This window comes from Rattus norvegicus, chromosome 8 (assembly GCF_021556685.1).
Source record: "Rattus norvegicus strain SHRSP/BbbUtx chromosome 8, alternate assembly SHRSP_T2T, whole genome shotgun sequence".
NCBI classification, from domain to species: Eukaryota; Metazoa; Chordata; class Mammalia; order Rodentia; family Muridae; genus Rattus; species Rattus norvegicus.
The window spans coordinates 39,911,747-39,983,555 of NC_141541.1; the positions used below are offsets into that span (position 1 = coordinate 39,911,747).

General features: G+C 46.6%; 1 long non-coding RNA gene across 2 annotated transcripts; it reads left to right on the forward strand.

The window, feature by feature from the left end:
- The first annotated feature begins 2,704 nt into the window (after window positions 1-2,704).
- LOC148004024 (uncharacterized) lies at window positions 2,705-33,675 on the forward strand. Of its 2 annotated transcripts, XR_015627597.1 has the most exons (3): window positions 2,705-2,823; window positions 20,536-22,463; window positions 33,272-33,675. It is a non-coding gene; the product is annotated as an uncharacterized LOC148004024 (long non-coding RNA). The 2 variants fall into 2 exon arrangements; XR_015627596.1 differs by lacking the exon at window positions 33,272-33,675 and having other exon boundaries at window positions 20,536-23,480.
- Window positions 33,676-71,809: the final 38,134 nt, after the last annotated feature.

Below are 71,809 nucleotides of genomic sequence, written 5' to 3' on the forward strand. Positions count from 1 at the left end.
GATGTTCAGAGGGAGATCATTTCCTAGGCTGGCACAACCTCAGAGCTGGCTTGAGAACTTGCTGCATTGGCTATCCTGCTCTGTGTCATTACAAACTCACCATGAAGGCCACACTGCGATTCTCTGATAGCTTTCAAATTTTAGTTTCTAATTTCTGATACGGGAGTCTCACGGCACTCAATTGGGAAAACGCCTCCATAAGATCCAGCTATAAGGTATTTTCTTAATTAGTGAGTGATGGGGGGGGGGGAGCTCAGCCCGTTGTGGGGGAGTCACCCCTGGGTTGGTGGTCTGAGGTTCTAGAAGAAAGCAGGCTGGGAAGCCATGGAGAGCAACCCAGTAAGGCAGCATTCCTCCATGGCCTCTGCATCAACTTCTGACTCCGGGATCCTGTTCTGTTTGAGTTCCTGTGCTGACTTCCTTCAATAACAAACAGTGCATGGAAATGTAAGCCGAACAAACCCTTTTCTCCCCTAGCTTGCAGGCAGCTGGAGCAGGAAGCTCAGAAATCACATCTTTAACCATAAGCAGGAAGCAGAGAAAGGAACTGAAAGTGGGTTGAGACTATGGGCACTGAAAACCTGCTCATGGTGATGTGCTTTCCTACAGCAGAGCCATACCATCTCCCCAAACAGAGCCATCAACCGGGAGACAAGTGTTCAGATCCCCAAGCTATCCTACCCGGGACATTTCTCACTCAGAACACCACAGGGCTTTAATATATGAATTTGGAGGCAGAGAGCATGATTCTGTTGTACATTAAGAGTTACTCTTTTGGGCTGGAGAGACGACTCAGCGGTTAAGAGCATTGACTGCTCTTCTAGAGGTCATGAGTTCAATTCCCAGCAACCACATGGTGGCTCACAACCATCTGTAATGGGATCCGATGCCCTCTTCTGGTGTGGCTGAAGACAATGATGTACTCGCATACATAAAGTAAATAAATATTTTAAAAAGTTACTCTTTTATTTTAAAAAAATATTTAAATATCTAAAAAGTAGTCTTCACTCAGAGCATGTCTTAGTCTGCTTTTTGTGGTTATGATAAACACCATGACCAAAAGCAACAATTTGGGGAGGAAAGGGTTTATTTCATCTTATAGCTTACGGTGTATCATTGAGGAAAACTAAGGCAGGAACCTGGAGGCAGAAATTGAAGCAGAGAAACGATTCTTACAAGATTCCTTTCCATGGCTTGGTTCAGCTTGCTTACTTATGCAATCCAGGATCACTTGCCCAGGGGTAACAGCTTGCTTACAGAGGGCTGAGTCTTCCCACATCAATTATTATTCAGATTTGCTTTTAGTGGTTGTAAAAATCACTAAGTTTGGTGGTCACGTAGTTGAGCAATATGATGTCGGTCTGGAGTTAGTTTTGACATAGATGCCACCTTGATGCGGGTTATGACAATGGTTACCTAAGTTACCTTTCAGAGAGTTGAAGGCTTTCCTGCTGACAGGACAGCAATACCCATTGAGACACGTGTCTATGGATAGCTACGATGATTAAAGGCTTGCATCTCTTTCTTCATAGTAAATCTGCTTGCTTTTGGGGCCAGCTGTCTGCTCAGCACAGCGTGCAGACATGTTGGTCATTTAAGGAAGTGTTTGTCCAGAACTGGGAGTCCTAAACTTTTCTCTTTCCTGTCTTGAAAGGGCAGGAAGTTTTGGTTCCTAAGGCCAGTGGGTTACTTCTATCCTACCCAAAACAATAGTCGCTAAAATGTTCTCAGCATTTGTGAAGGCAGTACATAGTTATGAAGGCACATAGCTTGTGGCTACATGCAAAGCAACTGTCAGGATAGCCCCACCGGAGATCACGGAGTGGCAACTAGAAGTTTCTCAACCTAAGCCCCAGTCCTGCCCCCTTGCTTAAGGATAAAAGGGCACAAACCATCATAAGCCAGGATGATCTTTAGTGGGCACCGCCTGGCATGGTCTCCTTTGGCTGGCATTCTGACTAACTCTTCCTTGCCCCTGTCTTCAGCTCATTAGACTCATTTCCTATTGGAACGGAGGAAAAGGTTCAGTAACATTTGATCATCTAAAATCACGGCGTCTGAGTTTGGCAGCAGGCCACACGCGTCATTTGTTTGTCATTGCTATCTGTGCTTCTCAAGATACAGGGACAAGAATATGACACCTAGGAAATACCACTAATTGGCTTTGATTCAGAAATAGATGGCGTGGGCCCTGGTCTGGTAGGTTTTGGAGAACTCTCAGGGACTGCTTCCCAGGACCCAAACAGCAACCCAACACCAGCCTGCATGTAGGGCATACAGAAGCTGTGCCTATCTTCTAAGGAGAATTGGACCTCCCTGTTGGAGCTTCCCCTCAATGCAGCATTTGGGGCAGGGTGTGGGAGCGGCACGGTGGAGCAAAGATGGCACCGACATCCAGTCCCACCTGTGTAAACAACTTATCGTGCATGCGCAGGCTTGTCCCCTTGCCAGGGCAGCTGTAGGATAATGAGGTGATCCGGCGCCCTCCTGCGACACAGCAGTACTGCGCATGCGCGGGTTTTGCACCTGGCATCAGTCTGGCCAAGGTGGTACCATGCTAATGAGGCGATTCGTGCTCCGCCAATCCTTGGAGGACAAGTAGCAGGGGGAATGGTGGGTGATACATGCTCCACCAATCCTTGAAGGACAATTAGCATAGCCTCAACCTGTTGTGTATATAAGGCGAGCGTTTTTGCCGCTCGACGTCCCCATATCAGCAATGAAGGTGGTCCTGCAATGAAGGTGGTCCTGCAATGAAGGTGGTCCTGCAATGAAGGCTGTTGAGAGGAATCCGACCGTGTTGCGTCTTCCTTGCTGGCCGAGGTGGGTGTGACAGCAGGGAAAACAACCAAGTTTTTTTTCTATGTTCTCTTATTCCTAAGAAAGGGTTTAAATATTTATCTGATCCTTGCTGGGTTGGCCTGCTTAAGCAGTGGTCTTGCTGTCTCAGGTGACATCTGTAATCGTCACAGCTACAACAAGAAGACCTGTAAGTGTGGCTTGAGAAACTGGAGTTAAACAGCAGAGGAACCTGTGGCATGCCTAACGTGAGCTTCCCCTGCTTAGAATGTTGATCAACCACAGTTAAATCATGTAATTAGTGTGTGAAGATGGTGTTTCCTTTTCTTCCCCTTAAAGTTCTACATGCACATAATTAAAAATTAAGAAATTGTGATGAGAAATACCAGTTCGTTGCTCAAGTGGAGCTTCAGTTTTTGGCTCTCTGTGAAATATGTTTCTCTGCCTCTGAGAAGTACTCATTCTCCAGAGTCTGGAGGGGAAGCTGGCTCACCCAGTGCCCACTCTGAGAGCAGTACCTTGCCTCTTGGATATTTGGGATTTTTGTAACCTGGGAATGCTCAGCCTAAGTCCACAAATCCTTTTCCAGCCTTCAAACTACACGTGTCTTTACATCTGATAACTGAATATCCTGTTCAGGGCTCCTGCCTTGCTTCGGTTCAAGAACTTGTTCTGTGCCCTTCCCATTTGATTTGCATCCTAGCTTTTAGAAGGGTTCTAGGCAGACGCCCTGCTAAGGTTGTCCGCTGAGCTCCACTTTCACCTGCAGATACAGGTGAGCTTGGAACTCTCCTCCTGTGTGCTGATGGCAGCTAGCGTGTCTCTCTCTGAGCTCCATGTTTACTTGCCATGGTCATGACACTTATGGAGCTCTCCAAAAGCGCCTTCATATCATGTGTTGTGCCAAGAAACATTCATGAACCCCCAAAAAGACCGCTAAGGAGCTGAATCCAATGCAATCGCATTAGGGTCTCTCTATTCAAACTCGAGCTTGGGCTCCCTGCTAACCCTGACACAGCACGAAGGTGGAGCCCTGATTTTAGGCAAGCATTTATAGAGACAAGAAGGGGATACCTATCCTGGTATACATCTTATTGGGGGACATTATGTCCGTTAACAAAATTGGCTGGTGCTGGGAGCCAAACCATAAACTTTACTTCTGCTTTTCTTCTGATTGGTGGTTTAGGAAATGAGGTGTCAGGGTCAGGTTTGTAACCTGGAGGTGCAGATTTGTTAAGAAGTAGCCTGGAAACTGGTGCTAGGCACAGGTCTTAACTTGGTCCCAACTGGTATAGTTATTGAGAGATGATTAGATCAGGAGAGATCTAACTTCATTAATGGGTTAATTCACCAATGACTTCATAGCAAAATGAGCTGTTTGGAGAGGGCAGGGTCTTAATGGAGGAGTAGGTCCCTAGGAGCACTGAGTTGGAAGGTCCTTTTTTTTTATTTATTTATTTATTTATTTATTTATTTATTTTAAGATTTATTGGGGTTGGGGATTTAGCTCAGTGGTAGAGCGTTTGCCTAGCAAGTGCAAGGCCCTAGGTTCGGTCCTCAGCTCCGGAAAAAAAAAAAAGATTTATTTATTTTACATATAAAAAAGACAGTGTCACTGTCTTCACACACACACACCAGAAGAAGGCATCAGATCCTATTACAAATGGTTGTGAGCCACCCTGTTGGAAGAGCAGTCAGTGTTAACCACTGAGCCATCTCTCCACAGCCCTGATTTTGAAGGTTCTGTCTTGTACTTAGCCTCTCCTCCTACACCCCATCATTTCCTGGCTGCCACGAAGTCAGCAGCTTTGCTCCACCACACGTTCTCTGCCACAATGTTTTGTCTCAAAAACTGTGGAGTCAAGTAACTGTAGATTGAAATGATGAAGCAAATTAAATCTTTATCCTTTGAATTCTTTTGATGAGATGTTTTATCATGGCAACAAAACCTAACATAATTACTAAGTTCATGCTGGCTTACTCTAATTTCATCAATTAAAATGGACGTCTCTCTTTCACTCTACAACCACCTTCACTTTTTCTACCCTTTGCCTACTACAGGACAGTTCCATAGAACTGAAGGGCATAGTGGGCTAGAAATAGCATCTGTGACAGTTTTTCAGTTGTTAACTTGCCACAACATAAACCAACCTGAGAAGGGAGCCTCAGCTGAGGGGTTGTCTAGATCAGGTTGGCCTGTGGGTGTGTCTGTGAGGGGATTGTTTTGACTGTTAATTGATGTAGAAAGAAGCACCCCTTGTGGGCAACACCATTCCTTAGGCAGGGTGTTCCGAATTATAAAGGACAGGATAAAGCTAAATGAAACAAGCGGGTAGCACGGGTTCTCTCTCCACTCTTACTCTGAGTGTGAAGTGAGTGGCTGCTTGGGTTTCCTTCCCTTCAGAGATGGACTGAAACCAGGGTTTGTAAACCACATAGACTCTTTCCTCCCCTAAGATGCTTTTGGTTGTGGTATTTTATCATGGAATCCAAATGAAATTAGGATACAATTGGACTCACAGATCTTTTCTTTCTTGGGATCTAGGAGGGGGGGGAAAGAGACATGAATGAGAATGCCAGGAAGAGAAAAGGGAGATGAAATAAAGAAAGGTTGGAAGATGAGCGTGAATCTGATCAAAGCACATCGCTAGTTCAGGCTCCAAGGGCCATTAGAACTAGCGCTAATTTATCTCAGATTTGTATCTCTCTTGGCAGCTCTCAGCTAGCCACGAACTCTCTGGTTCCTGCTACCTGGTAAAATCATGGTTCTAGAAGTCCAGCAGTGGCTAGCCTATCTCGGCTCCCCACCACGAGCTCTGCCCACACTCCCAGCAATCACCCCCTGGTAGTTAAAGTATAAATTCCCAACTACCCAGGTAAAATCAAGACTTACCAAACTGTAACCCAACAATCAGATTTATATGTTAAATTCTCAATCCACAATACATCCACACAACAGACTTACAACCAATTGATAAGGATATAAACCACCCACCTAGATAAGATAAATTTGCCTACAGAAATCCATCCCACCTACCTTGACAATTCAAGACCACCCAGATTTGGGTCATCCTTCCCCATCTCCATCTAGATTCTCTCCTCTTCTCATTCTCTCCCACCTTATAAAAACTTTGTCCTTGCCTTATTTTTATTACTGCCCAGTCATGGCCTTGACCTAACTGGTGCCAACCCTCACCTGCACAATGACATCAACCTATACTCACGAATCTAAGAAACATGTTTCTTTAGTTCTGAAAACCAAATTTTTGTAGTTGCTTGAATGGTCACTGTTAAACCAAAATGGAGGAGCTTTACAAAGTGATGCAGCCTTGGCTAACTTTCTAACTTGTTTCTATTAGACAGGTGGGGGGGGGAAGTGTGTGTGTGTGTCTGTGTGTGTGTGTGTGTGTGTGTGCGTGCGCGCGAGTATGTTGTTCCTTGTAACTCTTATCTCTGCTAACTGGGGGCAGGGAGCATTCTCATTAGGTGGTCTCGGGGAAGACTCTGGTGTCAAAAGCTTTGGAGGAGGAGTATGTGAAAGAGAAGTCTTTTTTCCATGGCTTCCTAGTCTATGAATACCTGTCTAATTCCCCTTAAACACTGAGACTATAAAATCATTTGGGAAAAGGCTAGCTACTCAATCTGGCTGTTTCTGGCTGACGTTAGGGAAACAGAGGGATTTGGGGTCTTCATTCTTGATGACTTTCAGCCTTCTCTATGGTTAGGGGGCTCCAGATAAATGAACCGAGCTATCAGAGGACCGTCTGAGTGAAGATCTATTGTAAACAAGAGTAAATTCATTATTCTTTATGGCAGAATAAAACTCCCTTACGGATATAACAAAACATATTTTTTCTGTTTTCATCCGCTGATGGGTGTCTAAGCTGATTCTTCACCACGGCTTTTGGTCTTATCTTTTTTTTTTTTTTTTCCGGAGCTGGGGACCGAACCCAGGGCCTTGCGCTTCCTAGGCAAGCGCTCTACCACTGAGCTAAATGCCCAATCCCTTTCACCACAGCTTTTAACTGTGCAGCTGTAAACACAGTTGCACAGGACTTCTGTGATCTGATGACTGGGTTTCTTCAGGTATGGTCCCAAGAGTGGTAGAACTGGATCGTAAAGTAGTTTTTCTTTTTCCATTTAAAAATTTTTGAGATTTTTATTTTATGTCTGTGCACTATGTTCATGCGGTACCCATAAAAGCCAGAAGAGGGCCTAGGATCCCTGAGACTGGAGTTACAGATGGCTGTGGGTTGTGAGCGAATATGTGGGTGCTGAGAATTGAATCTAGGTCATCTAGAAAAGCAGCCAAAGCTCTTAACCTTTGGGTATCTTTCCAGCCTCCCTCCTTTTTTTTTTTTTTTTTTTTTTTTTTTTTTTTTTTTTTGAGGAACCTTCATGTTGATTTTCACACTGAATGCACTAATACTCATTCTGACCAGCAATGGGAAGGTTCATATATATATATGAATGAGTGTTGTCTTCACACGCACTAGAAGGAGGCATTGGATCCCATTACAGATGGTCATGAGACACCATGTAGTTTCTGGGATTTGAACACAGGACCTCTGGGACAGCAATCAGTGCTCTTAACTGCTGAGCCATCTCTCCAGCCCTGCTTTCCCCCTTTTGGCCTTTCTTTTGGCCTTTCTTTTATTTTAAAATATTTAAATTTATTCTTTATTTCATACATGAATATAATGTATTTTGGTCGTGTTCTCCCAGCATCCCCTTCATTTACTTCTCACTCCCAACAGTTCCTCTTTCCACTTTCATGTCTTTTTTCTCTCATTTATTCTTCTCTCATATATTACATCCCAGCCACAGTTTCCCCTTCCTCTTCTCCTCCCAGTTCCTTCACCCCACCTCCCCTCTCTTCCAGATCAACTTTTCTTCCACTTCTCTTCAGAGAAGGGCAGGCTTCCTGGGGATATAAACCACACACTAATGATTTTCATGCCATTTTTTAAAGAAGAAGTAAATCAACTATTTGCATTTCACCAATGACCAATAACACTGAGCATCTTTTGTGCATTCATTAGCTATTTAAATATTTTATTTGAAACATCTACTTAAACCGTTTGTTCATTTTGAGCTAGTCTGCCTTCTTATTATTAATATATTCCTTATATATCAGTAGCATGTCAGGTATAACTTGAAAACATTTTCTGCCCTTCTGTAGCTTATCTTTCCTTTCCCATCGATACATTGTGTCTTAGTTAGGGTTTCCATTGTGGTAAAGAGACACCAAGAAACCAAGGAATCTCTTGTAAAGGACCACATTTAATTGGGACTGGCTTACAGAAGGTTCGGTCCAGCATCATCATGGCAGGAAGCATGGCAGGGTTCAGGCAGGCATAGCCCTGAAGGAGCTGAAAGTTCTACATCTTCATTCAAAGGAAACCAGCAGCAGGCTGTCTTCCAATCGGCAAGTAGAAGGGTCTCAAAGCCCACCCCCACACTGACACACTTCCTCCAACAAGGACACACCTACTCCAACAAGGCAACACCTTATAGTGCCACACCCTGAGCCAAGCATATTTAAGCCACCACACCTCATGATATAAAAATGTTCCTGTGTGGATGAGTTTTTCTTTGTCTTTTGTCAACTCTGCTTTTTCTTAGCAGCTACAGGCTAACACAAACCATAGATACTTGCTCTTGTAGATTTAAGGCTGTCTACTTTTAGCACATTTAAGTCTCTCAGCCCTTTCAAGCTCATTTGTCTGTATGGGGTAAAGAAGGAGTCTGATTGGGCAGCTGGTCATCCTAAAGCCACTTGTGGGAAGAACCTTATCACCTACTGGTGTTGTTGTGGCAAATTTTCTTTAGTTTTGCTTGAAGGCTACAACGGATTGAGTTATAAACAATGTCACAGGGCAAAATTTCATTTTATTATGACACTGAAAGTGACGCGAATTGCCTCATACTGCCACCAGATGGCAGTAGCGCCCCGCATTTCACCTATTTCTTAGTTCACCTCCCAAAAGTGGGAATAGGTTTTAACCAAATACCAAATAGCCTCCACAAATCATTCTTTGTCTTTCCCGTCCTCTTGGTGAACTTGACTTTGGCTACTCCAGTGCTGTGAATTTTGTTCCTCTATTGTTTTTTGGGCTAGCTTGAACCTGATGTTTCTGTTCCGTGGTAAAGAGGTGAAATTCATACAGAGAGGCCATGTTTTGGGTAGCTGGAGAGGATGTGGAATAGAATTTGATTCAGACTCAGTGATAAGAGGTTCATGGTATGAAAATATGGGGAGTTTGATCCAGCTGGTCTCAGCTAACAAGAGGCCTAGCAGGAATGTGTGCTTGCCCTGGGGCTACAGCAGCTTAGGTCAGACATTAATCTCTAACTCTTGGCTAGTTAACCAGGGCTCAGTGTCTAACATGTTGCGTTCTCCGCCTATCATGTGTACTAGTTGCTAGATAAGTATGATTTTTGACTCAGTAATATCGTGCGGACAAATTAGTAATTTATTGCCTAGTAAACAGTTAAGGGAAAATAAAGTTGATGAGTTCAGAAGCTCCTGATCTAAGGATGGGTTTTGAGTAAGGAAGTGAATCAAAAAAGAGGCCTGCTCCCTCCTTTTTGCATTGCCTGCTGGGTGAGGAAGGCCTTCCAGGCAGGCCTTACTGTGTTTCTCTCCACAGGATCATTGTCGTCCCAAATGCCAGTCTGACAGGAACTTAGGGATCCTAGGCTCCTCAGGCCTTTGCACCTCCCAACTTCTGCATCTGCACACCTTTGACCCCTGGGTTCAGAGCTACCATGCGCTCTCTCCTGCAGCTGGTCAGATGGCCCCAGGGCACCCAGAGGATGCACCGGAAACCCAGCATGAGACAGCAGCTTCCCCCAGCACAGAGCCAGGCCAGGCTGACTCTGACTCGAAGTCTGCATCCCCTTTCAGCACTCTGGGAGCTCTTACCACCTGTCCATCAGCGGCATCAAGAAGCCAGGAGTGATGACCTGGACAGTTCAGACTGTGGGAAGAGGTCTCCGCTTTGATGTGAGCCATGAGGTCAGGAAGGGAGCAGGAGGTGAGGGGGGCTTCTGTGGAAGACGCCAGCCTGTCTTCATCACCCCTTTCATCTCTTGATTCTCTGTGACCAGATTCCTCCTCCCCTGCCTCAGGATTACACTAGGCAGCATTGTGGGACTCCTGGTTCTAATACCAGTGAGTGGCCGTGCACGGCAGCCAGACCCACCTTCCTGTTTCATTTACAGTGGGCATACGTGGTACACAGTGAACATTTTATGCAGAAAACCACCCGGGTCTTAGAACCAGAGAAAACAGTCTCCCCTAGGAAGTGGAACATCCCAGTATATGGAGGGGATGCTCTCTTGGACATTGGGATCCTTTACCCAACAGGTACCTACTCGGCCTGATCTCACAGCAGCAGTTGCAAGGAACTCACCAACTAGAAAGGACTTCCATCCTCACTGGTAGAAAGAGGAGTAGGGCAAGAGGTGGAAGGACAGATATGGGGGGAGGTCACCACTGGGAATCAGCCCTTTCTGTCCTATATTTACAGATGTTTCCCTGATTTGTGTGTGTGTGTGTGTGTGTGTGTGTGTGTGTGTGTGTGTGTGTGTGTGTTCACGTATATGCCTCACGATTATGGGTGCTCATATAGGCCAGGTTTAAGATCTCTGGAGTTAGCTAACAGTCAGTTACAAGCTGCCTGACCAGGGTACTAGGAAACTAGCTTGAGTCTTCCAGAAGAGCAGAAAATGCTTTTAACTGCTAAGCCAGCTCTCCAGTACCTCCCTGCCCCTGCCTTGAGTTTAAACCAGATTTCCCCTGCCTCCTCCTTCTATGATTAGGGAGAAAAGCCAAGAAGGGAAGAAAGTTTATAGGGCCTGTGATCTCAGTGGAGCCTGGCCTTCTTTACTCACCAAGACCTGCAAATGAATAGAAATCGGATTTCAGTATTTGGCATCCCTTACTTGTTCCGAACATCCTAAATGTAATAGCTTACTTAAGGCTCTCAATAACAGCAGTGCAAGGAATATACTATTTCATTGAGAGGAAAACACAAAGCCCAAGAGAGGCCACATGATGTCTTACAGCCACGTCTATATGCAGTAGAACTGGGTTTGGACTCCCTTTGGAATCCTGTTCTCAACCTGTGTTGTTCTGGTGACCCAAGTGTTGTAGGAGCTAACACAGGTTTCTTATAAGTTCTTGCCCATCTTCCCAGGTCCCAGCTTAGCGTTGTCTAGGCAGAGCCCTGAGCACAGACGGAGGTGTGTGGCTACAGCAGGAAGGAGAACCATATCTGTCATGGTGACAAGCCGGTCATGTCGCTATGTCCATTCTGCTGCTAGCTGTGCCACAGTCTCTCTTGGCCTCAAGGTTCTTGTCCATCAAACAGGAAGATGAGAGGTTATGATCTATATCTCTAGATAATGCAGTCCCTGAGATCTCTTCTATTTCCAAGACCATGAGTCTGGTAGCTTGTCGCGCCCACCTCGACCGGCAAGGAAGACGCAACACCGTTGGATCCTTCTCAATCAGCCTTTATTGCAGGAACACCTAATTGATAGTACGGGGACCCCAGGGAACAAAGGCACTCGCCTTAAATACAAGACAGGCTGTGGCTGTAAATTTGTCCACTGGGGATTGGTGGAGCATGAAATACCTATTTAGCATGAATATCACCCTGGCCTTGTAGGTGCTGGGGGTCTGCCAACACATGCGCTGTAGGTGTTTACCACAAACGACCACCGGATGTCGGCGCCATCTTTAGCCGCTCCCTACAGTAGCTGAAATTACTTGGGAGAAGGAATGGTCCTTTCACCTATCTGCCTGGAGTTCTGTTCACCTCAGAGAACTGAACTGAATTTGAGATTTGGACCTGGCTTAGAATCTTGACTGCTTGTATGTTTGGTTTCCAAAGTGGGTCTCACATACAAGGTCCTGGCCGTTCTATGTTTTCCTAGACGCCCCTCCATTCTCAGCACTGGGGGTTCACACTGTGGATGACACTTGGGGTCGTTACAACAAAATGCCATATAACAGGTGGTGTGTGCAATCTCTGTGAGATCTCTCTAAATCTTCAGCATAGTTAAAAAAAGGAGGCATTTTGGAGATGGGAAAATAGAATTGGGCAGATTGCCATCTGGTTGGCATCTAGGCAGCGAGGAGGACACCATGAGCTTGTGTACCAAGATACTGTACTGTCAAGCCATCTTGAAAGCTGTTCCACAATTTCCATCAACTTTTCTATCTATCAGGGCTAGGTTCTTTAGGGTGGGAGTCCCTCTTCTGTTTTTCTAGAGTCCTGGAGAGAATGCAGAGCAGCCCTAATGGTTTGGGGGAGGAAGCACAAAGGAAAAGAAAGGGGCTCTGTACCCCATCCCTAGTTAGTGCAGAGCCTACCTGCAAGCTAGCATGTCCTATCTTTTATTTGGGACCAAATGTGACAAGCACCCAAGCTTGCTTGAGATGTAGCCCTGAGAATAAGGGTTCCCCACCCAAGATGGAGCTGAGGTTGCAGAGGGCCTGGGTGGTCCCCAACTGAGGCCCCCACTCTGGAACCACGCGCTGTAATGAGATACACGGTTTCTCCAACTGTTCGGAAGTTCTCTGAGATGTGTATTTGAGACTAAGGAGATAGTTTGAAGCTACTCCACAGAGCAGACACTATGGCTTGGACTTCATATTCAGAGCCCAGAACACTGGGGCTGAGGGAACCCCTACCCTGAGACTGGACATCAGTTTCTCCCCTTTTCTCTGAATGGTGGGATGGGGGAGGGTCGAGGCTGCTATGCCAAACATGTGATGTTTTTCTTCCCATCCTCCTAAGCACGTAGTATCACTCATCCCTGGACAATTTAGCTGTTATCAGTACCTATTTGGAAGAGGGAAAGAAAGGGTCACAGTAAGGAGAGCAGAGAGACACCAGGGCCTTTGTTCTCCTTGCCCAGTTCCTAGATGGGGGAGGGACAAGGGTCCCAAATGGCCTCACAATATCTGGCAGGCAGCCCTATGTCTGAGCCATGGAATTAAGCTGTCCTCCCTTCTCCAATATGAATAAAGCAGGGGTGAGCTCTGACAAGAGCTGTCAGTGCTGCTATCTTGTCCCGGTAATCACTGAAAATGCCATACATAGAGCTCAACATGCCTGGGAAGGGCCACTGGGAGGAGGGGTGGAGGGGAACACAGCCATCTTTGTGTACCTCTTCAGCAAGGGACTCCATCCCTGCCCTGCCTGCCCTGTGTGATGCTGTGAGACTCTAGGCCCTGGACCACACTTGACTGCACATTGAGTGTTTCCCCAGTACTCACCGGAGCCAGACTCTGAGCTTCCATGGAGATTTTGGGGTTTCCCTTTTTCCACTGAAGGAAGATGACAAATAGAGATGACAAAAGCAAGCTTCAAGGTTAAGCAAGCGACAACAAATGTCTTGTAGCCAGTGAGATGGCTCACTGGGTAAGAGCGATAAATGTCTGGGCATCAGACAGGACACTTCACTTGTTGCTACCATTTCCCAACCAGAGAGCATGGGTCCTGCTTCTATGTCCTTCTATGCAATTATACTGAAGAGTCTCGATCAAGCACAACCCCCGGAGATTCCTTTCCCTTCTGTCTGCCCAGAAAGTTCTGGGCACTGGGAGCTCCAAGTTCCATGCCTTAATCAGGTTCTTTTCTAAACCATCTGGCCAGGTAGCCACGGGTAGGATGGGGTAGGCCAGGTAGGACGGGGCCAAGGCGAGGGTCAGGCAGCTGCAGGCAGCCCTCTCCCCAGAGTATGGCATGGACAGCTGCATGATGCACCCTGATTCACTCTGCAGAAACCCCACACCCGCAGAAGCTCCTGCTCAAGTCCCCTTCGACAGCCTCAGTATTTTCAGGAATCAGCTCTCCAGTTTTATCTCTGCCTGTCCTGAAATCTGAGGGGGCTCCAGGCCAGACTCTTGGGTACTAGAAAAGGGTTGGGGACATGTCTCCAGCTTTGCAGTCCCTTGAACAAGCTGAAGCCTTAACAAACCTGGCACTTACTCCCCCGGTGTCTGAAGCCCAGGCTCCTGGGAGTGTCTGAAGAATTCAGGGGGTCACCTTGACCCCTCTGCAGTAATTATCTGGATAAAGAGAGATAAAAGGAGTGGGCAGCACAATTCCTGTATCTGGGGACTTGCAGGCCATTTAAAAGACAGAGATTAAGTAGAGAACTAACCAGTGAGGTGTGGTTTACTGACTTACCAACTAACTCCTCATCAAAGTCACCCGAGGTCCAACTCCCTGTGGGCTGCCTTGGGTATGCTGGGAGCACTAGCAAGTGAGTCTGCTTCAGGTACATCCCAGGAGGCACACACAGGACACAGAGACACCAAAGAATGAGCAGTTCAGTGTGGGAGGGGAGAATTCGAAGTTTCCTAGGAAGAAGGGGGTACCCCAGAAGACGGAGCAGCACAGTGGGTCTGCATGTTATTTGATGTTACTGCAGTGTGGAGTCGGGGCAGACATGGACTACTGGAGAGGAAACCCAGTGACCTTTTGGCTATAAGGCCTCCCATTCTCACAACTGGGTCCCCTGTAGACCTGGAAGGAGTTTGGCCGGCTGCTTTTAGGGCCCTTCTTATAATTTTTAGGGAGGCTCATTGTCCTGCTAACAACTCTCTGTCCTACGAGACTGGCTCTTTGTGATCTGTGATCCAGGCAGCCTATGCCAAGGGTATTTGTCCACATTCAGAACCTCAGAAAAAGCGGGGAAGGCTTGAAGCTGTTCCAAAGGAGGCACGTTCCTCCATTCGGATTCCACTGATGTCAAGTCTGACCCGGCAGGATGAGCTCTGAAGCCTGATAGTGACACTCCTCTTTATGTTCACTGGCCTTTTGTAATCTTTTCTCATTTCCCCCTTTCCTCTACCTGCTTCTCCCTCCCTTCCCTCTGTTCCTCCCTTCTCCCTTTCTCCATCTTCTGTTCTTTCCCCTCTCCAAGCCCTCTGCCTCCATTTCTGTCTGAAAATGTAGCAGAGTCCCTCCTTCCCCTTCTGCTATTCTAGCCCCTTCCTTCCTCTTCACAGCTTTCTCCTCTTCATCTTTTCCTTCTGTCTTAGGTGAGCACATCCAGATGTGGCTTCACTCTTAATGTTGGCTCCCTCTCCTACTCTGGGTGGCAGCTCTCACCCCATCCCCTTTCTAGCTTCTGCTTTGCCAAGGAGAACCCATCTCAGGAGAGGCCCCACTATAGCCTATGGCAAAAGGCTAATGAGGAGTTATGTGTATAGAACCTGTATGGGTGATGGGGTGTGACTGAACTTTGGTCGGGTACTCTAGGAGAATTGTTTGCTCCACTGGCCACAACTCAAAGAATACCCTTTGTGGAAACCATGGCATCGTCTTCTCCAGAATGCTGCAGTACGTGCTATGGGCTTGGGTGTGCTTTAGCTCCCGATCTAGCCCACACTCCCCAAACAAACAAACAAACAAACAAACAAACAAACTTTAGGGACAGACTGAACCTGGCCTTCCACTCAGCAATTCCTCAGTTGAGGCCCCTGGCATGCAAGTGCTCACTGGCCCTCTCAAGTATGGCATCAGCCCTATACTGAGCCCCAGGAGGCAGAGTTGAGATGGTGTGTGAGGCTTGAGGGGTAAAGGAATTTTTTTTACCCAAGGATCAGAAGAGTGATTCTACAAGTAGGGCTGATATGAAGTTCTTGGTTGGCTCAGGAATTGGTCTGGAGACTAAATGGAGTGGTAGGGGTTGGGGAAGGACACATTTGTCTTTACCCTACCTCATGTGCCTCTGCAGCTTCCTCTGCTCCCTAATTGCAACCTGGAGTTCTTCCTTAGGTCCTGGAGAGGCTATGTACATCCAGCTGACTTCTCTTAGATTTTCTCTGGTTCAGATCCAATCATTCACCTGTCACTCACCAAAGATACCAGGTGTGCCTTTCCTGGGACCACATTGGGCATACCAGTCAATGTTCTGCCCGAGGCCTTACTAATGGCTTCTTGGCAACAACTCTGACCTGGCGAACATCCCTTCTTCTGGTCTCAAATTCTGAGTCTTTGGTCAGGGGCCTTCATGCAGTCCCAGAACTGAAGCCCATTCTGTGTGATGCTCTGTCCCCATCAAATGCTGGGCATTCAGGGGAACAGCATTCACCCACTGGTTATCCTGTGCCATGCTAAGCTGGGTTCTTTCTTGTGAGCTATTTCTTTTAATCATCATGGTGTTGCCTTCATAGACCAAAAGGGTCCCACAGATGAAAAGTCGGCCCAGGCACATAGCGGATCACCAGGGTCTAGCCCCTCCAGGTATGTGTGCCTTTCTTGCTCCAAAGGACTCTACTTGAAGGAATCTTTGCTGATTCTCAAGTTTAGGCTGTGCCATGGACACCACTGTGAAACTCACACGCATTCATAAATACTTGAGTTTAACAAACATCCGTTGAGTGCATTCCTTATGCCAGATGTTGGGAACGTTTGGAGGTGGGGGCAAGCTTGCCAAAGAAAATGTGGGTTGATGTCTCCATGAGTTCTTCTGTCTGCCTCTGGGTCCAAGAATATCTAATCCAGGTCTGTATCTCCGCCCAAGCCAAGCTGAGGAAGGAGGGGAGGGGCTTGGATGTAGGATGTGAGGGGTGGGCTCTGGGGTGAGGGTGGGTGGGGTGAAGGGAGACCGGGTTTAATGAGGTGACTGCCACTTGTAAATGAAACAGAAGGCGGTGCAGCTTGTGTGAACTTCGACCCCTCCTGTCAGTCTAGCCTTTCATTAAGAGCGGTGGCTCCCTCAGAAGAGACCTACCACAGTCTGGGCCAGAATGCCAGGGCTGGAGTAGAGAGAAAGAGTGTGGGAAGAGGGTATGGGCTAGCAGTTAGTGGATCTCCTGACCCTCTGTTGTCCCTCACAGAATTTTTGGTAGATAAATGGCTGCTTTGGATTTGAGAGGAGGTATGACCACAAACATGGAGACTTCCAAAAACCTAAATTGCCAGGCCTCTTGTCAGTAGGTTGGGGTTGAGTCTTGGAAACTTAATTGTTTTTATTTGTATGAGTGTATAATATGTGTTCGTGTGGGTGGGGAGTATGGATAGGTGTCCCTGCATGCGCCTGTGGAGGTCAGAGGTCAATGTCTGGTGTCTTCCTCTATCACTCTCCACCTTGTTTGACACAGGATCTCTCATTGAACCTTGAGCTTCCCAGTTAGCTATATACAAGCTCTACTGAGACGGTGAACCTGCGGGATCATGGTCTCTCTGATCTCTCCGAGGTGAACCTGTGGGATCATGGTCTCTCTGATCTCTCCTAGGTGAACCTGCGGTATCATGGTCTCTCTGACCTCTCCGAGCACAGAGATTATTCTCACCACCATGCCAAGCCTTTCGTGTGGGTGCTGGGGATCTGAACCTAGGTCCCCATGCTCGTGCACCAAGTGCACTTTACCCACTGAGCCAACTTCCTAGCTCAGGAGATTTTTTTTTTAAAAGCTCCCATGGAGATTCTTCAACTAACTATGCTTAGCATTTCAGTCTTAGGTCCTAAAGTAAAAGCAATTGGCCTTAGGCTAACTGGTAAACTGGGGGTGCAAAAACCCAGCCATTGCCTCTTGAGTGTTCCGGTGCCAGATTCTATACTACAAGTCCCTATCAGACCCGCCAAATAACCCTGAGTGATAACAGCTTTATCAGTATTGCAAAACGAGATGGAGAGCAAACAGCTTCCCAAGAGGAAACTCCTGAATTCTGGAAATAGTTCCATGTGACTCTGGAAGTTCTCCTGCCAAACAATGTCATAGTTCCCCACCACCACCCTGACACACACTCGAGCGCACATGCACACTCGTACATGCATTGTGTAATAGGAGCCATTATCATGCAGGGATCCAGTGTTTGTGAACCAAGCAATCACATTCTCATTGGGGAAATCATTGTCTCATTCTATTCCAACTGTGGTCTTGGGGCCAGCCATGGATGCTACGTTTAAAGACCACACTCCAGGACTGTGATGTTCACAGTGGTGTGCTAAAATTGAAAGAACCCTCAACATGAAATCAGGCAGCCCCGCTGTCGTCGTACACCTCTGCAGAAAATAGTGCTTCACTTCCGGTAGAAACCGAGGAAACAGGCTTCCTCGTGAAGGGTTCTTTCTGTACATGGGACAGACAAGACGCTCTGTGAATAGAAAGTGTTGTCTCTGCCCTCTGCATTGCAAGCTCTTGCCTGATCCTCAGTGGGGATTTTAGTGAGGTCTGCCTCTTTAGTCCGACTTCTGTGGAGAAGGTGGCTTCAGATCACCCACACCCAGAGGTCCAAGCTCTGCGGGATTCATCGTCTTGTACAATAAGTTGTCGCCTTTAGCTTCTTAGCTGGACATGGTGGTGCGCCTTTAATCAACAACTTGGGAGGCAAAGGCAAGAGGATCATCGAAAATTCAAAGCTAATCTGGTCTGCATATCAAGTTCCAGGCCATCCAAGGCTTCATAGCAAGACCCTGTTTTGAAAATATAAGAAAACAAAAAACAAAAAACAAGCCAAAGCAAGGCCACCCACTCTTAACCAGGCCCTAGAAATATAAAATAGAGGTTTTTCTCCTTTTCCTTTTTGGGGATTGTATGTTTTAGAGATAAGGTTTAACTCTGTAGCCCAAACTGGTAAGCTTGCGTTGACTCTCTGCCCTCCTGAGTGTTGGTATCACAGGTGTGTGTTTCTATGCCTGGCTTACATTATAAAATGTTAAAGATGTGGTTTGTGATCTTTAAGGGGAGAGAGGCCCTGTGTAGGGTGGAGGAAAAAGGGTTGGGGATTTAGGCAGGACTTTTCAGCCTCGGGGAGAGAAGGGTAAGACTTGCCCTGAGTATTGAGAATTGTAACCGTTGTTAAATAGAATCACATGGCTTGGTGGGAGCCAGAGGATCCTACTCTCTGAGGACCTTTGAGGAGGTGGGAAGTGAGGCCTGGAAAGACACACAATCCTACTGGTACTTACAAGAGAGTGAAGCCTGTCACGGAGAAAGGTGAGCCTAGGGACAGCTGAGAACTTGCTCCCAGGCAGCCATGGCCATTCCCCTTTGGTTGAGGAGACAATTAAATGAGCCATAGACCATGGTACTTTTTGTGAGATTCCTTGGTCATGCAAGACTGTCTGCAGCTGACCAGAACTGTGACCCTACGTTTGGGTCACTCCAACATTGGAGACCAGGGCCTTAGAGCTAGGTGCCTACACTCCTCTTTAATGCTGGGAAGAGAACAGCTATCCACTTCTGGGGTAGCTGGCAGGCAGGTTTATGCAGTGAGAAGCTGACTGGTCAGATGTCACAGAGGGGAAGAGGCTGGGACCAGGGAGAGCCTGGGGGCTCTGGGTTGTGGTTGGTGCAGCTGTTGGCCAACAGCTGAGTGAGATTAAACAGACAGACAGGAAATGAAATCTGACCTTGAAGAGGAAGTGAGAGGAAGTCTGCCCTTCTCACAGTATACCAGAAGGGCAACTCAAAGGAGCTTCATTGGGGATGTCCCCCCAATCTTCAGAGTCATTCCAGACCAGCTTGAAGTCAGGGATTGTATATGTGTGGTTTGATTCTCTGAAAAACATGAGGAAATCCTCAGTTCTAAAAAGAAAACAAATAAACAAAACCTACACAAATCCTTTCGTATGCTGCTTTTAGGGGGTTCAGGGCCCCAAGTTAATTATTGCTACCTTAGGAAGGTAAGCCTGCCCCCTCCCTCTCTTTCTTCTTTCTCTGAACAAACCTTGCAGATGTTAGTATATACACAGATTTCTGTAACTATCACCTTTAACACTCCCATTTTCTTCAGTTTTTTTTTTTTGTTTGTTTTTTGGCCTAAGAATCAGCCTATTTTAGACACTTCATACAAACAGAATCATCTGCTTCCACGGTTTAGTTTAGTTTTAGTATGATGTTTTTAAAGCCCATCCATGTTGTATCACCTGTAAGAACTTACTTCATGCCTTTTGAATAGTCCCCCATGGAGCAGTCCTCATTTTAGTCATTCATTTGAGAAAGACAAATGAACAGATACTGGAAAGACTCTACTTTGGGGCCTTTATGAGTCACGCCGCTTTGAACAGTGGTGCACAATTGTTTTTCTCCCTGTGGAGCGAGGCTCTCATGTCTTGGGTTTAAGCCACATGATAAGTTGGTTTTGCCTTTGGAAAACTGCTTGGTTGTTCCAGAGAAGCTGCACCATTTTGTGTGCCTGCCAGCAGGTTTGTGCCAGCTCTAACTTTTCACACACTAACACCAACACCTCCTCCTCTTCCTCTTCTTCCTCCTTTTTAGATACTCTTGCAGGATGAAATACTATTTTGTTGTAGATTGAATTTAATTTTCGTGGTTGCCAGTGAAGCTGAAAATATTTGGGTGAGCTTACTGACCATGTGTTCATCCTCTGGAGAAATGTTCATGTGACCCTTAACTCATTTCTGAATTGCATCATTTATCTTTTTATTATTGAGTTATAAGAATTCTTTATATGGAAGCCCCGCAGATACATGAATTGCAACATTTTCCTCATATTTTCCAGAACTTTATTGCTAGTATTCCTTGATGCATAAAAATATAATATTATTATAATTACATGTTATATAGTTATAGGTCATACATTTAGTATATAATTATAATATATTATACATCATTATATACTATGAAAATTATATAAAATAAGATAAAAATATAAAATGTATTATGCATGACATATATTATATAATATATAACACTATTATTATTATTTCTTGTTGTTGTTGTTTTGTTTTTTTCAGGTGGTGTATTGCTATGCTACCCTGGCCTCAAACTCAAAATCTTCCAGCTTCAGGCTTCTAAGCACTGGGGTTACAACTGGGGTTAGAATCTGGATTTAGAACTCTCCATTCCTCCAGCATACTGTCTGCATGCCACCATGCTTCCTACCATGCCAATAATGTACTAGACCTCTGAATTCTAAGCCAACCCCAATGAAATGTTTTCCTTTTTAAGAGTTGGCATGGTCATGGTGTCTCTCCACAGCAATAGATACAAGTTGGTACCAGGAGTGGGGTATTGGTGTGATAAGCCAGACCATGTTTTTGTTTGGAGGAATGTGGACTTTGGTACTTTAGGTTAGGAAAGCAGTAGAATGCTTAATGATCAACCCTAGTAGGAGTATGGAAGACAGTGGTGCTGCTGAAGGTGATTTGAATGGTGGTGGCCTGGCTCAAGAGGTTTCAGAAGAGAGAAATGTAGCCTAGTGATATTGTGACATTTTGGTGAAAAATGTAGCCACTTTCTGCTCTTGTCCAAGAAATCTGCCCGAGGCTAAATTGAAGAATTAAAGAGTTATAGCTTTAACACAAGACATTTCAGAACAGCCTAGTATTGACTATGGTATGTAGCTATTAGGGACCAGTCTTATGCATATCTACAATGAAAAGGAGCACGCTGGACAAGGAAAAAATACAAAATATACAGTTTGAAATGAAAAGGGGCTCCAGGAAGTATAAACAGATTAAAGAAAAGCCCGATGCTATGTAGAATAAAGGGAATGGTGACCTCAGAGCAAGACCCCCTCCAGCTAAGCTTCCAACTTGTGAAAGAGAATTAAAGAAAAGCTTAGGGCCAGGCATAGTGGTACATGTCTTTAATTCCAGTACTGGGAAGGCAGAGGCTGGAGGATTTCTAAGTTCAAGGCCAGCCTGGTCTATAGAGTGAGTTTCAGAATAGCCAATCTTTGGCAATGAAGGAAGCCATCAAAAACAGAAAGCTAATGAAAATGTAATTGAATAAGGGAACCATATTCCAGCCCCAAAGCAGTAGAACTTGGTAGCTTTGGCTGTGAGGTTTTGGCTTTAGAGTCAAGGATACAAGAAAGGGTTATGGAACCTCCCTCTATGACTAAGGTAAGCATCGGAGGCCAGGCATGTATCCCTGCATAAAGGCCTAGAGAGGTCATTGAGAAAAGCTGTGATTGCCTTGGAGACCCCAAATTCTGAAGATGCCAGAGCCATGAGATGCCTGCCAAGGAAAGCTGCTAATAGGGAGTGGAACTGGCCCAAGAGAAAGAAGAGTATTTCAGTCAACAAAGACGAAAGGAGTGGGAGATATGAAGAGAAGATCACGTTGGTATCGGACATGGAAATGCAGAATTTGGAGTTTGTCCTGCTGGTTTTGGTCTTGTTTTGGTCCAGTATTTTTTCACTATGGTCCCTTTCCTGCTTTTTGGAATAGTAATGTATGTTCTGTGTCATTGTATGTTAGAAGTACCTGATCTGGTTTTCAATCTTGATTCTACAGCAGATTGCATTTAAGAGATTGCTAGAGTCCCAAAAAGAGACTTTGAACCTTTAAGCAAGGTTCAGACTGATAGGCTATGGGGACTTTGGAAGTTGGACTGAATGCATTTCTGCGTTATGATATGGCCATAAGCCTACAGAGGCCAAGGAGTGGCTTGAATGAAAATGGCCCCCATAGGCTCATAGGGAGTGGTCCTATTAAGAGGTATGGCCTTATTGGAGTAGGTGTGTCACTTGTGGGAGAAAGTGGGTCACTGAGGGTGGGCTTTGAGGTACTGGATGTTCAAGCTAAGCCCAGTGTTTCAGTATTTCTTCCTGCTGCCTGTGGATCCAGATGTTGAACTCTCAGCTATCTCTTGAGCACTCTGCCTGAATGCCACCATGCTTCCCACCATGAGGATAATGGACTAAACCTCTGAACTGTAAGCCAGCCCCAGTGAAATGTTTTTCTTTCTAAGTGTTGTAACAGTCATGGCGTCTCTTCACAGCAATGGAAACCCTAGGACACATGAGAGTCTTTCAGGCTGACCTTCCACTGCCCTCTTGCTTTTTATACTTTGATGAAGCAAGGGAGCATTTTTGAGGAATTTGACATTTTGACAAGACACAAAGACACTGAGGCTCCTCACTTGAGCCTCAGAGGTGACCCTAACCCTGGTCAAAATTTTAATTGTATATTTATGAGAAGCCTGAATCAAAGGACCCAACTATGTTGTGCCTAACTTCCTGACCATGGTAGGTTGGGACATGGTAAGCACATATTGCTTTGAGCCACATGTACAACAGTAGGTAGCCAGTTCCTTTATTAGTCTACATGATTTGAGCATGTCCCTGAACAATTTGTGTTCTGAAAGCTTGGTCCCCAACATGGTGCTGTTTAGATGTTGTAGGGTATTTAAGAGGTAGGGTCTGATGGTGGGGGGTGTTGTTAGATATTTAAGAGGGTGTTGGCTAGTTTTTAGATCAACTTGACACAATCTAGAAGCATTTTAGAAGAGAAAAATCTCAACTGAGAAAATGCCCCCACCACATATGGTACATTTTATTGACAAGGGAGGTCCCAGTGCATTGTGGGTGGTACCATTTCTGAGCTGGTGATCCTAGGGTACCTAAGAAAGTGGACTGAGCAAGTCATGTTGGACAAGCCACTAAGCAGCACTCCTCCGTGATCTTTGCATCCACTCCTGACTCTTGCTTCCTACCCTGACTTCCCTGGGTGATGACCTGTGATGTGTACATGTAAGTGAAAGGAACCCTTTCCTTCCCAAGTTGTTTTTGGCCATGTTGCTATCACAGCAGTAGAAATTCTAACTGAGACAAAGGGATTAAGTTTCTTCATTTCCTTCTCTCTCTATCTGCCTATCTGTCTCTGTCTCTATCTTTGTCTCTCTCCCTCCAGAGACTGAATTGTTATAAAATAAATTGGTACTTCCTCTGAATCTCTTTTGCCTCCTGTATTATCTCTGTTTTTCCTATCCTGACTACTCTACCCATAAGGGTGGGACTGATAGAGAGGTCATGGCTGGTAGATCCTGAGAGTGGGGAGCAAGGAGGGAAATGGCTAGGGGGATAGGGTTCAGTGAGGCAGCTCATTTAATTGGGGGGAACAAAGGTTATTTAAACCTCTAGTGGGTGAGTAGGGGCCATAGGGGTGAATGAGCAGCACTGGCTGGGTACAGTGTGCTGCTGATGCCTCTTTTGCAGGAGGAAGGGTACCAGGTGCTGCTGGACATGACCTTTGAAGGGGAAAAGAGGTTAACCTGGTTGCTGGCTATATGACCTCCTCTGGTGATACGAAGGTGTGGGACACAGGGCTGCATGTGCCAGGGCATGAAGGAATCTCAGGATGACGCCTCTGGGGTTTGGACACCAGTCAGTCCCACTCTTGCCCCAGGCTTGCTCCCGAATTCTGCTCACATGACTCCCTGACCCCACATAGCTCCCATGACTTTCTTCTTCCTCACTCTCCACTCTCACTCTTATGGCCCTCCCTTTCCCATGTACTCTTAGTATGTCAGAGTGGACCAGATACCACTACCAGGCTCTTACCATGAGGAAAATGGACTTCTTTCTTTTTCTCAGCTTCTGATGTTTTGCTCTAGGACAGAAAACAAACTTAAGACAGTCTTTCCCAATACCATATCACTTTATCAAAAGGGATGCCCGTTATGGAAAATGGAGTGTTGCTAGATATTGTGGCTGTAATGGCTGTAATCTGCAGGAGTATACATCCTTGGGAAACAAGGAAATCAGTAGAAACTTAACTATTTATTAAAAGATTTGTTTATCTTATATATTTTATCTATGTTTTGTTTGCAGGCACAGCTACATCTCAGAAGAGAGATAGGGTCTCACACACACAATTGTGAGCTGCAATTTGAGTGCTGGGTATTGAACTTGGGATCTCTAGAAGAGCTGCCAGTGTTTTTAACCACTGAGCTATCTCTTCAGCCCCTGTGTTCTTAACTGTTATGGACTATTGACCTTAAGGAATTTTAATCATTTTTGTTCTGTCCAGAACATGTCTGTAGAGGGATGGTGAAGGCCCTATGAGAAGAGCTTGCAGTGACCATGTTTAACCAGTGGGTCCTCAATTTCATGTGTTGATTTTTGGGATAGGGAGTTTATGACACCATTGTGAGTCCATAAGCAAGACAGTTTTACCCTACAGACCTCCAATCCAGACTCATGTAAGAAAGAAAGAAAGAAAGAAAGGAAGGAAGGAAGGAAGGAAGGAAGGAAGGAAGGACGGACCAAAAGTGTATATCCTGCATAAGGGGCATGTGTGTGAGAAAGTCCTGTTCTAGATGAGCTACTGAACCATCCAGAGAAATGTGACTACCTAGGCAGCCCTAGCATAGGAAGACTGGAACTGCCAATCTGGTATGGCTTATGATAACAGGCAAGAGAAATCATTAGAGCTGGTGAGATGTCTCAGTGGTTAAAGGCACTGGCTATACCAACCTGATGACCTGAGTTTGAATCCCCAGAATCCACATCAAGGTGGAAAGAGAACCAGCTCCCTCAAAATACTGTGTTCTGACATCCACATATGCATTACGGTACACCAACCTACCCAAACATCATGCACACAAACAAAATAATTAAAAATCTTATAGTAGAGAAATCATATTCTATATTTCCCTGTATCTTTCTGCATAGTAGAAACCATTTCATAGTCTTTGACATGTGAGTTAGTAATCACTCAGTCAGTGTTTGCCGATTAAGCAGATATAATCATCCCTAAATTAAAATTGGTGCTATGAAGCATAGCAGGTGACATCAAAGGTGACAATCTCCTACATTTTAAGGTGGTTTGGCAGAAAGAGTGGATGCAATGTTGTCCTATGGAGAAAGTTTGTGTTGAGAACATAGTCCAGGCAAGAAACTCCAGGTATGACATGCTCCAACTTGCCATCAAACCAGTAGAGAGACTGAGATTCACCTTGCCTGGATCCAGAGGCAAACATCAGAATGGTTCTGAAGTGACAACTTGCTGTCTTCCCTGGGTGGTCAATGGTCAAAGGAAGCATTGTTGGGTTAGAGACCCCAGTTATCACGTGAGTCTGCTCCTAGGTAAACTTCCCTTATTTCCTTCAAAAAAACCCTATCCAGTCTAGGCCATAAACCAAATAGTCTCATTGCATGGATGAAATGACAAACCAAACAATTTAAACAAACACATGAAAACCTCAAGACCCATGGCTGATGGTATAACACGAGTGATAGGTGGTGTGCAAGGCCCTGGATTTGATCTCCAACACCAGGAAAAAATAAAAAGTAAAGGACATTCTACAAAGTAACAGCAACAAGAACAAGTTTCAAAAATCTGAGTAGAGTCACCCTCAGTCACAGTTGGTTGCAAGATAGAGTAGAACATGGTTTCCTTTCCGTTCCACTCCCAAGCTTCTGCCTCTTGACAGAGACAATTTGTAATCACAGCACCCAGGACAGTCTATAGCTGTGGATGGCACAGCAGCCAGGAACTTCCCACATTCTGGAGGTGAAGCCCAGCTGAGAACAAACATGGGAGTGCCTGGGATACTGGCCCATCTCCCCGCCTTCCCCCGAGGGTCTAAGAGTTGGGAGTTCATCAACAGCGTGAGGCATCTTGTTCCGATTTTCTCAACTGGGCGGTCCTGGCAGAACTCGGTTTCCTGTAAAGGAATAAGTTTTTAATCTCTGAGCTCAAATTCACTTTAGATGGGAAGTAAGAAGACTGAATCCCTCCAAAGTAGATTACTTCTGCTTATGTACCTCTAATGTGTCCAGCAACGGAAAACTAGGGGTTCTGTCCCTGTAGCCTTGAGCAGCCTTGAGCAGAGATCCAAGGGGCAGCAAGAGCCCAGGCAGAGCCAGACTCCTTCCCTGAGGTCCCATCAGCACAGCCTTGGGCTCTCGATGAAGACATTGGAGCTTTTAATGTGATATGACCTCAATCTTAAAAATAAGCTTCGCTCACTCCCTGCTCCCCATATTGAGTCTTGTATCAGCTCACGTCTTCCTGTGCTGTGTTTTGACTGTGTCCTCCCAAGTTCATGTATCCAGAACAACAATTCCCAAATTCATATGTTAGTGTATGTGGAGTCAGAGCCTTTGGGAAGTAATTAGATTAGGCCATAGAGATACACAACGGCATTAAAGATTCACAAACCAAACCAAACAAATGAGAGAGAGAGAGAGAGAGAGAGAGAGAGAGAGAGAGAGAGAGAGAGAGAGAGAACCCTGACTAGGAACAGCTGAAGCTCACCCTATGTTTTTTTTTTTTTTCATTTCCCAGATTCCAAAAGCATCTCTCCCTCCCTTTCTCTCTCCCTCTCCCTCTCTCTCTTTCACAAACATGCATGCACGCAGGCACACAATGTGTTGTGATTGGTTTTATTTCTTCGTGTATGTCTGTGTAACATATGCTGGCATGGTGTTCACTGAAGCCAAAGAGAGTATGGGTTCCCCTGAGACAGCAGTCGTGAGCCAGTGTTCGACTATCTCTCCAGCTGCCCTAGCTAATGTTTGTTTTCTTGAACAAATTTGTAAATATAAGTTACTCAGTTTCAGACATTGTGTTATAGCATCAGGAAGCTGGTTAGGCATTCCTCTGCCTCTGGATTGGGAGTCATTCCTAGGTGCACCTTTATCATTCCGAGCTCTCCGTTCCTAACACTACCATCTGGGCTGAGGTCGCTTGCTTCTGTGCGGGTCTCATGTCCCTAGACTGACTGATGAACGAGACATCCTTATTTTAAAAAAGAGAAGGAATAGTGGAGTTTGGCAGAGGAGAAACAGATTCCACCACGGTTGTCAATGTGGTGCCAGGCATCCAGAGCTGGGTCTCAGTTCGTATTGAAGAGCTCAGGCCTCTCTTTTCTTTCCTATATCTGGAAGCATTGCTTTAGGTAAGGGCACTCCTGGCAAGGCCCAGTAGGAGCCACCAACTGAAATGGCCAGTAACTGAAAAATGAGACTGTCTCAGGCCAGGCAGATAACCCTCAGCACCCACCAACACCTTGAAACAGTCTCGTCTTTTTTGTTGTTTCAAAAACAATTCTTTCTTTTCTCAATCCTGGAGAATTGAACCCAGGGTCTGTGCACATTAAACAAGCCCTCTGCCTTCAAGCTATAGCCTGACTCAGAGGGTTTCTGGTTGTTGTGGCAACACATCAAGCATGACCTGACACTGACTTGGCGTTTCATTTGGGGGTGCCTCTCCTCAGGGCTGCAAATACCGGGTCCTCCAGGCACTCCTTGTGCAACCTGGTTTTTCTTTGCTGGCACTCTCCTGCCTTAGCTGCCCCCAGTTTCTTCCTCTTAAAATGTGACACCAGATGTTAAGCAACTTTCCAGAGTGGTTTGAGTCACGGCTCACAGAACCTACCTTCCTAGACATACAGCAACCTGAGGGTTCAGCAGCCGGAGGAAACCAGTAACCTCCTGTGCTTGTAATTTAATGAAAATCCAGGCCTTTCTCTCAGAAACTCCCTTTTTTGTGTGTGTGTGTGTGTGTGTGTGTGTGTGTGTGTGTGTGTGTGTGTGTGTGTATCTATAAATCTGTTAATACAGCAAGGTCAAATGGAGTATCTAAAAGATTTTTCTCCAAGCAAATGTATCAACCAAGGCCATTGTGCGTGTGGTTTCCCATAGCTGACTGCTCTCAGCAGCTCCCTCCCCAGACTTTAAGACTCTTCTTCCTATTGCTGGTGCCCAGTCTCAGTCTATCCCCCGCTTTCTCCTGAGAGTCCTCTTTGAGTACCAAGGAGTATCCACCCATCTCCCTCCAAATGCTTGGCACATGTGCAGTACCTTCTGCGTCATCATACCCCTTGAAGGGGAGGTCCGTGTCTGTTCTATTTTCTACTTTCAGGGTCCCATCCACCTGAGGTTAGGTCTAATAGTCTATGCACAGAGTTTGGAAGCTGTAGGTAGAATAGTAATTCTTATTCCTTCAGTGAGCAGTCTTTCTGTACCAAACAGAAGCTACTCATCTGTTTGTGTTGGTTCTCCCAACCCTGATGCTCATGTCCTTGCTCAATATTCAGTCATCATAACTTACATATTACATTGATGTAAAATGTATATTAAATATATATTATATTTTCCCAAGGCCATCCCTCATCTCCAAAGTCATCAGTGGATGGATGAGAGTTTGGGTGACATCTTTAAATTTTTTAGTACATTTATTTATGTTTGTATTTATTTTGTGCGGGTGTGTCCACATGTGCCACAGCATGTATATGGAAGTCAGACGACAACACACATGATTCCTTCTTCTATCACGTGGGTTCTATCTAGAGATTGAACTCAGATTGTTGGTCCCGCAGCAGTTTTCTTTGTCTGGTGAGCATCTCTCCAGCCCCATTCATCATAAATGTCTTAGAGTTTTACTGCTGTGAACAGACACCATGACCAATGCAACTTTTATAAGGACATTTGATTGGGGATGGCTTATAGGTTCAGAGGTTCAGTCCATTATCATCAAGGTGGGAGCATGGGAGCATCCAGGTAGGCATGGTACAGGCAGAGCTGAGAGTTCTACATCTTCATCTGAAGGCTGCTAGCAGAATACTGATTTCCAGGCAGCTAGGGTGAAAGTCTTAAGCCCACGTCCACAGTGACACATCTATTCCTACAAGGCCAAACCTCCTAATAGTGCCACTCCCTTGACCAAGCATATACAAACCATCACAATAAAGAAATATTAGTGGGGAAGCTGGACCCACAGTGGTTAGCTGTGTGTCCATTAGGCCTGGTTCTGCCAAGAAGCCTAGACTTCACTTGCTGCTTGCCTGGGGGAGGGGGTGGGGGTGGGGTGGGCGTGGGGGTGGGGTGGAGACTTCCTCTTTCAAGTATTTTCTGCCCACTACACAGGCACTGTGACACTTGTGTCCCATGGAACACCTATATTTACACACATGCATGTGCAGACACATGCATTAAGCACACACACACACACACACACACACACACAAGTAGGTGTAATAAACAATTGTAAAGATGTCATCCAACCCTCAATGACTTTGAAAGTGAGGGCTGGCCTTGCAAAAATGGGGACTTCCACTGCACTGAGAATAAATGTGTCCTGGGATCAACAGTCAAACTTCGTTCTATGGCAATACCAAAATCAAGGACCAAGCATCCTGGATTCACCTGCCATGGGACTAAAACAGTTTAAACTGCCCGACCAGGAGGGACAGCAGAAGCCAGCTGTTGCTTTGCCCCTCACAGAATGAAGAGTGTGGCTGCGTCCTCCTATTTCTGTCCCTTTCAGAGCTGACGATTATTGGCTGTGTCTTGAGCTGGATACTGTATGGTGCCCATCTCATTCATCCTCACATTTTTAGCAGAGACAGTGCAAGGCCACCTTGCCAGTAAGGAAACTAAAGCTTATGTGGCTTTGTCAGTGGGAAAGCCTGGACTAGATCCTGGACTAGGATATTTGCCCACTCCCATGATCCTTTTGCTTACCCACTGTCAGCCCTCGAGGATGCTGGGATTGGAATTTCTGCTTGACCCCGGATGGAATATGCAAAAGAGGTCAGCAAAAGAGCCACCAGGCATGAGACTGCCTGGAGGAGCTGGCAGTTTTCTTCCTGTGCCACGTGAAAATTTTCCAAATATGGGGAGCCATCTGTTGATGATGTGAGAATTGGGCAACTTCCACTCTCATCATTAGCTTGGCAGCGATGGAAAGTGAGTCCAGAAAGAGCCCTTGTGTATCGTAGAGGAAATTCAAGCCGTATGTTTCTCATTCATATACTCTTAAGTCATCAAAATGTTGGTTTTAAAGAAGCTTTTGATGTTCAACTTGCTTTCTGCTCTTTTATGGGTGTGGGAGGGGGAAGTCACGATTCTTTGGCTGTAAATTACCCAATTTTGGAAAACCAGGGTTGGTTCTAGTACCTCAGATCCCAGAAGTCTAGAGGGAATTCCAGGTGAGGGTCTGCCCTAGGACATTTGTTCTCTTTCAGCAGAATGTGCACTGAGCACCTCATAGTGCTGAACACAGTAACGGGTACCATGGACCCACAGTTACTGCTGAAGCTGAACCCTAAGCTGCAACAAAACTTCTCAGGGAGTTAATAGGCTCAGAGCCACCTAAGCAACGGGTGTGATCATGTAGTTAAAAATCAGAATATGGGCTCTTTACTCCCCTGCTTTCTTAACATCCCCTGACTAGATGAGGAGGAGGAAGAAGAGGAAGAGGAGGAGGGGGAAGAGGAGGCATAAAAGGAGATGTTGTCTAGGCAGGAAGAAAGGGAAGAAATTTACACCAAGGAAAGGATGGGATGCCTGAGGAAGTTCAAAGAAGGGAAGAAGTCCTGGCACATGGCGTGTTTCATTTTCTATTGCTATAATAGGATACCTGATGCTGGGCACTTTATAAAAGAAAAGAGATTTATTTAGTTCAAGGTTTTGGGGGCTATGGTGGTTTGAATGAGAGTGGTCACCAAAAGCTCATATATTTGAATGTTCAACTCTCAGTTGGTGAAACTGTTTTAGAAGGATTAGGAGGTGTGGCCTTGAAGGAGGTGTGGCCTTGTTGGAAGAGGTATGTCACTGGGGTGGGTTTTGAGTTTCAAAAGCCCAGGCCATTTCCTGTTAGCACTTTCCTCTCTCCTTGCCTTGTAGTTGTTGTCTCACCATGAAGGTTCTCAGTTACTACCCCAGCACTGGGCCCGATTGCCATGCTTCCCTTCATCAAGGTCATGGATTAACCCTCTGAAACTCTAAGCAAGCTTCTAATACACTTTCTATAAGTTACACTGGCCATGATCTCTCTTTACAGCAATAGAAAAGATGGAAGCTAAGTCCAAGGTTAGCCCTGTGTTCTTGGCTTCTAGTGAGCATCTTTGGCTGGATTACATAACAGGTGACGTCATGGTGAGAATAATGATCTCTCTCTCTCTCTCTCTCTCTCTCTCTCTCTCTCACACACACACACACACACACACACACACCTCCTTGTATGTCTAAGGATGTCACAGGACATTCTTCAACCTTAGCCTCTAAAATGCTGGACTGCATGTGTTCACCAACACTTCAACTATGGCCTTTTCTCTGTCTACATCACCACCCTAATACGTGAATTTCCAGCACATAAACTTTTAGAGGACAGACTCAAGCCACATCTGAATCATGGCAGGAATGCATAGTATGGTGGAGGATAAAAAAGAAGCCAAAGGTGAGGCTGGAGAGGTTGGTGAGGCCAGGCTGCCAGGGCCTTGGCCCCATGGTAGAGGGGTGGCATTAACTCAAGAGGAGAAGGGGACATGGTTTAGCAACTCTCCAGGTGAATCTGCTATACATCCGGAGCTAAGAACCACTCACTAAGGTGGTGATAGGCAAAGGAAGGGAATAACCATAGGTCTTAGTTTATTGCAGTGGTTCTCAACCTATGGGTCACCACCCCTTTGGGGGTTGCATATCAGACATTTGCACATCAGATATTTACATTCTAGATCCCAAAAGTTATGAGATAGCAATGAATTGATTCTATGCTCTGGCTCACCACAACATGAGGAACTGTATTAAAGGGTTGTGGCATTAGAGAGGTTGAGAACCACTGGTTTATAGGTTTTTGGTGCCCTTGGTTGCAGAGTGGATCAGGGGAGGTGGGGTGCAGGAGTGAGGGATGTCAATGGAGAAGCTTAGGGGAGATATCCAGCAACAGGCTGTCAGGAGGGATGGGCCTGTAGGTGTTTCTATTGTTCTTGCATCTGATATGTGAGCTCAGCCAGGCCCCAAAGATTTTCCAGGATATCAAAGTCCTGGTGGCTTTTTCTCTTATTGCTCAAACAGCTTAATTAGTATGTTTGCAACATAAGTTGACTAGTGTCACCACACTGATAGAAATGAAAGCCAGAGTTGTCAAGAGGACTAAGTGCCTGGATCTCCTGGGAAATGTTGAGATACTTTCCTGGAGTGAGTCTGGACTCAAAGGATGGGCAGAAGCTCTTGGATGAAGGGAGGTGGGCATCTAAAACACACATGTGGAGATTCTGTTGAGTCTAGGTAATGATGGAAATTTCAGAGTGGTAGATATGACAGTGTGGTGGGGATATGGTTGGGGGGAGTCAGGAACAGGAGACTATCTGAGGAGAGCTGGAAAAGCCAAACCAAGGACCCCGGATCTTAAGGGTACCACACCTTAAGCCCATGACTCCCTTCTCACAGCATCTGGACATTGCCTTCTCTTACCAAGGTTCTTGGAAGTTTTCTCTACTCTCTTGTTCTTACAGACCGCCATATCTAAATTGTTGTGGACATAGGAAAGGCTTTGCTAATGCTTAAAACATTTATTTATTTATTTATTTATTTATTTATTTATTTATTTATTTATTGCTTTTGAGATAGGGTCTCTCTCATGTAGTCATGACTAGTTTTGGCTTGTTATGTAGTCAATGATAATTTTTTCTATTTTTTTGTTATGTATTTGTTTATTTTTTGAGACCAGTCTGGTCTTAAATTCACTTTGTAGCCCAGGATGACCTCGAATTTCTGATTGTTCTTCCTTTGCCTCCCAGTATTGGTTTATGTGGTTTATTGCTGGGTACTGAACCCAGAGCTTTGAGCATCCTGCACATAAGCATTCTTGCCACTTAGCTATGATCCCCAGCCTTGCTTGAAGCATTTTTAAAGGAGACCCAGCTGAGAGATCAGATCAGAAGGTTCAGAAAGCATTATTCTAGTTCCTTTCCTTTTTAGCTCCAACCTATTTTTGTGGATTCTTTTGCAGATAGAAGTATTCATCATTTTCTGCAATACAAGATCCCCATATTCTTATGCATTCATCAATGAAACACATGCAGTGGGCTCCCAGGATGTGAAGTCTGCAGCCAAGAAGAACTAAATGACACATTCTTTGACCACAGCTTGCTCATATTTGAATTTGAAGGACAGAAGAAAGGCAGTGATGGATATGTGGACACGTGTATTATTCAGCACAGGAGACGCAGGGGCAGATGGATCCCAAGTTCAGGGACAGCCTTCTCTTTGGTCTGGGAAATGCATTGCCTCTCAGAGAGTACTTATTCTATGACCTTGCACTTGTTGGTTTCCCATGTTTGTCTCTCTGATAATAGATTGAACTCCTTAAACAATATCCCAAGAGAAAGGGTCCTTTTCCTCTATGAATCCCTGAGCCGTGTCTCATGATGCAGCTCATAACGTGTTCAGTTAACACAGTGAGAATGATATGTGGATGGTAAGATAGTGAGTTTCCCTTAGACGTTCAAAACACATAGGGACTCCTATGGGCCAGAAGGGCCAGAAAGTTTGTCAAGGGCAGTGAAACACTTACTAGGTGCTTGGTTTCTTGGGGGTGGGAAATAAGAACCAAAATAATGAGATTGGAAAGTGGTAAGTTGGGGAGGAGAAAGGACTCTCATAATCAACCCTGGTTAATAGTTTGCAGGTGGCAGCCCACAACCCCTGCTCTCCAACATGAAGCACAATGGATTCTCTTGGGCAAATAGACCATGAAATTTTAAAGTTTGAGACCAGGTGCTGGGCATGGGGACCCTGGTTCATCCTGGGTGTTCTCTTGGGCCCTGGAGAACCAGATGATTCTCTGTTTTTTTTCTGGAGGCTCCCAGGGCCCCTCTCTCCACTGGAGCCTGTGCCCCGTTCTGAGTCAGTCCTTTCCCTCTCAAATTAAAACAGCTAATTTTAGACACTTCCTGATTACTCCTAGCTGGGTCTCATTAGCAGATTGAAAACGGGTTGGAGCCTCAGCTGGAGAAGAAACAACTTTCATTGGTCCTGGTCTGTTTTCCATCTCCACATTGCTGTTGATGTTGGCTGCCTTGGAACAAAGCAAAATGAACTCCTTCCAAAGAGAGTGGACCACAGGCTTCTGGCTGAGAGCCTGGAGCCGTGGTAAGGGGTGAAGGAACACATGTCCGAGCGAACATGACCACTGCTGGTGGCAGGCACATGTTTTCTTCATACTACATCTTGACAGTGCATAGGCATTCACTTTTCATTGTACATATTCATTCAACTTTTCAACTTGGCATATGCTAAGCTCTGAATTGCCCCTGTACTCCACCGCTTACCATATCTCAAGTTTTAAGTACACAGACGTGTTCAATGAATACTTTGCTAAGCAAGATCTCACAGTTAGGTGAGTGCAATAGGCTAGCCCATGCCCAGCAACTCACGTAATTCACGTTGAGATTCAAAAGGATGGAACAACAGCATAGTGTAACAACAACGGACACTCATTGCATCCTATGTCCCAGCTTCATCTAAGGATCTTGCATCTGCTAACTCACTCAAGAACCCAATGAACACAGCAGACCACCCAACTCAGTAGGGAGTGAGAAGCAGGGAACAGATAGATCAAGATGGGGGAGTCTTCTAGGCAGGTGGAATGTATGTGTATTGTCAGCTTGACACAACCAAGAGTCTCCTGGGAAGAGAGAGCCTCAACTGAGGAGCTGCTCAGACCAGACTGGCCTGTGGACAAGTCTGTGTGGAACTGTCTTGATTGAGGTGGGAAGGCTCAGTCTGCGTTGGGTGGTACCATCTCTGGAGAGGGGTGTCCTGGGCTATGTAAGAAAGCTGGCTGAGCAGAAGCTTAAAGGCAAGCAAGCCAGAAAGCAACGTTCCTCCACGATCTCTGGAGTTCCTCCCTGGAGTTTCTGCGCTGGCTTGCCTCAACAATGGATTTGGATCTGGCAGTGAAAGCCAAGTAAGCCTTTTCCTCTCCAAGGTGCTTTTGCTAAGCGTTTGTCACAGCAACAGAACACAGACAAGAGCAATGTGCAAAGATGTGACTGTCAAGCAGGGAGTGGAGAAATGAACACCGAGTTATGTAATTTGTAGTTGGTTAGGCCTCATGATTAGAAGGTACATTTCCACCATCCCTGAGGCATTTCAATTACGTTGAGAATGACCTCCAGCTATCTTGCCCTAGTGGAACTGTGTCTTATTCAACGGAACCACAGTGAGGGACCTGTTAAGACCTCTCCTCTAACTTCCTCTAACTGCCTACTCCCTCCCTTCCCACCTCCCCTGTTTCCACAAATGGATCTCAGCAATGTCGGCTTCATTTTTTTAGGCTACTCTAGATCCTCCTTTGGCATTGCTCTTCTCCCTCTGCTAACAGCTCGTTTCCTGGTGGAGTAGAACATTTACGTTTTCCTTGCTTCTTTTGCACTCCCAGTTATCATGTGACTGTTCGCAAGCAGGATGTATAGTGAAGGATGTCTCTAACAAATGCAAGAAGAATCACCACCATCCTCAACATCATTCATCATCACAATCACCACATTCTCCTCAGCATCGAGAGCAGCAGCAGCCCCACCATCATCATCCCCGGGAGCAGCACCAGTCTGTACGTGACTGGATACCATACTGAGCTCAGCACTCCCTTGTCCCCTTCTGTCTGACAATCCGGTGCTGGAATTGAGATTAATGAAATATATTAATGTAAGACCTGAATGATAGAATAGGGCATATAGAAGAGACAATGCTAGCCTAATTTGGGTTATGATGGGCTTGAATAAGACACATTCAAATCTCCGAAAGGACATTAAGGTCCTACCTAGTGACTTTATCAAACTCTAGTCAGACGGCACAAGAACCACAGCACTCCTGGTTTTCATTACCACTTTTCAGTGACCTGAGGCTACTTCTTGGCCTCAATATCAAGGCAACATGGCCCTTTCTCTTTTATATAGCTTTCTTCTTTTCTGTGCATCCTTTCTCCTAAATCAGGAGCGTAGGAGTTGGCTAGCATGCATCCAGCCAGAGGGGAAAGGACAGTGCCTCTCAAGGAAGCCTCCTGATGCACTGTATTTTGCTGTAGAATGATCCTCTCCAGAACACTTGAGGCCTAGAGCCCTTCTTTTTTAATGGGAACAAGAGACTAGTAAATACCAATGCCAGACTCCCTTGGAAGCTCCTGGCTCAGCTCTTGCCTCTGGGCTCCCAGCCATAGGAGTGTCTCCCAAACTGCTCCCTTTCCTTGCAGCCTCCACAGGATGACCTCTGGTTGTGCTGAGCACCCTAGGCCCTGGCCTGCCTGAGACTGTGGATTAGCATCTCCGAGCTGAATATAGCACTCAAGTCCTTCTAAAACTTGGGTTCAGAGTTGCTTGTCCAGCATTTGAGGGAAGGTCTAACAGACAAGACTTTGGAACATTCCCAGGGAGCCATGGCTTTGAGCTGTGAGGTTATGTGAGGAGGAAAACCAGGAGGTCAGCTGCCATCTTTCTGAATCATCTTCCTGGAAGTGTATGCTCTAACATCCAGATCCCTCTATTCCTTATGGGGCCTCTCAGGATGCCAACCCCATGAGTTCAAACCAGTTTTCCAGGAGGTTCTCTCTCTCTCTCTCTAGCTCTAAATGAGGGGGCTCCTGACCCCTCTTCTCACATCTTCTCTTTCTAGTCAACCTTGCCCTCTGTCTAGAGGTCATGACAGAGACCTCCATTTCAGTCTTTACTGGGCTGAAGGAATCTACGCTAGTACTTCCAGGAAGATCTGTCAAGAGAGTTTTGGGATTTTAATTAGGAGGGCCAGAGGGCCTCATGCTTTAGTCTCCTACCTACACCCAAGTCTGGTTACAGGCTGACTTTAAAGATGGAACCAAGCGAAGGGGGCAAGGAAGAAGAAACTGCTAATCTTTAGCCTTCCGCTTGCCCTACATCTTCTTCCTCTCTTGGGGTTTGAAGGAGAAGGCTTCTGAGACTGCAATGTGCTTGAGCCCTGGGAGCTGGAGGAGGAGCAGTTTCTTTCTCCTGTGGTTCAGCAGGTTAGTCTTGGAGCTGAGCCCCGGGGGCTAGACAGCCCCCTTCTCCACCTTTGATTCGAAGCAATGGAGCAGGAATAATTGGGAGGCCATGGAGAGCCCTCTGGGTTGATCATGCTCAGGTTGTCCCTCAAAGGTGACTTGGAACATTTCCCTCCTCCGGGCCTTCCCAGAGGGGCAAGGCAATACTGCTTTCCTGGCTGCTTTGAGAAGCAGCAGCAGAGAAGGGGAGTATGATGTCCAGCAGCACTTCACACTGACACCGGAGAGGTCCTAGCAGAGTTTGGTGGCCCAGACAGGCCTAGTGTTTTGACTTAAGTGCCTGGGAGGAGATGCTGCCCTCGGTGAATCCAGGCTGATGTGATAGAGCTATGGACAGCTGGTCCCAGCATCTTCCCGGGTCTTATTTTAAAGATTTCTCTTTTGAGACAGTTCAGAGGAAGCCAGAGTTGGTAGACACACAAATATTGGGGAGTGTTTCCACATTCTTATGGCTCTTCTAAAGACTCTCTGGGGTGCCCTCTGTTCTCTCCTGTTTGCCTGATGCTGTCTCCAGATGTATTTGTACCTCTTGGGTCTTGAGGACCCAATTATTGGGCCCTCCAAGAAATTTTAATTGAGTATCTGTATTAAAAGTAGGAACCAGACCCAGGGCCCTGATTAGGGAATAGGGTATGTGTGTGTGTGTGTGTGTGTGTGTGTGTGTGTGTGTGTGTGTGTGTGTGTGTTGACAAGAGAGAGCTCCTGTTTGCTTTTCAATCAGGATTAGAAACCTTTAATTGTGCAGGAATCTTTGGAAGGTGGGGGCAGATAATGAATCCTTGGTTTGTTTTCCCACCAGGCTGCCCTTGTAGGGAAAGGATTAGGACAAAGGGGCTTAGAGACCTGGCCCAGCCATAGCTCACTGGGCCTCTGCCTAGATTTCAGCAGTGGGAGGCAGTCTACAGCCATACTCACAGGTAAACATGGTTGTAAAGTGTGTGTGTGTGTGTGTGCGTGTGTGCGTGTGTGCGTGTGTGTGTGTGTGTGTGTGTGTGTGTGTGTGTACTGATCAAGGCATGGGAGCTTGATCACAGGACTTCTATGGAAGGCCCTTGGCTAACTGTGCACACCATGGGAGAATGCTGTCCTCTGGAGTTAGTGATTGATGAGCCCGCCTATAGCTAGGTAGCTAAGCTAGCCATATGGGTGTGAAGTTGAAGTGCCACCAGGCTTTCTCCATGAAAAGCATCATCTGTTCCACCCCACTCTAAGGCCTGGCCATCTCTCAGGAGAATGAATCAGAATGTCTGGGTTCCAGATTTGCCCAGAGGAAACGATGAAGTACTCTTGTCATCACCCCGAGGCCTTGTGGTTATTATTGCTTCTCTCTCTTTTTTGTCCTCTCTATTTTAGGGATGGGGTGGGGCAGATGTTGAGACAGGATCTTGCTAGATAGCACAAGTTGACATCCTGTTACTTAAGTGGCTGCTGGCTGTCAGGTACACCCATGTCCTACTAGGCAGGAGAGATGTTTTAGCCAGAGAATTTAAAGTTCAGGACAGTTAGAACACAAGACATTTCGGGGTCACACAGACAGCTGCTTCAGTACAACTGGCTTTTGAACCAAGTTTGGTGTCCTCCAAAGCTTCAGCTTTGGGGAGCTATGAGCTGGAAAGCAGAGTTCAGGGAGTGGGGGACTGGGCTAAAGGATGGGCAGTGGCTAGAAATGGATTTGTCTGGATTTTGGTTCTGAAGAAGGTCCGAAGTGGGCTGTGAGGTCACCCTGGTCAGTCATGGCGGTATGCAGACTGCCTATCCACCTGGAGACTCTGTTCCACTCTATGTTGAGATCTCAAAAGTTGCCCTCTTTGACAAACATGTGTGTCAGACCCATTCAAACTGCTTCACATGGTTTATAAAAACTTAGCAGAATTGAGTTCTTCTAAAATTTCAAACGTTCAAATTTGTGGCCTTTTAGAATTGTTATTACATGCATATATGTGTATGTATATGTATATATGTGTATGTGTATATGTATATATATTTGTATGTGTACATATATGTTTCTAGATGTAACATGCTCTGTCTGTGTAATGTTATAAAAAGGAGCATGTGGGAGTGTTTAGAGAGAGGAAAGGGAGAAATAATGCAATATATTATAACCTTAAAAATAAAATATTTTAACATAAAATAAAATTGTATTTTTTTTAGTGGGCATGTGTGTGTGTGTGTGTGTGTGTGTGTGTGTGTGTGTGTGCAAGTGCCTTAGCACTCATGTGGAGGTCAGAGGATAACTGCAGTCAGTTCTCTCCTGTCAGCCTATGGGATCCAGGGATGAACTCCAGTTGATAGGCCATCCCAATACCCAAGAAATGAGTTCTTCATCCCAACTGCACAAGGAGATGCTAACACACAGGGGTATTAGTTAACTTGCTCACACAAAGAGTCAGATACTGGGCTCCAGTTCCCAGCAGTTTCTTTTGACCAGTGCCCTTCTGAGGGGATTGCTTCCAGCTACCTTGCCTGCCTCTATTTCACAAGGCTCTAACAAGGACTGGAGACTTGGGAAGGATATGATCCCTTTCTCTAGCCCCACAGAACACAAGAGATATGTTTAGTTCTACTATGTTTGGAAGTCACCTTCCTCTTTCAGGTCACCTTGGGACCTGACAGTAGCAAGATGAGCTGGGCTAGGCCTTAGCACATCATAGCAAGGTCTTAGTTAGGCCTCCATGAGCAGGGTTGGGAGTTTGCCTTTTTGGCCTGGGCTAAGTCATACCCTGATGGTCTCTTGAGGTCCCTTGTCACTATTGTCTGGGCCTATCTCCAGTTCTCTGTCCCACTCCTTCTCCCATGGGCTGTTTTGTTTGTTTTATTTTACTTTTTTGTTTACTTGTTTTTGAGATAGGGTTTCTCTGTGTAGCCTTGGCTGTCCTGGAACTCACTCTGTATACCAGACTGGCCTCGAACTCACAGAGATCTGCCTGCCTCTGCATCCTAAGACCTCATTGAGACCCTAGAGAACCTTAGCTGTAAGATACTCATCTCTGGCATGGACATTCTCAAACTCCAGGTCCCTCTGCATTTGTAGCTGGGTATGGAGAGGAATAGTAGAGAGAAGTGACCCTTCAGTCCAAAGGAATGGGGACACCCGTTAATAGTACTGAGTGACAGACTCAGGAAGTCAGGGCCTGCCTGTTCTGTGCAATCTGTATAGACACTCTCCAGTTCTCACAGGGACCCAGCTTGAACCGGCTGCTGAGGTAATGTAGGCAGGGAGGATGCTGGGCGGGCTCCTTTTGTGCAAACAGTAGTAGGAAAATGCAGCTGCTTGTGTATAAACTAAAGCTTGTTACCATTCTGGAAGCTTCTGACTCAAGGGCCACAAGCTGGGAGTGGAGAACACTGTGCGGAGAAGAATCATATGTAAGCTGTTACCGCTAGGCCCCAAGCGTTCTGCCCTCTGGCCATCCTTCCTCTGCTCTCTAGACCTACCCTCCTGACCTCCCTTCACCCTTGCTGGAGCCCAGACACAGCCAGCTGCAGCCACATGGGCCTCTCATTATGTCCTCTGGGCTTCAGCACAAACACAGCAGGTTGTGGGGGCAGGAAGGGGGAGGCAGCAGGCTAGGGTTTGGCTTTTCTCAGGGTGATGTGAAAACACATTAAAGAGACCAGGGTCCACTGGCAGATGTGCCCCTGGGCTGCTCTCCCGCAGACGGGTGCCTGGGCAGGAACAGACCTGTGCCACCCTAGGCCTGAAGCGGTTCTCTACTCAGCAGAGCCTGAAGAAGCTGGGACACCCCTGGGAGGGGATCAGGGCCACTGCCATGGACGTGGTGCTCATCCCGCCTCAGTATTGAATAGCTGTATAAACAACACGCAGATTGGCCCATTATTGTGTCTTAGTCAATAGCCCAGCATTTTTCATCTCTGACCTGATGCTTTGGTCTCCCTGGATCCCAGCAGGTCACCAGGTGGGGGTGGGGGGAGGCTGTTAGGCCTCAACAGAGGCTGGGGAAGGGAGCCATCACTTTCCTCACTCAGGAGCTGTCACAAAGAAGGGGCAGCCGAGGGGGAGTAGCGGCAGATAGACCATGGGGGTCCCTTCCAGTGGACCCAGACATTTACTAGCTCTGTGGTGGGGGCAGCAGAGGAGGGAGGCTGAGCAGGGTCTGATGGATAGGCCCTGGCAGTAGCTTCAGTGGCCCTGCTGGAGTCCTGGGCCTCGCTCTGCACTGTGAGGTCAGACAAGGGCCAAAGAGCTCCTGGGAGCTTGGGAGGGGCTAGTGATGTGCTGAGGGTGTCGGTGTCTTTTCCCGCTGAGGAGCTGGGGTGAGGGGAAGGGAGAGCAAGAACAGGCTTCAGGTAGGAGGGGGACACAGCCAGAGGTCATCTTGGTCATGTTTCTCTCTCTCTAAACTACCCAGTTCCTGTGGTATGAGGTGCAAGTGGAGGGTGGGGACAGGATGTAATGGGGGTGCAAAGGCAATATAGTCACCATCCCGGAGTCCTACCCTACAGTCATGCACACTTATCCACTCATGCCTCACTTACATATCCATGTGCACACCCACCATACTCATACACTCCCATATACATACATTAGTTCAGATACACCACACACAGTCATGCCCATACACACCCGTGGATGCAGTCCTACTCACATATATGCAGGCATATAAACCTTCCATTCGCATATACAAAAAAGAAATGGTATCCTGATTATGCAGAAACACTACCACTCATATCCTGGGATGGGGATGTGTGTCTGAATTTACATTCCTGAACATAAGTAATGTGTCTTCTCCCACCTGTTTCTTCACTATTTCAAAATGCAATGGTTGGATGCCTTCCTATCTGGAGTCCTGGAAAGTTCACTCTGTGCTTCACGAGTTCCCTCTATGAACAATAACTTTAGGGAGGGAATGGTATATGGGAAATACCCCCTCTCGTGGTCACAGCACTGGGACCTAGCCTTCTGTCTTTGGAGGCCACTCCCTCATCTCAGGGAGGGTCCAGTCCTGGGCCACACATGTGTAGACTGACCTTGAGTGGAGAGTGGCTTAGACTACTGGAAAAAGTTGTCACTGTCCTCTCCCTTTCAGGGTGGTTGTGTGCATCATTTCCCAGCAGCCCTTAGTGATGTACTTATAAAAAGATAAAGAGAGGAGCGGATATGTTTGGTGGAGGTATAGTAAGGTGTGGGGGGAGGGGAGGTGCCTCGGTGGACCCATGTTGAGGCATCCCTTCCCCCCTGAGGGACCAGCCACCACATGACCACAGGACCATGGTATATTATAGAATATTCAGGGCATGGGGAGGGGAGTCAAGAGGGTAGTAGAGGTAGAGAAAGGCAGAGAGAGAGAGAGAAAGAGAGAGAGAAAGAGAGAGAGAGAGAGAGAGAGAGAGAGAGAGAGAGAGAGAGAGAGAGAAAGAGAGAGAAGAGGCTGGCCATGAGCATGTGGAGGGGAGTGGGGAGGGACAAAAGGACAGAGCAGGAGCAGGAGCAGGAAGGCAAGAGCAAGAGAGAGGAGGGTGCAAGCAGCCCCTTTCATAGTGAGTCAGGCATACCTGGCTATTGCCAGGTAACTGTGGGGTGGAGCTTAGACAGAATGCTAACACCTTTGGGAAATCTTGCTCCACCAAGGTGAATACTTAAACTAGAGAGGAGGGAGGCTGAGGCACCAGCATTGGAGTGGGGGCCCGGCTGGCAGCCTGTCAAATGGGCTGCCTCCTCACTTCATAAATTCCCCTGCCCTTCCCTGGATACCTGGAGTTTGACCTCAGTGCAGGGAGCAGAATTCTTTCTTTGTCTCCTAATAAACAGCCTGGGCCATTGCTAGTTTCTGTCGCCCCTGTCCCCCACCCCCACTCTCCCAAGAGACGTTTTCTTTTGGGGAAGTCTCATTAACCCTAGGCTTGGGGCCAAGGCAGGGCTCTGCTAGTCACCTCTGCCCTTATTAGAGCAATCATCTCTGTCTGGCATGATGGCCAAGCCTCTCCTTAGAAGCCTGCACACAGGCCCTCCCCTTCCTCACACAGGCTGTGGGTATGGGATGTTTTGCAGGTCTTTTAAGGCAGCATGATGACAGTCACTGATTGGTCAGATCCAGGATGGTGAGTCTCTCCATCTTGCCTCCTGAAAGGCAGCTCTAGTCTCCCGAGCTCAGGGATACCTCAGGCCATCTGCTGATGGGAGACATGGAAACCTAGGTTGTCCTAAGATGTTCCTGGGATACAGAGTTCTGTTCCCTGAGTGGTGCTTTCCCGCTCTCCAACTCAGTTCGAAGTCTGAGTTGGGTGGGAAAAATCTCTGAAGAAAGTTGGAATGTTCTTTGCTGGCAGATTTCTCTGTGTCATGAATGGGAAACTGGGTGTTTGTTTTGTTTTTGTTTTCTGAGACAGGGTTTCTTTCCCTGTATAGTCCTGGACTTCCATCTATAGACCAGGCTGGACTCAAACTAAGAGGTTTGCCTGCCTCCTCCTTCAGAGTTGCTGGGATTAAAGGCGTACACCACCATTGCCTGATTGGGAGGCCAGGTTTTAGGCTCTTCTTTGTGCAGACTCCCTGTAGACTTTAATCTGTGAAGCTCAGCATGGTTTAGGCTCTTTCTAGAAACAGTTGTGTGGTGGTTGAGTCAGTGTTGTGCAGCCAGATAGGCATAGGTTCAAATCCTGGTATTGCCTTCTACTAGCAGGGTGGTGGGGAAAGTGTCTGAACCTCTGTAGGACATGTGGACCATTCCACCAGAGGAATGAGCATGAGACCGGTGAAGTGGAGCATGCTCAAACCCGGGAAGCCTCAGAATTTGAGACCAGCAGAAAGAGAGCTAACTCCCTTCTTGTTTCCATGCCTTCCCTGGGACATGGAACCACGACTCTCCAACAAGGTAATCACAAGCAGTTGGTCAGGTACAAGAACCTCTCCATGCTAAGGAGGCATCTCAGTAGCCTTATCCTTCAGTCAATGACCTCCCCTTCCTGGATATTCTCACCCCCTTTCCCCCAAATTATCTAACCCTTGGGTCATCCTGAATAAAGCACGCGCATTCAAATGCACCCACAGTAAAGAACTAAGAACAAGCTAAGATCGTCTCAGAGAGCTGCTTCATTAGAGATCATGGGGGAAGGCCTTCGCCTAAAAGAGCCATGACGCTAAGATTCCTGAAGAAGGCCTTCTCTCTGCCCTTCTCCCCATGCCCCACCCCCACTCCCCATCCAGACTGAGATTTCACTCCTCTGAGACTCTGCTTCCCCTTTCAAGCCTGTTGAGCAACAGTATCTGAAGGGAGAGTTGGACTGCGGACCTCCATTCCAGACTTCACCTTGTCTTCTCCAAGATGGTGCACCTGCAGTATCCAGACACCGCCAGAGGAGACGTAGACCTGTTCCACTTTTCTTCTATTTTGATCTATTCTTCCATTTTCCTCCTCTAATTGTCTTAGTGGGAAACTGTGGATGGAGCAGGAATAGGCAGCAAGATCAACTAGATTCAAGGAACGTCTGTTTTCTGCGTTGATTCCCTGACCATCCCCACCCCCGACTAGCCGTGCCCCATTTTCTGGTCCTGTTCTCAGTAGGAGCTCATGGCTTATGCTGCCCGAGAAGGGGCTTCTTTTAATCGAGTTAGTCTTTCCTCCCCAGCCAACCCCCCAAACTCTATTGCTGAGACCCATTAGAGGACGAACTTTCTGTGTCACATATCATGTTTACATTTATTGTCTGCCCAATCCATTAATTCTACTCCAACATGATCCAGAGTTGTACTTTTTCCAAGGAGTGGGTCACTTTTCTCATAGGATGTCACGGGGCTGGTGGTAGCATTATGGTGTCCCTGAGGGTGCGACTAGAGCCAATTCTATTGTTCTACAGACATGCCGCAGATACTCCAGCTCCACGGAAGAGTAAAGACACAAGAGAGAAGTGGCAGCTACGGATAGGGTACAGCCCTTGGCACATGGTGCATGCCCATGGATCCCCTCTTCCCTGTGCCCTGCTCTTATCTGACCCACCATCCTTGGATCTAGTGGATAGCACCTTCAGATTTATATGGTGCTATTTACTGGCCCTCTGCCAATTAGTGACACTTTGAAATTCCCTTATATGACACACTGCTGCTCTGACCATAAACAAGTCATTAGCTGGGTCGGAGGGCAGCTTCCAGCTGGTTTTGATTCATCGTTTCTGAATCCGGCTCAAGAGGTTCCTTATGATGTGAAGTCTCCAGTCCAGCCCCCAAAGCTAATGGCAGAGAGGAGGGTGGGGGTGGGTGGGTGGGTGAGTGTCTCTTTGCACCTAGGTGCGGGATCACTGCGTCCGCTAGCTGGAAAAAATACAGACTACCCACAGGCCTTCATTGCTCTTTCTTAAGATTTTCTTGGGCTCACAGGACCAAGGCCTTGCCAGAACAGAGCAGTAAGGAGCAAGGCAGGGCAGAGGGAAATGTCAAAAAGGAGAAGCAAAGGTGACAGAGAAAGGATAAGGGACGGCAAGAAAGTCCACCGGGTGGTTTGCAATGGGAAAAGATGGCAGACACCCGAGTCAGAGTCTGGCTAATGACACCCAGTTTATGTTCTTGAGCAGCAACACCAAGGTCTGTTTGACTTGGAAGAGATCTTGGACAGGTCCCAGGCCAACACAGCCTCCATTTTATAGACCCATCATCTGATGCCTGAGAAAGGTGAAATTTACTTTCCAAGTTCATCCAGTTCACTTGAGATCGGACTGGCGGCAGGTATAGCTCTCAGCTCACACATTTCCCATGACCTGCAACAATCTCCGTGGATCTTACGAGAGCGGGATACGGAAAAGAGCAAGGAGCTTACTCCTGCCATTCCTCCTCTCCCTTCCACCTACAGCTTCACATGATGCCTAGACTGCAGGATTCTGCAGATATTCAACGGTGTCGGCGAGTGTCTATTGTGTTTGAGCCAATAGATCAAGTGGCCAGTGACACGGGACTCTGCTAAGTACTATGAGAGAAGTGAAAATGATTTAGACAGGCCGTTTGATCTGTGTTTACAAGCACATGAACTAGAGTTTAAAGCACAATGAAGTGCCAGTAGAGAGGCATAAAACTCGGAGACTGAGTGGTTAGCTCCACAGTTGAAGTCATGGTGGCGGTACCCTGGGAATGTCAGATTGACCATAGTCTGGATCCGAGGGACCACGGAGAGGGTACATGATCTTCAGTCCATAAAAAGCAGATGGCTAGTGTTAAGATGTTTGCAAAAGCTGAGATGCCCCCTACCCCCCCCCCCAGAGGGGTACGCCTCCAGAGAAACCAGGACAGGGGACTAACACTCATTCATGTAGGGTAGGACTCTGGGTAGAAAATATTGTCTTCTGTGAGAGACAGAGGCTTGAAACATATGTGACTGTTCCAAACACAGTGTCTGTTCCAAGCTGAGAAATCAATGTATAAATAGATTCCAGGCCAATAAAACTCAGAGAGTATCAAAAGAGGGGAATATAAAACTATTCAGAAGGAATGTACCCTAGACCAACAGCATTTTCACAGCAAAGAACAATCCCCTTTGAAGTTGGTCTAATAACAAAGAAATTGCAAACCACAAAAAGAGGGCACACTGCTAGGTAAAGTCAGCGAGCACCTCAGACTAGTTTAATACTACAGTGACATACACTAACAATCGTAAGTAAAATGACTCTTTAAAAGAATTTAAAAGATCAGGAAAGAAACATCGAAGGAAGGGTATTTTGAAAGATAGCAAGTAAATTTGCAAAAATAAATAAACAAAGGCCAAATAGAACTTTCTGGAAATGAAACCTATAATCGCTGAAATAAATTTTGCTCTGTGGATGTTTCAGAGAGTCAAACTAAACTTTCTGGGAAAAAAAGAGGGTAAGAACCATAAAAGCTCACTGGATTTATCTGACTGAAGATGAAATTGAGCAGAGAATCAGTGAACTGAAAGACAGAGCAGAGGAAATTATATCAGTTGCAGCACAGAGAGATAGAGAATATGTGAGAGAGAAGCTAAGAGGATTTTAGATAGACCCAGAGGATCCACGTTATATCTGCAAATAACTACAGAAGAAAATGCTGTAGAGAATAGCAGAATAGTCACTTAATTTTCCAAAACTGATGGAAAACATTTACCCTCAGGTTAAAAACAAACAAACAAACAAACAAACAAACAAACAAACAAACACATTAGAAGTTTACATTAGAAGTGGGTTCATAAGAATACATCTGGAATAAAATAAGGTTTTAAAGAGACACAATTAGTCATTTCAAGGGATCAAAGCAAAAGGAGAGATTAATTTTGTCTAGGAACATCCTGGAAAATTCATAGAAAACAGACTTGAAAGTCAAGTAAAAATTTAATAGTCAGAGAGTATGGTAAAGCAGTTTGGAAGGCCTAAGAAATATAAGGTTCCAGTCTGAGCTGGTTTTAACACAATTTGTTTTGAGTTCAGTTACCTCAATTCCAGATGCCTATGTGTTAATAAATGTTTGGGGGACCCTCTTCTGACCCCACATCTTTACTTCATGCTGAGTCTTTTTGCTCCTCATATTTGGACCCTCTGCCCTGCTCATTACGGCAAGGTACAAGCCAGCTAGTCGTTCCAAGACCACTCATAAATCCATCCATAAGCACTCCTTGGGGCTACACTCTCCCAGAAGTCAAGCTAAAGTGGGACTACCCAACTTTGCTTTTCTCTACCTATGACCCTTTAGGGCAAAGAAACCCCTGCTCTGCAATGAATATCAAGGGCCCGCCTCATAGCATTTGTGTCTTGTTAGCGGTGTCAGTGACTCTAGAAGGACAGAGAAACCTGGGCATGATAATTGGCTCATGAAAGCTGCAAGTTGCTGGAGGGGGCAGGAGGGTCTAGAGAGCAGAGGGCTTAATGGGAAGCAAATGCTTTAGAAGGATCCATATGTACCCTCCCCCAACTCATACCATTAGCATTCGTCAGACACCTGTAGGCACTTGGCTGGCCATGGGATGTACTAGCTCCTCCCGGCTGGAGGAAAGAAAGGCAGAGTTTGGTTCTAATTAAGGGGGCAGGGAGCAGGGGTGGGTGTGAGACAGGAACAGTTTCTCGAATCTTTTAAGAGCATATAATTCTTTTGGGGGGATTGAAGTTGTCAGAAGCTGCTTCACCTTATGATTGTGGTATTGGGAAAACAGCACTGGATGAACTTGGGTTTGAGTGCTGGAATATTTTCTGCCTGGTTTTGTGCCAATGGGGAACACACCAGGGAGCTGAGGAGGTGGTTCAGTGGGTGAGAGAGCTTGCTCTGTGAGCACAAGGACCTGAGTTCAGATCTCCCACATCTATGTAAAAATCTGGGCAAGGTCTCTGAACATGTAATCCCAGTGCAGGGGGCAGGGGCATGGACAGGAAGATCACTGGAGCTTGCTGGCAGAGAGAGAGAGAGAGAGAGAGAGAGAGAGAGAGAGAGAGAGAGAGAGAGAGGGAGGGAGGGAGGGAGGGAGGGAGGGAGAGAGAGAGAGAGAGAGAGAGAGAGAGAGAGAGAGAGAGAGAGAGAGAGAAAGAGAAGAGATACACACAGGTTCACACTCTGAAACAAAGAAAAAACACCAAATTTACTCTTCTTTCCAATCTGTAAGAACAAGGAGGGCATTCCAACTGATCAGGATTGTATGATTAATCTGTAAGGCATACAGCTTGAAGACATGGCAGAGCAGAGCTGTAAGTTCTTATTATGGGGAGGTGGGGGGTGAGAAAGGTATCTCACTTATCTTTATGACCCCGAAAGGAGTGTATCTGACACACAAAGTAAACTCCTTGTAGATGAGACCCTAGGCATTGAGCTTTCCTGCCTCTCACACTGGTAGAGAACGTGATCAGACCAGAAACCGAGATGTCAAGAAAGATCGAGTCCCTGGAGAATCATTGAAATGGACACAGTCAAGAACCATTCACCAAACAGTGAAGAGACAGGGATGGGTTATGTATGGCCTTGAAGAACTTCATCCAGCCCTGGGACACCCCAGGTCTCTCTTTAAGTGTCAGTCTGTCCAAACACAGAGACCCAACCTTAATCCAGGGAGAGCGCTTCCTCCCTCTGCACAACCCCATTTGTACAGGTGTCCCCCACGGCAGTTAAATCCTGCTTGCTTGAGGCTGTAATGGTCTCTACGGCTGGCTTCTTTGACTATGAAGGACTTTCTGGCTGAGGTCCTTGTCCACCTGCTCTCCAGCTGCTGCTGCTGGTGCCTTGGCGGACTCTGGCATCTTCCACACATCTTTACTCTGTCTTCACTCCGTGAAACATCTGTACGGCGGTCTACTGGCCGTTTGTTTTCTGTTTGTCTTGGGGATGACACAATCTCCATTCCTCACTTTAATGGCTCGTTCTCTTTATTATTATCGCCTTAGCCACTCTGTTTATTTGATTTTTCCGAACCCCAACCACTTTCCCCTCTGCTTTTCTTGGGCCGAGCAGGGCCTATGCCAGTACCCTCTGCTTCCCTCCCCCAGCAAGGGGGCCAGTCCAAGACCATGCACTCCCTGCTGGGAGCCTCACTCAGACCAGATGTGGCCTCTTCCTTCTCTTCCTCCTCCTTCTCCCCCTGAGTTGCCCAGGGCTGCAGGGGGTGAGGAAGAGGAGAGGCCCTCCATTCACATCCTGTTCTTTACCTCTGCTTCCCTGACCAACCCTGCTACCTTCACCAAGGAGTGAGGGACAGAGCATCTGTTTTGTGCCAGCAGTGGGGTGTCGATGGATGAAAAACAAACCCCCCAAAAGCCGGGGTGGTGGTGGTGGCAGGGGTGCTGTCCCTGTTCTGCAGCAGCAGCTGCCTTGGAAGGTCTTGATGTGGTCCGTGTATGACTCATGACACTAGGCAGCTTGAACTCTGACCATGCCTGTGTCAAGTCTGCCTCCATATTGTCCAGCCGGCAACATCTTAAACTGTGCCCTGACTCTCACTTACACCACTGCCCAGGAAAACCACACTGTTTCTTCCTGGCAAAGGAGTCAGAGGCTTCCCCAGTAGGCCAAGTAAAGAACTGAACCCAAACCTGGTTTGGTGTACAGAATAATTTGAATCGGGCCTGACTTTCTTCCCAGCCTAGTCTGACCTACAGTGTGACACTTGGGAACTAACTTCTTCACAAATAGAGACGGTTTTGTCCACATCCGCCAGCCTGGGACACCCTGTAGTTCTAGAACTATCTAGACGGCTGGTCACAACAGGTCATTGGAATTTGGTCCCGGGGATGATTAGTTATCGTGAGTGCTAACGTCACTGCTGGCACTCTGCAAATATCTGACTGTGCAAGAGAGGGAGAAGGTGTGAGAAACAGAGGGGCAGCCCAGCTTTAGAGGTGTTCAGGGGTGACAAAGGCTTCAACTCTGTGGCATATCACCCTCCCACCTGACCAGGCTTTGGGGCTTGAACTCTTTGCATATGGCCGTGGTAGTGGGAAGTGATTAGGAGCACTCATTAGATACACGAATTCACTGTGCAAACCCGAAATGGGCAGGACCAATCTCAGGCACTTGCTAGGAGCCTGTACAGGTTCCAGTAGTTTCCTGGGTGACTCGCCCCAGAAAGGAGTAAGTCGGCTGTGAGCTGAGCACACAGGCAGATGCCCAGCTACTGTTGTACCCTTGGAACGACTGGGATACCAGCTCTCAGTCACCAGGGTGCAACACCCCAGACATCCTGCTTTAGTTTACGGCCGGGTGTGCAGGGCAGGGATGGGGAGGATTTGACTTGGAATACTTAAGAAGTCCAACAAAAGGTAGCTTGGCCTCTGAAGGGTGAAAAGCCCATGGCCCTGGTCGAGGGCCAGGGCACCTTTAATTACTGGCAGGTGCCTTGGGAGGGGGTTAGAACCCTCTCTGGAATGCCCATGGAACGGCAGCTCAAAACTCCCTAGATCAAAAGTACATTGCCAAAAGATCGAAATGTTAAAGATGGAAGGACTCTCCGTGTGTGGAAGCATTGGCTCTATCTCGGTGTGAACCTTGTTTGTTTTTGGCTCTTTTTGTAGCCTATGCATGGGGATAACCGCCACATGCTGGGTACTTATCTCCTTTGCTGGGGAATCTCTTCTGAGGACCTGCGAGAGTGGCTCAGGTGAGAAAACCAGAGGTAGGCAGGACCGAGAATAGACACTGTCTCCTCACTGCCCTTCTGGGAAGAGCAGACAGCGGAGGACAAGCAGTCAGAATGTGAAAAACAGAGAGCCCTTAACTGAAGAACCACAAGGTTATTGCTTGTGTCAGGACACCCAATAGCCAGTGCTCCAGTTCAGCTTCCTTCTCCTTCCTCCATTGTGACCAGACTTGGAAAGACCTCGAGGGGAGGAAGCTAGAGCCCTACTCTGGCTTGAGAGGGAGGAATTGCTCAGAATCTGGGAGAAGTGACAGTTCAGAGTGTCCGGCTTAACTGCTCTTGACTGTTGCTACAACGCACCTAGGGGCATCGTGCACACTGGATTACAGTGTTGTGCAAAAGTAGCCGCCAGTTCTGGAGAGCGTGGGCGCTCATTCTGCACATTCACAGGAAGAAAGGGCACAGTGGGAAAGAAGAGAAGGGAAGGGAAGGTGGGAGGGGAGGAGGAAGGGAGGAAGGAAGGAAGGAAAAGGGAGGGAGGGAGAAAAGAAAAGGGAGGGAGGGAAGAAGGAAAGGGGAGGGAGAGAAGAAAGAAGGAAGGAGAGAGGGAGGAAGAAAGAAAGAAGAGAGGGAAGGTGGGGGAAGAGGAAGAAGGAAAGAGGGAGAATGGAAGGACAGGAAGAAGAGAGGGGGAAAAAGAAGGGAGAGAGGGAGAAGCAGGAGCCTTTCTGCTGGTCAGGCCTTGGCTCTGGACTATCAGGTGGGCCAGAAAGCTAGGGGAAGGAGGCAGGGCTAAGAGGGAAGCTGCCAGAGGAGGGCCCAGCCCCTTGAAAGCTGCTATTGTTTGAGGTCTCTGCTCAGAGAAACCCTGAGTAAAAAGAGCTTGTTAGTGAGGCCCAGGCTGGAGACAAGCCGCTCTCAGAGAGCCAGTGAACCGTGCGAAATGACTTAAACTAACATCCCTGACTGCACTGGGCTGGGACCCAGGAGTCAGGGCCTTGTGCTCATCAGAAATTCATAGAAGGTGCCCCGCGGCTCAGCTTTCTCTGCCTCCTTGTTCATTGAGCGTTTTTTCTTTCCAGTCCTGCAGCTCTGAAAGGGAGACAGGAGCTGCCTGATGGGGAAGATCAAGTGGCCTTTGAAAACCCCTCTCAGAGTTTATTAAACCCTGGGGCTAGGGCAGGCCAACCTGGAGGCAGACCCGGCTCCACCCCCCTGGGCTTCTCAGAAGGGACCTAGCCTGTTCTCTTGTCCTAAACTTGGCAGGTCTGTGCTGGGGAGTGAGAGGATTGGAGGTTAGGATCCCAAGGACCTAGGGTAGATACCATCATGTCTTTCAGGAACCGTGGGGCAGAGACTGGCCACTTCCACAAATGACCAAAGCCCTCTTTCCCTGGGACATCTCCATTTCCTGCAGGGACTCATTTTATTAGCCCTCTTGAGTGTTTGCTCAAGGCACAGAGGGGAGAGGGAGGGAGGACACCAAGGATCTCTAGTCTAGATTGCAGCTCAGTGAGCAAGCAAGAGCAGGACAAGCCTTGGGTTTCTAAGCTCTGGAAGGCTCTGGGAGATGGAAGGCACAAGATGCCTCTCACGCCTAACTCTTGGCAGTGCCTTCCCTCTCCTCTGAGGGTGGGTCTGCACTAACACCATGTCCCCACCAACAGTGGGCTAAACATGGCCATTCAGCACAGGAGTGGGTTTGTTAACCCTGAGGCTTGCTCTGTCTTCTACAAATATTTACTAGGGCGTTCTGTGTGTCAGGACACCATGCTACACACGGGATAGCCAGGGGTCAGCCAAGCAGTGGATCCATGTTGTTATTAACAGGTTGCAGAGACCTGCAGGTGTGAGTATGCCACAGTACCAACACCCTGTAGCTTCTCTGAGGAGGCTCCTACTTGTCAGGTGACTGAGGCCTGGAGAAGGAGCAGAGCCCTGCCAGCTGCTTCCCTTGAGACTCTGAGGACAACTTCTGTTCAAAAAGATAATTCTATCTATTTAAAAGGTAAAAAAGTGGGGTTGGGGATTTAGCTCAGTGGTAGAGCGCTTACCTAGGAAGCGCAAGGCCCTGGGTTCTGTTCCCAGCTCCGAAAAAAAGAACCAAAAAAAAAATAAATAAATAAAAGGTAAAAAAGTGAGATGACTCGGTGAGTAAAGGCGCTTGCAAGCCCGACAACCTGAGTTTTAATCACTGGGGCTCAAGTAAAGGTAGAAACAGAAACTCCAACGTTTTTCTTGGACCTCCACAATTGTGGCATGGCATGTGTGTTCGTTCACCCCCTTTCTCTCTTCTCTCTGTCTCTCTGTCTATGTCTGTCTCTCTCCCTGTCTATCTCTGCCTCTGTCTCTCTCTCACACACACACACTCACACACTCAGACACACACACTCTCTCTGACACACACACACACACACACACACACACACACACACACACATCTTGTTTCACTTACCCGGTCACCTTCAGAACTGCTCCAAGGTCAACTGCTCTTCTCTTTGGACACCTCCAGCAGAGGGTCAGAGGGTGTGCTCCTTCCCTGGCCAGCTCTTGGAAGACAGATCAATCTCTGCCCCTTTTTTAATGCTTCCCCTTTAAACAAGTTCAAAGACCTTTACAGCTTTCCTGACAAACCTCTTTCACCACAAGCGTAGAGAATAAACCGGCGGGAACAGTCTGGAGATAGAAAGCTGGAGCTCAAAGCTCTGTACGGCAACAGTCCCTGAGCCTTGAATAGATTACAAGGGGTGGGAAATGACCATGTGCTCTCTGGGCTACATGTCTTTTTCTCCAGCTATGGAGCCGATGGTCTCATGTTTTGAAGGCCAGGCCTATTTGTCTGCTGAAAATAGGTCCAGCTCTCCCAGGACCCTGGAAGGGATACCAGGGTGGATGGTGAAGGTAGGGTTTTATTTTTAGAGATAACTAAAGGAATCTGGGTTAGTCTATGAGATTTTTAGCTCATGTACTAGTACTCCCCTATGGTAGGTAGCTGTGTGCTGTTTCAAAAGCTCCCAAGCCTGTGGCTGGTATTTGTTACTTATTATTCCAAGTATTACTATTGACTCAGGGTGCCAGCTGGAGGCCTAGCCCCAGGCAAAGGGGTCAGCACTATCTGTGCAGTTTTTCCCATTCCTGAATCAAATCAGAAGAACAGCAAATGCGTGTGCTCTGCGTGTGTGTGTGTGTGTGTGTGTGTGTGTGTGTGTGTGTGTGTGTCTGAGCCAAACACAAGAGCCAATAATCTGACCACAGGCTGGAATGTTTGGCTTGGGACCTGGGCCCCAAACTTGTTCCATGTGTTCTCTGCAAGACCCCTTTTGAGGAGGGTGGTTCCCCCCCTGTCACCCCAGCTGGTGGAGACTCCCAGGAGAAACCATACCTTTGTGGTTTCCAACCAATCCTTTTATAGGCACACAGTAGTAAGTCTTTCCTTCAAGGACCTGTTGCACAGGTGCACACTCAAGCACGTCAGCCAGCAACACAACAGCTGTGCTTAAAGTGGGGGTGGGCACAAGGGCCCTGTGTGCTGTGAGCTTTCTCTCTCCCACCCTTCCCTCAGCCTCTCCCTGTACCCCGCTGGCATCTAGGAACCTCTGGTGCTCCGTGGAACTTATTAAAGCCACTAATCTATGTTACTTCCTTGGCTATTTTTATTGTCATTTTCTGATTTAAAAGATCTCACTCTGTAGCCCAGGGTGAGCCTCAAGTTTTCAGCAGCCATCTTGCCTTAGCTCCCAAGTGCTGAGCTGCCATACCCAGATCCTTGGTTGTTCTAAAATCATCTTGTAGAGATGAAACCCAGGACAGTATGATTGAGTTAAATGAACAAAAATCGTAGTAGTCTGAGTTACCTTTCCAGGCTGGAACACTCTTCATCATTACCCCAGCATCCTGAAATTCCCTCTGGTCTCCATACCCCTGGGCAGTGAATGACTCCTGCTTTTGTGTTTTTAATGTACATGTGCATTTGACTTTATGAGTTTATGTGCACCGTGTGTGCAGAAGTCCCTGGAGGATAGAAGAGAGCATTGGGTTCCCTGAAACTAAAGTAACAGGTCTTTGGGAGGCACCATGTGGGTTCAGTAAACCCAGGCCCTCTGCAAGAGCGGTAAGCACTCTCAATGGCTGAGCCGCCTCTTCGGCCCCAACACCTGCCTTGTAAATTTTTTGATTAAAAATATGTTTTTTTGAGCTGGGCATGGTGGTACATACTCGTGATTCCAGCACTTAAGAGGCTGAGGCAGGAGGATAGCTGTGAGTTCCTGGCCAGTGTAGGCTACACAGCAAGGCCCCTTCCCTTAGCTTTATTGTTCCCAGGCCTTGAGAACCCAGCTGGTCTTGATCTTATTCTCATCCTGCCCTCTCTTCATGCCAATCACTTTGTAGGGATCCCACCTTCTGGTCACTGGCCTCACTGTTACCTGGCGTCTGTGTGTTGCTACCCCTTTTGTTCCTCACCCCATGGTTGCTTGCTCTTGTATTGTGACTCCAGAATATTCTCTGATTTTTTTTTTAATATATATTCAGTGAGGACGGGCAACAGTTGCCCAGAGACACAGCCTTTGCCCTGCTCTCTCTCATCCTCATCCTCGACTCCTACTCTTTCTCCTTCCTCTCCTCATAAGCTGTTGTCTGCCACTTTCTCTGTCCTTGCTGTTTGAACATCACCTGTTCTGCCTTTCTCCTCTGTATTCACTTGATGGCTTTTCCATCTCAGCCCCATTGTCTATTTCATCAAAACGCAACAATTTCTTCCCAGGGGTCTTCCTGGAGAGAAGCAGAGTAGTTACTTTCCCTCATATCTAAACTCATTCATCTCCACTTAGCAAAAAAAAAAACCCAGCGGTATTGGACTGGGCATCCTGCCAGATGGAGTTTATTTTGTGATTTCGTGCTGAGCTCTGGGGTCGTCCTGATTTGTTTTGTGGTCTGACTGTCCCCTGCATCAATCCACAGAAACTGTATGGAGGCAGTGTTTCATGCAGAACACAAGGAGAAGGGTCCACGGGCTGGGCTGGGCTCCATGCAGGGTCAATACTACCATGGGTGTCCAGGCCCAGCCAGAATGGGGAGAATGAAGGCATCAGCTTGCCTTTCAGGTTCTTCCTTTTTTCACAAAGTTCTGGCCTACAAGGGCAGATCTTTCTAGCTTGCATCTAAACTGGGGTCAGTGATGCCTGCTTTCCTGGCAGCTCTCTACCTAACTGCCCTAACCCCACCCCCAACCCCGATTTCCCAGAAGACAGACAGGGGCCGGCTGCAGCTCAGGGCCTGTCAACCAATTCAGTGGGAAGGAAACATTAAACACTCCAAATGCTGCTTATTGGAGCTGGGTAAACTCAGCACACCACAGTTTACTTTGCTGTCAGAAATCCCCGAGCTTGCCACAGAGCAGAAACCCAGAGGATGAGGGCTCCCACCATTCCTGAACCGCATCGCCACCCACCCAAAGAGACCCACTCTTCCAGCCCAGGCTCTGCTCAGTCCCTTTTGCCTCTCTGTCCTCTCCGGCATACCTTCAGCCCTTGCCTTTTCTTACCTCTGCTCCCTGTTCACTTCAACCCCGATCTGTGAAGACTTGGCACTGAGCTGGAGAAGTGCTTCTCTGAGGGCAGGAAGTCTAGAGCATGTGCGACGAGTTGCAGGCTACTCCATGAGGCCCCTTGGGCTGTGTGTCATTGATTTCTAAGGGTGAGAAACTCAGGCCAAGGTGAGGAGGAACCAAGGGAGCCATGGGAACTTAGGGACTGGGGGCCAGAGAGACCTCTGGATGAGAGCAGGGACAAACAGCTCTGCTCGCACAATGGTGTAGATTCTTTAAGGACTTGAGGATGTCTGCATTGGGAAGTCAGGGTATTGCTGATCTGAGACCTTGCTTCTCATAAATGCACAAATATCTCCAACAAAAGAACTTCAGCCTCCTGGAGGGCCTCCCTGACCCCCACCTCTCCAAAGAAATCTGTGGCTCGGGCCAAGGTTTTCTTCTTGGCTCCACTTGGAAGTACAAACCTTGTGGGCCTGAGATGAAACATATGCTACTCTGGAATGTGGCTATTAGCCAAGGGTATACTCAGAGGCCCCTGCAGAATTCTCAGCCATCTGCCTGGGGTTGGACTGGGGATGTGTGACAGCATCTGAGGCCAGGAAAGGGCAACGGAGGCTGAGGTCACCTTCCTCCTCCGCAACCCACTTAGGACCAGTGCATCTTTCAACACTAGAGTGGATCTTAATGCGTTATACTTCCTCTCCTGGCAAGCCCCAGAACCAGATTCAACCTCAGATGGCATGGGCCCTAATGGCTGGATCCAAAAAGAACAGGTGCCGATTAGTATGACATTTTGCACAGTCCTTGAATGTTATTCATTTCGTGCCAAGTGGCACAAACCATTTCCTCTGCCCCTGTCACCTCCCCTGGGAGCCCGCAACATTTCCCACTGTCCCTTTCCAGTTCCACAGACTGTCCTCACCTGCCCAGGGCTTTTGCTTTGCATCCCCACTGCTCTTCCCAGTTTATCTGGACACCCTCCAGTTAGATGAGCCCTTGGACCAGCCTGCCCTCACTGGTGTGGCTGGAGAGAAAGGGTTTGGGTCTATTCTCATCCCCAGAAAGACCCTGCTTTCTCCTTCTTCCTCTCAGATGGCTAGAAAGTCTCTGCCAGGGACTAACTGTGGGGTCTGGGTGCATGTTCCAGAAATATGTTAGATTGGAATTGTTTGTCCTTTGTCGGGGTCTCTGACAGCTACAATCTCTCCAAGTTAGTCCCTGGCAGGGACTTTCTAGCCATCTGAGAGGGGGAGGGAGGGAGGATGGTCTTTCTGGGACGTCATGAAGTATGAGCCAGGTGGTAAAGGACAAAGATGCAAGCTTAGAAAACCTTTTACTAATTATCATTCGCAATAATCTTATTTATTTTTATTTTTATATTATGGAAAACCTGAGACCTTGAGGAAGAAGAGTGAACCCCCGGGTGGTTCTTGGGGTGAAGGGCAGAGCTAGATCAGAACCTCAACTTTTGACTCCAAGCTTTTTTTCATAGGGCATTTCTCTTTTGAGGAACGTCCCCATTTCCCCAGAGGGCTGTGAGACAGCAGCTGCTCCAGTAGTGCTGTGTGTCCCCAGAGCTCCAGCCCAGGGGTTCACTGAGGGTGAATGTTAGTGATCCCTTTATGTGAACCCTGGACTGCATAGGGGTACACTAGACATGCCCCGGGAAGGGTACCACCACAGGCAGCCTCTGGGAGTATTTATCACTCTCGCCTGCAGGTCCTGCTCTCTGTTTTGTTTGTATGGTGTAGGTTTGGGTATTTTTGAGACAAGGCCTTATGGAAACCAGGCTGACTTCCTGATCCTTCTGCTCCCGCTTCCCAAGAGCTGGCGCTGCGCTCGTGCGCCTCTATGCTGGCAGCCTTTTCTATCTTAAACATGCTTTGCTTTAAATAACTTTTCATTCTCATTTTATTCCGTCAGTTTGGGTGTTTTGCCTACATGGATGTCTTTGTACCACATGTACTCCTGGGATCCTTGGAGAGCAGAAAAAGGTATTAGAGACTCTGGAATTGGAGTTATAGATGGTTGTGAGCCACCATGTAGACGCTGGGAATCAAACCTGGGTCCTCTGGTAGAGCAGCCAGTGCTTTTATCTGTTGAGCTTGCTCTTCAGCCCCTTAAACATGCTTTTTTCCACGTTTATTTATTTATTTTGTATGTATGTATGCATGTATATACATGTATGTTGGGGGAAGACATGCCCCACGCCTAAGTGGAGATCAGAGGATAATAGATCAGACTGAAGTTGTGAGGTTTAAATGTAAGGGCTTTCGCCACTGAGCCATCTGTCTGGCCCCTTCAACAGGCTTTTACCATGTATTCCATTCCTGAACCACAGCTATTCCAACGAGGAGCATGCTCAAGGCCAGACAGTGCGCTGGTCAGAAGCAACTATTTCATTTTTCTCTCTTAAGAATTTGAAATAATAAAAACAGAAGCAAACACTTACTGAAGCTTGGTGCTTCTTCTTCTTCTTCTTCTTCTTCTTCTTCTTCTTCTTCTTCTTCTTCTTCTTCTTCTTCTTCTTCTTCTCCTCCTCCTCCTCCTCCTCCTCCTCCTCCTCTTCCTCCTCTTCCTCCACCTCCTCCTCCTCCTCCTGTTCCTCCTCCTCCTCCTCCTCTTCTTCTCTTCTTCTTCTTTTGGCATTAGTCTATGTTACAATGATCACATTTCATGTGTGCTCTTGGGAATGGCCTTCTGCCCCTTGTAGACTAAAGCACTTTGGCCAGAAGTGATGAGAGAGGGAACTATTTAAGCACAGGACCCCAAAGAAGCCCCAGTCAAGAAAGGCTGGATGACTCCCAGGAGGGAAAAGTGATGTTCCTGCTCTGCTAAGGCAGAGATGAGACCTCTCAGAGAGAGAATTAGAAATTGAGGCTATCCAAAAGGATGTTACCAGGGGAAGACAGGGAAGCCACTGACAACAGCTCCTTAACTCTATCTTCCTTTAGGAAAAATTCTCAAATATTGTGGGGTAACTCCATTTTTAGAAGCCCTCTGTGTCACGAGTCAGCTCCCTGATAAGCATTGTAATGAAAGAAATGCATATCTGATGGGGAAAGGGCCAGCCAGCATGACCTTTACTATAACTAGCATTGTTCTCTTCTTGGGAGAGAGAGAGAGAGAGAGAGAGAGAGAGGGAGAGAGAGAGAGAGAGAGAGAGAGAGAGAGAGAGAGAGAGAGGAGAAGGAGGAGGAGGAGGAGGAGGAGGAGGGGAGGAGAGGAGAGGAGAGTATTTGGGAAGAATGTGGAGGTTACAAGGAATCATTAAATAGTTGCAAGTTCCAGGGATCAAAGGCACATCCAGCTGTAAGTTAGTTCTAGGATGCATGGTCAGAAGGAGACTAGGGATTCATGTATATTCCCATACTGGCTCCAAGAAGAGATAGCAGTTCCAGCTCAGGACTCCCAGGACTCTCCATCTGGAAGACAGAAGTGTATCTTGCAACAAAGCTCCATCTGCCCACCAGATGAGCAGTACCTGTAAAAACTTCCCACATCAAGCCTTGTGGGATTAATGCCTCTCCCAGAGCCTGCTGGGAAAATCTTCCCAGGACTGCACTTTCCAAAGGGCCCAGAGACTCCTTTGGGACAGGGAATGGGGAATGTGATGCTGTCTGCAGATGTCCTGGGAAGGTCAGAGGGAACAAGGTAGGCAATTATGTCATAAAAGCAATTCACAAACCTGTCAGTAGATATTGTTTAGGTGTTTAGTATTAGTGGCGACCTCCAAACACTTGCCAGGGCCTCCAGGATGCCAGGCCTTGAAAAGACACAACTTCATCTCTTCTTTCCACTCTGTACAGTATGAATTTCTTTCCTCATTTTACAGAGGAAGGAACTGCAGCTCCCAGAGGTTATGTTTTCAATGATCACAGGGCTGCCACCAAACCTGCCACTTCCTATCCGAGTGAAACAGAACAACCTTCCAGATATCAGGAATGGATAAAAGGAAACGGGGCTCAGAGAGAAGAAGCGAGCATTAGATTCAGTCCTGGTTCCTGGAACTGGACTAATGAGGGCAGAGAAGCTCAGCATACAGAGTTGCTGCAAGCACCCCGAGTATCTTTTTCAATAAGCACGCCAAAGCTTGACTTTCCAAAAATGCATGCCATGCCTTTGAGAGCGGGCCCCTTGGAAAGCTGTGTTCTCTCAGAGCCGCTCTTTGGCAATGGCCTTCAGGGCTCGAAGCACATTCCTTTGAAAAATCTTCAGTTGTAGCAAATCTTTCTTTTCATCCTCCGAGGCAGAGCTGATTGTTGGGCCAGGTTCCAGGAGTCATTGAAGATTTGGGTGAGTCATCAAATTGAGTTGTCTCCTTTGGGGTCCAGATGAGGTATGACCCTAAGGCAAAGGCATGGGGAGGAACACTGTGGGGTACTTGGGGACTGACTTGAGAGATGAGCCCAAGAGCCCTGGAGCAACTGAAATGATGAGACCCTGCAGGGCGAGGTGAGGAAGGCCACGAGCAAGATCTAAGGGTTCTTCATAGGGAGAGACTCGATCAAACTCAATCAGGGCATAAGTGGAAACACACACGGTCCCATAAAGTGGCCTGGGAAGGATGCCACATTAATAAAAGGGGAAAATGTAGAAGAATGTGTGAGTGAGAGGGGAGCTGTTGAGAAAATGCAAGTGCCTATAAACTCCATTCTGCAGCCCCCACCCAGCCATAGCCCTGGCTCCAACTTGTTTTCATTAGGACTTGAGAAAAAGCTTAAAGGAAACCAGCCTGCCCTGAAGGCTGCAGAGGATGGAGCTAGACTCTCGGCTTATGTCTGGTATTCGTTGACCATCCATATCGGTGCCTGTGGAAGACTCCCTTCCACATGCCTCCATGTCTGACTGCCACTTGGTTGTCATTGGACAGCCCATTCTCCTGCCCCAAAAGAGAAAAGACTAGAGTGGACTTGGTGGCAGCGAGGATGAGAATTCCTACCCTGGGCCATTTGGAAACATGGTTTCTGTCATAGGAGTCATTTCCCCCTACAGATCCCTAAATTGGCCTTGGGTTCCAACTGTAGCCAGAGGGTTAGCTCCCAGGTGGGACTTTGTAATAGTCAATAATCAGGAAGTAAGTATTCACCACAATTCATAGGGAAGAAGGAAATCTAGCTTACACCCTGGAGGGTCTCCCAGGTTGTGTTGGAGAGACAGTAATGAGAGGTGGGGGCTGGGGTAGAGACTGATGATAATCGCTGGACTTGCCACTGGGAGGGTTGGGATTCCTATGGGAATGGGAGAAGACACTTAAGCTTGGGGACCCTGAGCTCTAGAGGCAGGCCTTGGTGGAGGGTATTCACTAACACAAGTATTTTCAACAAATGTATGTGGGACAGTTGCTGGAAGCCTAGTGTTGATAACCCAGGAATCTATAAAATTACCTTCTAAAGGTTCCTGAAAGCCCAGCTATGCTTCTATCCCTGGGCCTGGCTGACATGTGTGAAAACAGAGACTCTTGGTCCCTGGGGTCCTTTCCAATGGGAAAAGTTTGGCTTTATGTTATGAGACGATGCTGAAACTCGTCCGCTCCCCCCAGCTGCTGGAGCTCTGGTTAGATGAAGAACCAGCTAAGCATCTTTGCTGAGGAATCTATGCCGAGGCTCAAGGAACAGGAAGCAGCTGAATGGCCTCTAGTTAATACTGCAATCTGAACAACCCTAAAAGGAGGCTCAGCTGGGGACCTGACAGGGTCTGCATTGTTCAGCCGACAGCTGAGAGCAGCTGCAGGACTCCCCTGGGTCTCCTTGGGCACTGGGGATTGTGACTAACCTTCAGCCCAGGACTGCAGACTTCCGGAAGAGATCAGCCAAGTGCCAGTCTGTCTGGAGTGTAACTGACTTGGGCAATAATCACCGGCTAGTGACAGTCAAGGACATAGGACTTTGGGAGCTCATCTTGTTATGTGTAGAAAGGAGGTCCCAAGGAATTGTCATTGAAGGTTGGGGAAAAGGAGCCAGAATGGAGGGGTGTCTTAGGTGGAAGTGAGGCTCAAGGTCCTCTTCACATCTTCTGAGGAGCCGACTAGGGGTCCTCGCTTCCTGCATAAGCTCCATATGGTATTGATTGTACAATGGCAAACCACTGCCCTCTGAGTTGGAAAACTGCCTCTTCCCAAGAGGAAACTGAATCAGAGGATCAAGGTTTGTATCGAGAAGTGACTCTGAAGGTCATCCAGTTTATCGGCCTCACCCCTTTTATCACTTATAATGAATGAGAAAGTGAAGACTCAGAAAAACGAGGTTGTCCCAGTAACACAGTGAGCGAGGGGGTCAAGCAGGACCCTCAAGTTTAGTCTCCTGACTCATAACCACAGACATTTTTTTCACCACAACTGACTCTCAAATCCACAGTGCTCCTTTGCCTCTCCCGTTACATCTCATTTGCATATTGATCACTTCCTGCTGAAATCTACTTACTCTTAATTCTTGCTCTTTGGCCAGTCAAACGGAGTAAACCACCCCTCTTCTTAGTAGCAGGCCCAGAACTTAAAACCCAAGTCTCCAGACTTGAAGACAGTTGTCAGTCCTAGCCACATGAGGCTGCTCAGTTCAGCTTTCTAGAGGCTGGCGTGGAAAGGACAAAGGGCAAGCATGGGGTAATATAGTATGAGCTGACGTGTTTTCATTTGATAAACGGGGCTAAAAAGCTTGTAACATTCTTGTGAGAACTATCGAATGTAAAAGTGCTAGACATCATAAGGAATGAGGTCGGCAAATCTCAGCTGTTACAGTTGTTGGGGAATTTGAAAGGATGGGCTGAGTTTGAAGGCTGGGATATGTTATGGTGGAGACACTGCTGGGGAAACTTACTATTGGATAAATCTCTGCTCCTTCTCCGGTGTGTTCACATTTTACTGTGGGAACGGAATGAAGTAGGATGAAACCCAAGACCCAGGTTGGAAGCTCAGCTTCAGGGTAAAGAGACTTAACATGAGGATCTCCAGTCTCTGGTTCTGCTTTGAGCACCCCAGCCTTTCCTGGAGGGTGCCCCTTATAGCACAAGTAAAACTTGCTATTGTGTCAACTGAACAAAGTCCCTCAGAACTGTCTATGGGAGAAGGGACAGGGAAGAGAAGGGGAGAGTCTACCAAAGCCACTTGCAAAGAGACAGTGAGCCTCACAGTATTCTCCTGGAGCCCTGACGATACTGTTCTCCTCCTGACTTTGAGGGATCCTCTGGCTCAGGCCCTGGTGGAGAGGGTGCAGCCTGAGGTATCTAGAAGAAGAAGGGTTTGGGGAAGGAGGCTTTTGTTGTTGTGATCCAGCCCAGAGCAGCAGCATTTCATAGGTAAGAACCCCGCTGTGCAGGCTGAGGTCATTTCTGGCAGGGCTCAGCGCTCAGTGCAGACGCCAGCAGGTCTGTTTTAATATGTGCAGCAGCCGCATTCCTAAGCAGGGTGGGTAAACCCTTCTGGACAAGACTGCTTTCCATCAGAAATCATGCCAATTCACCCGGATCAGATATTTTAGAGAGAGTTGGATTTCTTTTTCTTTTTAAATAAAAATTCAAAGAATGACTAAATGCAGGGAGCAGGGGGTAGGGACCTGGGGTCACAGATGAGAACAGGACAAAGATAAAGACAGAAGGCGCTAAGAAAGAGCCCTATTTTGGAACGAGCTGTTTAGACCTTTCTTGGGCTGGGTGAGTTTTCTTACTGTCATCTGCTCATGCATCCACTCAGTGCCACTTCTACTCTCTGTGCCATAAGCTATGCTAAGAACATAAAGAACTTGTACTGGCTACTCGTCTTTGTGTGCTAGATTACTATAGTGCATTACTAGTGCACATGTGTGTGCGTTCACACGAGTGCATGCATGTGTGCACTGAACGTAGAGCCTTGCATATTCGATCACTGAGCTTATTTTTTTGAGACAGGTCCTTATTAAGCAGCCCACATTGGTCTCTAGTTTGCAACTCTCATGAGGTGCAGATGTTCACCACCATGCCCTGTTTAACACACAGTGTTTTAAACCACACTCAGATATTATCAATTTCTGTGGCCCAGGAGTCTCGGTACAACTTAGCTAGATCCTCTGCCTTAGGATTTCTCACAATGCTCTAATCAAAGCTTTGGCCAGAGCTGCTGTCAGCTCTGAGGCCTCACTTGGGGAAAGACCCACTTCTGACGTCCTATGGTTATCTGCAGGATTTGGTCTTTGAGGGGCTTCAGTTCTTAGTTTGCTGCCCTCTGCCCTGGCTCCATGGGCCTCTCTACTGTGGCAGCTTGCGCCATTGAAACAGTCAAGGTGAGAATGGCAGTGGGAGAGTGTAAGACAGAAAGACAGACCGAAGTTAGGGCTGCATACTGCCTGATTATGAACCTATATTTGTCATACCTAGCTGACTAAGTTGCAGGTTCCACCCACACTCAAAGAGGTGGATACACAAAGGTGTAAATGCCCAGAGATAGAGACAGTCAAAGACCATTTTAGAGGCTACCTGTTTCTTAGGAACTCAGGAAACTGCCATAATGGAAATTAAAGGGTAGTAGTATATAGGATAATAGGATATACTACATATTACTACATATTACTATCCTATATACTAATATACTACATGTTACTCCATAATAATGGAAATTAAAGGGTAGTAGTATATTAATAATAATAGGAAATGTAATACATTGATTACTAACAGTGTCGGGAACTGTATGACTCCATATACATATAGATATAAGCATATGCATATATGCGTACATTGCATCTATATGCATGCTCTAGCCTTTATGTGCATGATTCTCCTCTTTCTAAGGAGGGGAATCTTGATGCTGAGCATTTAATTGTTCGCCCTTCAACTTGTCAGACATCAAAGGATTCTGCCTTTGTCTTGTGACTCCCAGATGAATGGCAATGAGACTTGGAAAATGCTGTAATGGTTCCTCTGCTAGGGGCTTTCAGAAGGCTTCTCGGAGGCATAGATTTGGAAGACTACTGTATGTACCAGCAGCAGACCCCGAGAAGGGAGGCAGGGGATGGAAGTGACACAATCCTTTGCTCTTGAGGAGCCCTTGAAGTTTAAGTGGGGACCAGCCCCAAGAAGAAGTCTTGGCACTTGCCGGGGCCAGCAGCAAGTGCAAAGGGAACAGCTGTTCCAGAGTGCTCTGAGAGGAGCCAGGAAGCCGGTGGCTGTTTAGATTAGTTTTCTAATTGGCCGAGTGTTAGCAAAGCCTCTTGTGTATACAATGGGGATAGTTAATCTTGTCTATTTGTATATCCACTCATGTTCTGTCACTCGCTGATCATAGCTGTCTGCCTCTCTCTGTCTGGTTTCCACCAAGGGAGGGTGTCAGTCCGTGGGTCTCTGACTTTCTTCAAAGTGTTTGAAGTGGGCTACAGAAGGAACCCTAGAAAGAGGGAGCAGCTCAACCACCCCTCAGGCTCACCTTATGTTTACCAAGCAACCGCTTCTCTCACCTCCAGATGTCCTCATCATCTTTCCGGCAGTGGCCCTCCTTCCAGCACGCCCCCTCCCATCACTGGAACCCATACACTGGCATAAATTGGCCCTCCATGTCATGTCATAGTTTCAGGAAAAACCTTAAAACTAGGCTCCAAGCTTCCAAAAGGTCAACCCAATTTAAAAGTTGACTTGTCCAGTATTGCTCAGCCCATAAGTTGCTGCTGAGCCAAGACTTGAATGAAGGTGGGCCCAGTGATTGCTTTTCTGCATTGACTGTTGGTCTGGCATGGACGGCTCTCCTCTCCCCAGCATTCTGCGCCTTATTTCCCATGCAAGCTTCCCTTCACTACCAGGCTAATTCAGCCTCCTTGTGGCTTACCTTTTCTAGCTTTTCTTTTTTTTTTTTTTTTTTTTTTTTTTCTTTTTTTTGGTTCTTTTTTTCGGAGCTGGGGACCGAACCCAGGGCCTTGCGCTTCCTAGGTAAGCGCTCTACCACTGTGCTAAATCCCCAGCCCCCTTTTCTAGCTTTTCAATACTTGTCTAGACCCTGCCTTAACTCTATAGAAGGTTTGAGGGAATGAGGACAGGTTTCCTGCTCCCCAGATACCCTGGGTCTGGTAGCTTCCTCTCCAATGAGACTGTAGAAATCTTTAGAAGAGGAGGCATAGTCTTCCGTCATCCCCAGGGACAGAGGAAATGCTTGTGGTTTAAAGGATAATAATGAGAGAATAGATGAAGGCAAGGCTGGGGGTTTGTAGAGATACTCATGTCTTTAGGAAGCCATAGTAAGCCCTGTAGATCTGAGGACCTCCTGCTTGTATCATTCTTTATTCTTCCCTGTCTTCTGAGACACTCCCTTCCCTCAAAGCCTCTAGGCCTTCAGCTGACTGCCATGGTTTCCTCTCCCTTCTTAACTTGAGCCTTCTGATTAGTACACCTCTTTGTGAGCCTTCTGATTAGTACACCTCTTTGTGAGCCTTCTGATTAGTACACCTCTTTGTGAGCCTTCTGATTAGTACACCTCTTTGTGAGCCTTCTGATTAGTACACCTCTTTGTGAGCCTTCTGGTTAGTACACCTCTTTGTAATCTCCCCAGTCTCAGCGGGTCGGGTATGCACAGTTTTGTAGGTAGGAAGGGAGACACTCATGAAAATGACTGAGGAGGAGAGGACAAAGAAAAGAGCTACTGCTCAATAATGCTCAACAGAAGGGGCTAATTCGAGCAGATGTTTATTTTGGGAGTAGCGTCCAGAGCATTACAAAGAGGCGATCACACAAACGAGATGCAAAGGAAACTAAGGAGGTCTCTGTGTTCCCTGTCTCTATTGGTCTTTGCTGTATCTAACTAGGGTTCAAGGGACAAAGCACTTGCTGTATGCCAGATACTAAGTGCTCTACACGAATGGCCATGTTTAGTCTTCAAACCAGTTCTATAAAGTACCATTTGCATTATCCCGATCAAAAAGCAAGGCTTAGCATGATGAAGCTGGCTCAAGATTGCACATAAAGTGTAAGAGTTGGAGACACATCCCTGGGGTAGAACATTTGCCTAGCATGGTGAGGGCCCTTGCTACATTTTTCTTTTGTTTTTGAGGTAATTGTGTTATGTAGCCTAGTGTAGCCTAGGCTGGGTCTCAAATTCCTGATCCTCCAGCATTTGATTTCCAAGCCTCAAAAATGCTAGGATTATAGGCATAATCCTATATATGTTTCTGTCTCTCCGCCTCTCTCTGCCTCTCTCTGTGTCTCTGTCTTTGTCTCTGTCTCTCTCTCTGTCTCTCTGTCTCTGTCTCTGTCTCTCTCTCTCTGTCTCTCTCTGGTATGTAGGTGATTAACATTTGCCAAGAGCAGTCCAATAAAAATGCCTGGTGCTCCTTCCAGATGGGCCCAGGGTTAGAAGGAATCAAATAGAGTATGGTTCCCTCCCACTTTTCAAGGAGGGGGCCTGGGTCTGAGGCACTTTCCACCTAACCTTTGCTTTGCAGCTTGCAGAAGTGGACAGCTGGCAGGAGAGCTACATTTTTCAGGCCCCGGGCTGTCTTCTTATCTGAGGAGCCTTGATTTACTTTCCTCTATCTAATCTCAGTCCCCAGCACTGGTGATGGATTTCACCTTCGGCACTGCAGGAGGAACCTTGCCAAAAGCACTCCCCACAACCCGCTGAGAAGAAGACAGCTTTGGCTTCAGCTTTGGGATCCACCCTTAACTTTCGTTCTCCCTCAGCTCAGGTGGAGACAGGAGGACCTTGTGGGGATTTTTTTTAATCTTTTATTTATTTTTTTGACAGTTTCATATATATATAATGTATCTTGATCACATCCACCCCCTACTCACCCCTCCTACTCTCCCAGGGTGCCCTCCAACATGTTTTCTTCACATATTTTTTCTATTATTATTTTTTGGGTTTGCAATCCTCTGAGCCCTCTGGAGCTGCCTGCTGGAATGCTGTCTGATCTAGTTTGCTTACGTTTGTGCAGTTGTGCAGGTCACCATAGCTGCAGTGAGTTCATGAACGTCATGTCCACCCCATGACTAGAAGTGTCCTAGGATGATTCTCTGGTCCTCCGACTCGTAACGTTCTTTTTGCCCTACTCCAATGATGTTCCTTGAGTCTTGGAGTGGGAGACCAGGATCGCCATGAAGATGTTCTGTTTAGAGCCGAGAGCCACTTATTCTCAGCACTTTGACCTGCTGTGAGTCACTGCCTTGACTCCTGCCCACTGTAGGAAGAAACCTCTTTAGCCAAGAGGGAGCACAACACCAATCTGTGGGTATAAGCATCAACACTAAGAAGGCGAAGTGACAATATAGAGTTTTGCTTTTGTGGCTTGGAGAGGATGAGGTGGAACAATACCGTTGCTTACTAAGAATAAGTAAAACTGCTTTTCCTCATCCACTCAGGCCTAGTAATACTTGAGATGTGTGTAGGAGACAAGAGAATAAAAAATAGGAGTATGTATGTACTGCTCTCCTCTTTGTTGGGACATTCATACATCTTCAAATTTCACCCTCATGAATGAAAAGAAAACCTTTGGTATTCCCATACTACAGATAAAGAAACAGGCACACCAGGGCTATGAGACACATGGGCAGAAGTGTACAGCTCTGGTACTTTTCTATCATGGACCTTTTTTCTTTTTTTCTTTTTTCTTTTTTTTTTCTTAGTCCAGTAGATTTCATTCAAGACATGAAGGGATGATTCAATATGTGGAAATCCATTGATATAATTCAGTATATAAAAACTGAAAAAAGTCACATGATTATATCATTAGGTGCTGAAAAATATCGGGAAAATTCCATCATTTCTTTTTTTTTTTAAAGACACCTTCACACTCTTTACTCCCTTTACCTAATACGTCCTTAATGCACAAACAACCTAAAGAATCCAATTAAAAGAATCGAAGTTTACAACACGGCGGGAGAGCGAGACCGCCATGGTTCTATATCATGACACAGTGAGTGAAGGGTTAATTTGGAATTTCTGCTCCATAAACTGTTCCCAAATGGTTTGCTGCACCCATAAGAGATAAATACACAATACTGCCGCTGCTGATCCATAGCTTGGCTTCTTTTCTTTTCTTTTCTTTTCTTTTCTTTTCTTTTCTTTTCTTCTCTTTTCTTTTTTTTTTAAGCTGAGCACAACTATTATCATTTTGTAATTAAAAGCATAAAATATATCTAACACCCAGTCCAACACTATATCAGTTATACAGAATATTTAGTTATCCATTCCATTATTATCCATTATTTAAGAAAGGCCTAAAATCTATATTATATCTTGCTAGCTTGTACACTATCTGATAACTATCCAATAAAATATGTATTTTCAGAGTTAAACAGCCTGATAGGCTATGAAACTAGAATCAGTCTTCAACCCCATCAGAAATCTGAGAACGACCAAATATCTATACACATAGGAAGCCTAACATGGCTTCCAGAACTGAGGTTGTAGAGACAAATCTCCACTAGTGCAGTCACCTGTTAGGAACATGTGAGTGCAAGTCTTCAGTCTTCGGGCCCAAAATCAACTGACAGACTCTTGAAATGGAGATTTTGAAGGGCTAATCACCCTGTCTTGGCAGAGTTTATCAGTCAAATATTCTGCATAATTTGTCCTTTTCTGGACAGTATAGTCTGCAGATGAAACAGGCAGTTTTGTCAAGTGGCTGCCTAGCCACAAATTATTTCCTCACCTGAAGGTAGAGATGTTCACATTCTTCATTAAATCCACCAAAGGGGAACAGTTAGGAGCAGATATGTCTCAAAAAAAGATAAATAACTTTAAATCTCATACTTTGTGGATTTCTGACGTTTGTGAAAACCATCTATGTATATGAGACTATCTGGACTGTTGTCTTTATATCTTTTTTTTTTTCAGTTACTACTGTACTTTATTGTGTTCAACCAAATCACCATGTTACAAAAATAGCAAGCTGCCATAATAAAAAATAAGGCTCCTCTATCCAGCACCAGATAGCATCATTTTACTTTCAAGCCTAGAAATTGCACACTTGTATATAAACCAACCGAAGATGAGGATTGAGAGTTCATCTTGGTGGATTTTTCCTTTGATGAATATGAAGTGTCCTTCCTTATCTTTTTTGATGACTTTTAATTGAAAATTGATTTTATTTGATATTAGAATGGCTACTCCAGCTTGCTTCTTCTGACCATTTGCTTGGAAAGTTGTTTTCCAGCCTTTCACTCTGAGGTAGTGTCTGTCTTTGTCTCTGAGGTGTGTTTCCTGTAGGCAGCAGAATGCAGGGTCCTCGTTGCGTATCCAGTTTGTTAATCTATGTCTTTTTATTGGGGAGTTGAGGCCATTGATGTTGAGAGATATTAAGGAATAGTGATTATTGCTTCCTGTTATATTCATATTTGGATGTGAGGTTATGTTTGTGTGCTTTTCTTCTCTTTGTTTTGTTGCCAAGACGATTAGTTTCTTGCTTCTTTTAGGGTATAGCTTGCGTTCTTATGTTGGGCTTTACCCTTTATTATCCTTTGTAGTGCTGGATTTGTAGAAAGATATTGTGTAAATTTGGTTTTGTCATGGAATATCTTGCTTTCTCCATCTATGTTAATTGAGAGTTTTGCAGGATACATTAACCTGGGCTGGCATTTGTGTTCTCTTAGGGTCTGTATGACATCTGTCCAGGATCTTCTGGCCTTCATAGTTTTTGGCAAAAAGTCTGGTGTGATTCTGATAGGTCTGCCTTTATATGTTACTTGACCTTTTTCCCTTACTGCTTTTAATATTCTTTCTTTATTTTGTGCGTTTGGTGTTTTGACTATTATGTGACGGGAGGTGTTTCTTTTCTGGTCCAATCTATTTGGAGTTCTGTAGGCTTCTTGTATGCCTATGGGTATCTCTTTTTTTAGGTTAGGGAAGTTTTCTTCTATGATTTTGTTGAAGATATTTACTGGTCCTTTGAGCTGGGAGTCTTCACTCTCTTCTATACCTATTATCCTTAGGTTTGATCTTCTCATTGAGTCCTGGATTTCTTGTATGTTTTG